The sequence below is a fragment of a genome, unplaced genomic scaffold (assembly GCF_019419815.1).
Source record: "Pyrus x bretschneideri cultivar Hongxiangsu unplaced genomic scaffold, Pyrus_bretschneideri_v1 Contig7, whole genome shotgun sequence".
NCBI classification, from domain to species: Eukaryota; Viridiplantae; Streptophyta; class Magnoliopsida; order Rosales; family Rosaceae; genus Pyrus; species Pyrus x bretschneideri.
This window is the reverse complement of record NW_025999809.1, coordinates 7,813,500-7,866,739: the sequence shown is the minus strand read 5'-3', so window position 1 is coordinate 7,866,739 and position 53,240 is coordinate 7,813,500. Positions and strand designations below refer to the sequence as shown.

Genomic DNA, 53,240 nt, shown 5'->3' with positions numbered 1-53,240 from the left:
TGAAAATTTTTTCTAAAAATTTGTGGACGTTCGTGAGGTTGAGTAGATCACGTTGGTGTATTCATACACCCCATTTGAGCAATGTTTGAGAAGTTATTTCGAAAGTTTGGTTAGGTATTTTTAAAATTAACGTTTTTATAGTTGTTTCGCCTATAGGTGAGACATATCCCGAGGACGAGCGTGGTCACTCGAGGAAGGGGGGCTACGACCCTTCCACTTATCAGTGAGTGGGCTTTTGGTTTTCCGTATATACCTATATACTTATATTTTCCCAGAAATTAAATTAAATGTTTATTAGTTATATGCCATGCATTATATTATCGTCATTTATGCGTTATTAGTTGCATTACTGGGAGTATATATTTATATACATATGCATATTTGGTGCTGTGGACGCACAGGTAAGTGCCAGGTAAGTGTTATTCATGTTTACTTTTTAATGGTGATTCGAGATACTTAGAGAGCTCATAACCTGCACCCCCAGTGTTAGTGTTCTCGCCCAGAGTAGGGCACAGTCCTTCACGTGTTGTTCACCTCCCGCACCACACGCTCAGCTTGGATCCAAGTTAGGTGCACAGTCCTGTCGTACAGACCACTTTAGGTGGTTCCGACTCGTAGGTGACCCACGATTATTCGCACAGCCTTCACGTGATCGTAGCACTAGAGCGTTTATATGTATTACACCCAGGCCTGTCGTACAGACCACTTTAGGTGGTTCCGACTCGTGGGCAGGTTTAGTTGTTGTGATTGAGATCTGAGCTCTAGATGCAGCCGTACAGGTCATGTTAGGTGACTCCGGCTGCCAAATTATATATTATTGATGTGATTTATACCTGAGCACTTGCATTTCATTTTGAGGTTCCGACATGGCATATTCTTGAGCATGATGGGCATATCTATATATACGTACATATGTTTATTTTCTGGGAAATATACAGGTTTTACGGCGAGGGGTTAGAATCTTGTTTTGAAATGGTTTCGAAAAGCTTTATTTTTGCCTACTCACGCTTTTGTTTTGCGCCGCTCCAGGTTCTAGCTACCTAGCAGGTTCGGTGGTTTCCCAGAGGGCTTTCTCGGTATTTCTGACAGACGATCACCAGCGTAGGGCCACCTTCGGGTGTACTGTTGTAGCGTCATTTTAGTTTGGACTACTTTAGACTTTCTGCTCTGAACTTGTGTCTCACTTATGCTAGTTTTTATTTATTCGTACTTTTACGTTACTACTTTATTAGCTTCCTCACTGTGCACATGGCTACGTCACTTTCACGTGATGGCCAGCACGCCCTGATCTCGTTCGGGGTGTGTCATTCGACCCCCAATATAATAAATCTCGTCCTCGAGATTTCAACCATCGAATAACAGAAAGTGATTAACGTTAATTCCAACATTCCATTTATAGTAATAAAATCATAACCTCAGTCTAAGATTTTATTCAAGTCCCAGAAATAAATATTTCCACGAAGTAATCATTTATACTCAGGTTTCCTAGCCATACACATTGGCAAAATAAATATCACCTCAAGGCATAATTCACATTGGCAAAATAAATATCACAATCATTGGTAAACCACTTAGCATCATTGGCTATACGTAGCCGTTACCATGATTCTTCCTCAAAATTTCTAGCCACAATCACTAGGATATCAAACATCAAAAAATATTTACCATTTTCATCATTGGCAACCAAATATCATAATTTCTAGCCAAATCATTATCGCCCAAACAATTATCACAATACCAAGCCATAAGCATTAGCGGCTAAGTGAATATCACAATATCAAGCCAAACCATCAGAATTGGCAAGTCAAATATTAGAAATTCCACCCAAAATCATTGGAATTTCTAATCACAATCACTGGTAAAATCACTTACTATAATTGGCTTTACATAGCCGTCACCACAATTCACCTTCAGAATTCGTGTGCTAACATAATTAAATCTGATGACCGGTCCTGCGGTCAATTACCCTCACTTCAATATGACCACAACCGCACAAAGTAGGGTAACAAGAGTGTCCATTTAATCCTACATCCCAAAACCAAGTACCCTCCCCACGGGATATGGTACATGTCTGGCCGTGTAGGCCTCCAGAGGTTTAGGGGATCGAAACCCAAGGTAGCGCACGGTGCCCCTCACTCCTAGTAACTCTCAATCTAGGAGTGTCCATTTCCAACGGCAATACCACATAGACTATCCCACAGGAGTAGCCCAACCGTATAACACCCTCTGAAGGTTTAGGGGATCGAAACCCAGGGGAACCTCACAGTCCCTTTCACTCTCAAGTCATCAAAATCATCTAGGGAACCTGTAATTCCAATCCACATAACATGTACTCACATCCCCACACGTGAGTGATTCGCAATATATATATATATATATATATGTATATATGTATATGTATATATGTATGTATGACACATTCATAAAAATTATGAAATATTGCAACCACAATGCAAATCATAATTTCCACTAAAGGAATTTCATAATCACCATGGAAATTGCACCGCAATCACAATACAAATCATAGATGTATCTCATATATATATATCAATCACATGAATGTCACTTACTCATAGAAATTATGAAATTATGCAACCCCAATGCATATGATAATTCACATAAATGCCTCATGATGCATCACACTAATGAAATGTTGCAATACCACTGCAATCATATTCCACATCATCAAAACACGAGAATATATACATTCACTTTCTTTCCAGTACGAGATTCATAATACATGCATATTTCTCATTAATGCCATATTACTCATAGAAATTATGAAATAATGCAATATCATTGCAAATCATAATTCACATCCATAAAACTCCATAACGTTCCATATTGTAGAGCATGATCATTTGCTCTAATACCACTATGTAACAACCCAAAATTTCTAATTCGAAAGCCAAACACACAGATAGGCCACAATAAAATAATGGTTAATTATAATTCTAACTAACCATACTAAAAATAATAATCATTTTGTTTAATTTATGGCTGCATCTAACATTCTTGTTAGACCGCCCACGTACCCTAAACGAAGGGATCAAGTCATTCGTAGTTCACCTTACGCTTCTAGACCAACATACTAAAATTTTATTTCGATCTAACGGTCGGATCTCCGCCAATTACAACATTCGAGTGGCAGTCAACGTTTTAATTCACTAACTTGCAAATCCAATTCGGGAAGATTCGTAAGTCGGATTCCCGATCCGTAAATTCCTAAGGTCCTCAAATATTATGTACTATAATGTCTCAAAGTTTGGTGACGATCCAATGGTCGAATGGTCGTCAATTATGAAAAATCGTATGGCAATACAATTATCCGAAAAAAAAATTTGAATATTCAAATCATTGTATCAAATTTCAACGAACGGACTGGAAACCCACTTTTTCGTCTAACTCCAAATTCTACCAAAATTTATAGGAAGATAGACCTCAACAAGAGGAACAAGTTTTATACCTGCCACGAAGTCCAAAAGTGTATGGAAGAGGGTTAATTCTGCTAATAAAGCCGGCAAGTGCCAAAAGCTTCCCAATGTCGATTCGTTGCCCATGGTGGTCCAACAGGATCAAATCTGGTCGGGATTTACTCCTGGGATGATGGGCTACAAGACCCAAATGGTGGCATTAGCCATCGCTTTGTTGATTCACCAAAAAAATGAAAAAGGTGGCCGGAGCACCATTGGTTTTCATCGGTATTTATGGCCTCACACCGTCACATACGGTGGTTAATCAAGGTGGTTCTTGGTTGGATTTTGTAGAGGGGAGTAAGAGCTTCAAGATAGTGGTGGTGGAGTCAAAAAACTCCACTGGAGTTGGTTGGAATCGGCGTCAAAAAATAGGATGTCGCGAGGGTCAACTGGGTCGCGAACTGGGTTGGAGTTTCTGGGCCTTTTTAGGTCAGTTTCCTCCCCTAGAAACTTCCTAATTTTTCTGACCAAATTTAGAGACTTACTACTAATAGTAAGTCCACGTGTCTAAAGTTCTCACCACTTATGAGGCTCCTAACTTCTCCGTTCTAACTCAGAATTAAGATCCATTTGAACCTACGCGCTCGTAGGTTCATTCTCTATTCAAATATTTCAAGAATTATGATAAAATATATGAGGATAAAATACACCCTCGTATAATTACGCTAACCAAATAGGGCATTTTCATCATTCCCCACTTAATGAAAAATTATATGACATCATTAATTCTTAATCCAGAAGTGGAATTTCACATTTTTCCCCATTCAAATTTCATAACCAAAAATCAATCTTTATTTTTTCCTCCACATAAACAATAAAATGAATATCCACATCATTTTTTAAATATTCAGGGTGTTACACATTAGCGTGAATGAGTTTTGTTGATATTGGTTTGGGGATTTGGATCCTCTCCTGAGCCTAAGGAGAGGATCCTCCTAACCAACATATGTAGGCCGTTGGATTTTTATCCAACGGCTACAAATAAGGGATTCCTTTAAAGTTATAATAATTATAACCGCTGGATGAAAATTCAACGGTCCATGTGTTGGTTAAGAAGATCCTCTCCTTGGGCTCCAAAAAGGATCAAAATCCCTGGTTTGGGGGGTTGGTTGGGGGTGGACCTTTGGAGAAATTATTTGGTAATACTATAACCACTTTACTCACAGCTAGATTTAAAATTTATTTTAAGGAATTAAAAATAAATTATATACTTAAATAATATTTCAGTGACTACCCTCCATCCCCGACAAATTCCCATCCATCCTCAGCCTCCAGAGCTCCAACCCCACTGGTATTGGTCGCCATTGTTAACTACATTGGAAAAATTACAGCGTAATGAAGAATTGAAAAGATGAAGAGATACTCATTTGAAGCAGAAAAGTTGCTGATGTCTAACAAAAGTACTTTGAATACTGCTTTCAGCTTTTGGAAGATTGACGTACCTAAACATGGGAAATTGGGTTACTTTTACCTGGCTCTATATAACTAAATGACGAACCATATTTTAATACAATTTAAAGTCATTTGATAATAAAGATCATTTCCTTTCTTCTCTGTTTTGCTCTCCAACTCTTCATCTTTTCAATTCTTCATTGCACTGTAATTTTTCCAATTTAGTTAACATGGTATCAAAGTTGGTTGTCCTTGTGTGAAGCTAAACAGCCACACGCACTTCACGTCACCCAGTTGTTGTAAACGTGTAGGCTTGAAAATCCGCCACACGTGCAGGGGCATGTTGAGAGTTGTCCCACATCGGTGAGGGGCAATGTTTGTTATGTGCTTATAATATCTTGGGCTACTTCTTATATTGTCAATTGATTTTATGATGGAACCTCAATTTCATCAACCATAAATGTTTACTTTCCCTTTCTTCTTTCCCTTTCCTTTCCTTCCAAGGCTCCAACCCACTTGCCTGCTTGCCATGGTTTTCACGGGAATTTAAAATCCCCCAAATCCCTCCCTCCCAGGCTTCATGAGTTCTCTCTGCAACTCCCATCTCCTCTGCCTGCAAGCAAGCAGCGCCAAACCCCATAAACCCAGCCAGTTGTCACTATTCACACCCACCACAAACCCAGCAAATCTGGTACCACGGAATTACAGTTTTGAACACTGACCCACGAAGCAATGGCCCGGAAAGACATCAGAGCTGGTGACCTACCTGCATGGCGACCTCGACCTCACAATCATCGAAGCCCCCCACCTCCCCACTATGGACATGTTTTCCAAGCGCTTCCGCCGCTGCTTCAGCACCTGCGAAACCATCAATATAATTTATTTTGAATTCCTTAAATTAAATTATAAGTCCACGTGAGTAAAATGGTCCACACGTCAAATTTTAAATGATTATCATAGACAACGTGGTAGTACAGTACCACAACATTAAATAATTTCTCCTAGCTTTGGCTCTGCTTTTGCTTTTAAGTGCTCCGTCCCCAATAAAAGGGATCACTTATTAATAGCAGTGTACGTGAAAACGTAAATTAACCATGTCTAATAAGGGAAGAACACGTGAACTGCATGCTTAATATGATGGTTTTATCCTTGATTTCATAAGTAGACCACATATTACCTTAAGAAAATAAGACTTGAGTCTGCCCTTAGGTAATGGGCTTTTGGCCCGTCAATAGATTATGGGCTCTCCGAATCGTCCATAACATGTATTATGGGCTCTCTAGGATTTCCATAATATGTTCTATCATTGGGCCATACTTAATTCAATAGTGTCAGAAAGCCAACTCTTTGAAGTCTTCCTTTGAGTGTCATGTGCGATAACACGCTTACCAATAGGGACTTTCAAGACTACTAGATAATAGGATTGTAGAGACTAGCCTACATCGTTAAGGACGGTAAAACGTAAGCATACTTGGGCAACATGTAAGCAGAGAAAGACCTTAGAAAAATGAAATTGAGAAATTAATCATGCTAGGACTTCATCCATCCAACTTGTACATAGGAATGGTCGCAATTGAAGATAAGATAAGAGAAAATCAGTCAAGAAGGTTTGGACACGTGAGCAGAAGATCTATTGATGCTCCGATTAGAAGATGTGACTGCAAGACGGAGACTCAAGGCACAAAGGATAAAGGAAGACCTATAAAGATTTTGAAAGACTACAAGAAAAGATATAGAGTACTTGAGCTAATGGAAAACTTGGCGTTCTAGGATTTATACATCCGACCCCACTTAATAGTATAAGACTTGGTTATTGTTGTAATCGTGCTATATGATTGGCACCAGTTATCTACTATACAATTTCATTATTGATTATAGCAATAGAAAGAATTAGTTGCATGTGTATGTGTGTGTATGTATATGAGTATATCTACCTGGAGTGACTTGAAAAGGGACATAATCCGGACTTAGACTGCTGGGAAAGCACGTATACCGAAATGCCAAACTCAAAAGAAAAGGAGAGAGCTTTTATAACCTAGGGAAGCTAGTAGAGCATAAATATTTCACAGGGCACCTTACTTGAATTAAAGCTTATGTGATCCTCTCCCCAAAGTTTGTTTCCAAGTTTAGGATATTGCTAGGTACTATAGAAACCATCAATCATCTTATCTATGCTGTGGGAGATCGTCCGGATACATGCATTGCTCTGAATCCACTTGTTCTGCTGAAACAACGTATATGAACATGACAAAGACAAAAATCCACAATAACGCAAGAATTTATACTGATTCAACGTTAATTGCACAGGGAACTTATCCTTGTCCCAAACGGCTGGATCTCTCCGAACAATCTATCCCCAGCAGCGACATTTATATAAATAGCTTCGTAATCGATGCCGAAAAAATGGTCCCGGACCCTTTCTATCGGGAAGGATCCGAGACATAAGATGTTGATGATAATTAAGCTCGAACAACTACATAGAAGATAGAACCACAGAGAGAAGAAACTTCAACAAATATTTTCAGCTTTGCAGTCTTTAAGAAAACACGAAACAATAATTCGCAAGAAAAGAACACAACCAGAAACAAAACTACCACAAGTTTCCCATCATAAGAAATAAGAAGAAATTGAAATAAGCCTTCCTAGCTAACAGCTTCTTACATCGTTCCAGCAGACAAGGCTGCAATTCCAGTGGAGCAAGGCTGCAAGGCTGCAATTCCAGTGGAGCAAGGCTCCAAGGCTGCAAGTCATTCCATGATAGTCTCCTCAGTTATGGGTGTTGATGGCTCCCCTCTTCGACGGTTGCCATCTGGTATTGGCACAGGGGACACCACACCAGTGACTGATCTACAGCCACTGGACAACGCAACCTTCTTGAAAATCGGGTGAACATGGCAAGGTAGTGATCATTTGATCCAGATCGAGGTCGATCATACAAATAACACGAGACGACCCTCTATACCAATAATACTCTCTTTTTAATAGCATATCTGACCGTTATACGACGAATGTAATAACTAAATATATGTAGCCGATTCCAAGAAAACAATACACAATATAATTAAGGTTAAAAAAGTGTTGCATCAATGTTGATAGTAATCTCACTTGGCAATGTTGACGCAATGTATGTTATAAGTTCACACCAACGATAGCATAAACACATATCTTACGCCTAGGGTTTAGGGACTAAAGTTTAGATACAAGTAATATGATTTGGATGAACTCATAACACTATGTCTGACTACAACTTAATGATATTGTCATACGGACCTGTAATTGTATTTGAATGTGAAACCTTTCCCTTTTTGAAGTTTTGAATGTCTTCTTAACACCCCCCCCCCCCCCCCCCGGGCGGGCAACCGAAAAGTAGATGAATTCAATGCTTCAATTATAAAAGTTGAGTTCCTTTTTACCACTTTCGTGTCAGTTTCAAGTCGTGTTGTCATATTGTGTCAAAAGTTGCAGAGATTCTTGCGTGAAAAATCGAAAGTAGTGGGCTATAAAGAATGTGTTAGAGGAGATAGAGTCATTATATGGGGTAGTGGTGAATCTCAAAACAGAAGATGGTGGACCATAAAAATGTATATCTAAAGTCCATCCAAACACATGATCCAAGTACCAAACCTAGGACGTTCTCTAAAATATCTTGCGAGGAGGGAGTGTTGAAAATTGAGGGGACAAAACTGTTTTTAAAACTTCTTGGGCCTTCCATCATACAAAACCAAACCACAGGCCCAGTTATAAAATGAAAGCCCAGCCCAGCTCAGCTCATCGTAAAACCCTAGAAAACGAAGAACTTATTTCACAACCGCATATACCTTCAGACACGCTTTTATTTTATTCTCTCTCACCTCAAACCCTCCTGCCCTTTAAATTTTATATAAAGGAGAGGTCCAACGTTCTAGCTCCATTTCCTTCGCCTGCCGCCTCTCTCGCACCTTGTCACCTGGTTCCCTCTCTCTCTCATTCTTCTCTCTCTACTATATTTAGATCTGATATTTCCCAGCGTTACTTTCTTTGAAGTAATTAACATGCTCGTTTTGTTCAATTATTTGATTTTCTGTTAACTTTTTTCGATTTTTCTTACTCAAGATCTGTAAGTAGGTTGTGAAATTAGTAGTATTTTCGATTTTTATGTCTTCAAATGGATTCGATTGATTTTTTTTTCTGCTTATTTGCTTGTTTGGATGAACAGAAGTGCTTTCGAGCTTGTTTGGATGAACAAAAGTGCTTTTGAGATTATTTGGATGAATAAAAGTGCTTTTGAGCTTGCTATTTTATAACTCGCATGAAACTTAAGTGAATATTATATGAATTTACTTGATTAATCGCATAACAGATTTAAACGGATATCTTGTATGTTCAATCGCATAAACTCGTATACATATTGTATGTAACAAAATTCTTTCATAGAAAATCTTGTGAATCTTCAAGGTTCTGTAAATTTACTTTCATCATATGCTTTTGGATTTTGTTTTTTTTTTTTTTATGTGTTGTTCGAGTATCTGATGGAGTCTTTTGGATCTTGTTAATTTTTTCTTGTTCATTTATCTAATCGTGTTATTTTTACTGTTGTGTCTGAAGGTAGTAATAGTAATTTTGAAGGTGACATTTGAAGAAAAGACAAGATGGTAAGTTGCTCGTTCCATTATTTTGGTTTAGTGTGTTGCTTAAAATTTCATTATCTGCTTGTTCTTAATCGAGATATATGTTTCCGTATATGCAGGTGAAGTTCACAGCAGAGGAGCTCCGTAGGATTATGGACTACAAACATAACATCCGTAATATGTCTGTTATTGCGCACGTCGACCATGGTACGCGTTAATATGCACTTATTTTACTCACATAATGTTGTTTAGAACAGATTTGTATGCATATTTAAGTGCTTTTATATTTTTCTCATCCAAGCCGGAAAGTTTTCCAAATATCTTTTTGTCTTAAATAGGGATGTTTATGCAATTTAATTTTTTTTCGTGATGTCCATTGTAATTTGCAGCTCGTTTGATTTTCTTGCTTCTTGTTATGTTGTATCTGTTGATGCGTGATAAAGCAATAATGTTAATTTTTCCCTTCTTGCAGGGAAGTCAACCCTTACGGACTCTCTTGTTGCTGCTGCTGGTATCATTGCACAAGAAGTCGCCGGTGATGTCCGTATGACGGATACCCGTGCCGATGAAGCTGAGCGTGGTATCACAATTAAATCTACCGGTATCTCTCTGTACTATGAGATGACTGATGAGTCTTTGCAGAGGTTTAAGGGAGAGAGAAACGGAAATGAGTACCTCATCAATCTCATTGATTCCCCCGGGCACGTTGACTTTTCATCTGAGGTCACAGCTGCTCTGCGTATTACTGATGGTGCACTTGTGGTGGTGGATTGTATTGAGGGTGTGTGTGTTCAGACTGAGACTGTGCTCCGTCAAGCCTTGGGAGAGAGGATCAGGCCTGTTTTGACTGTTAACAAGATGGACAGGTGCTTCCTTGAGCTCCAGGTTGATGGAGAGGAGGCTTACCAGACATTCCAAAGGGTTATTGAGAATGCCAATGTCATTATGGCTACATATGAAGATCCACTTCTTGGTGATGTTCAGGTCTACCCAGAGAAAGGAACAGTCGCCTTCTCAGCTGGTTTGCACGGATGGGCTTTCACTCTGACCAACTTCGCTAAGATGTATGCTTCCAAGTTTGGAGTTGATGAGTCAAAGATGATGGAAAGGCTCTGGGGTGAGAACTTTTTTGACCCAGCTACGAAGAAATGGACCAGCAAGAACACCGGAACTGCAACCTGCAAGCGTGGTTTTGTTCAGTTCTGTTATGAGCCCATCAAGCAGATCATCAACACCTGCATGAATGATCAGAAGGATAAGTTGTGGCCCATGTTGACAAAGCTTGGTGTCACCATGAAGAGTGATGAGAAGGACCTGATGGGGAAGGCATTGATGAAGCGTGTTATGCAGACCTGGCTACCAGCTAGCACTGCTCTATTGGAAATGATGATCTTTCACCTTCCATCTCCTTCCACGGCTCAAAGGTACCGTGTTGAGAATTTGTATGAGGGTCCCCTTGATGATCAATATGCTAATGCTATCAGGAACTGTGACCCCGAAGGACCTCTTATGCTCTACGTGTCTAAGATGATTCCTGCTTCTGATAAGGGTAGATTCTTTGCCTTTGGCCGTGTCTTTGCTGGTAAAGTTCAGACAGGTTTGAAGGTTAGAATCATGGGTCCAAATTTTGTTCCTGGAGAGAAGAAGGATTTGTATGTCAAGAATGTACAGAGGACTGTTATTTGGATGGGAAAGAGACAAGAAACTGTTGAGGATGTTCCTTGCGGTAACACTGTTGCCTTGGTCGGTTTGGATCAGTTTATCACCAAGAATGCTACTTTAACAAATGAGAAGGAAGTGGATGCTCACCCCATTCGTGCTATGAAGTTCTCAGTTTCACCCGTCGTGCGTGTTGCCGTCCAGTGCAAGGTTGCATCTGACCTTCCCAAACTTGTTGAAGGTCTCAAGCGTTTGGCCAAGTCTGATCCTATGGTTGTCTGCTCCATTGAGGAGTCGGGAGAGCACATTATTGCTGGTGCTGGTGAACTGCATCTTGAGATCTGTTTGAAGGATCTGCAAGATGATTTTATGGGTGGTGCTGAGATTATAAAGTCTGACCCCGTTGTGTCCTTCCGTGAGACTGTCCTTGATAAGTCCTGCCGTACAGTGATGAGCAAGTCTCCAAACAAGCATAACCGTCTGTACATGGAAGCAAGGCCCCTTGAGGAAGGGCTTCCCGAGGCTATTGATGAAGGTCGCATTGGCCCAAGAGATGATCCCAAAATTCGTTCCAAGATCTTGGCTGAGGAGTTTGGTTGGGACAAGGATCTTGCTAAGAAAATCTGGTGTTTTGGTCCCGAGACCACTGGTCCTAACATGGTGGTGGACATGTGTAAGGGAGTTCAGTATCTTAATGAAATCAAGGATTCGGTTGTTGCTGGGTTCCAGTGGGCCTCAAAGGAAGGTGCATTGGCAGAAGAGAACATGAGAGGTATTTGCTTTGAAGTTTGTGATGTCGTTCTTCACGCTGATGCTATCCACAGAGGGGGAGGTCAGGTCATTCCAACTGCTCGGAGGGTCATCTATGCCTCTCAGCTTACAGCCAAGCCAAGGCTTCTTGAACCAGTGTATCTCGTTGAAATTCAAGCTCCAGAGGGGGCTCTTGGAGGTATCTACAGTGTTCTGAATCAGAAACGTGGACACGTGTTTGAGGAGATGCAGAGGCCAGGAACTCCACTTTACAACATCAAGGCATACCTCCCTGTCGTCGAGTCCTTTGGATTCTCTGGTCAACTGAGGGCTGCAACTTCTGGACAGGCTTTCCCACAATGTGTGTTTGATCATTGGGAGATGATGTCGTCTGATCCATTGGAAGCTGGATCCCAGGCTGCAGCACTTGTTACCGACATCCGTAAGAGGAAGGGATTGAAGGAGCAGATGACCCCGCTATCCGAGTTTGAGGACAAGCTTTGAGTAATAATTTGTTTTCGATGCACTGCGTTAATTTTTGGTTTCCAGTTTAATCGTTTTTGTGTAATGTTGTTAACATTGTTGTTGTAGTCAGCATCTGGGTGCCAGTAGTGAAATGTTTTGTGCGTGCTCAGAACAGAGACCTATATAATGTTCTGCTTTTTACTTTGTTGCTTGCGGAACAATTTCTGCCATTGTTGCTACACGCTTTTTGAATTTACTGTACTTTTGTCTTCTACTTTGTTTCATGGATTTGATTGATGTTTGTTCTTTCTAACTTGAAGACCTACAACAGCTTCTTCTGCTACTATTTCATTAGAGATGGGAAAACGCCTCGAAGGTGGTGGTTGCAATGCTCGGCTCGCACGCCGCCATTATGAGGGGCTGCACAGGTGCCGAAAACCACTCTAGCTCGTGTTTGATTCAGGTTTTGTAAGTTGTGGAACCAGTGGCCTTGTATTCTTAATTGTGCTAGTTTATGACTTTGGTCGGCCTGCATCAGTAAGGAATTTAAGGGTGCGTTTGTTGTACCAGATTATTTTGAACTGGACTAGCTTTAGAAATTAAGTTGGATTGACTTGACATGGACTAAGTAGGATAAGAATAATGGAGCGTTTTGGACTAAGTTACGGACTAAATTATTTTGGAAAATCAAATATTCATTTCCACATTTTTTTTTTCTTATTTTTCCTTTACACTCTCTTTCTCCCTCCCTCGTCTTTTTCTTTTCCTTTCCACTCTCGCCTCCCTCAAAACAGCGTCATGCATCACCCTCCTTTTGTTCTCTTTTTTTTTCCCTTTCCTTTTCTTTGATGTGATTCCTCTTAATTATTTCTAGCACCGTAGATTCTGGTTTCCCAAACTTTAGATCCCACGGAAAACTGAAATTGTGCAGAGGCTCCTTTCTGTAGCGCCAAGGATTTCATAGCAACTTTGTTTCTCACCCCTCCTCTGATTGTCTTAGAAAATCTCTTAATTTTCTGGGAAAAATGAAGAATTTTTCTATTGAGTTTGTTGTTATCAAATTGATTTTTTTTTCTCTTTTCGAATTTTGGTGGTTGGATGTTGAGAACTAGGCGGTGGGTGTGGTGGGTTTTAGATCTGGGCATAGGTGGGCAAATAGAGTTACAGAGAAGCATGATTGCGGTTGACTTGCAGCGTGAAGATGATGCAGCGAGCAGACTTTGTACGCAACTTTAGAGACGGGACTAGCAATCCCATATGTTTCGGGCGACACTCCTCCTGGGGATGGAAAGGGATTATTCAAAGGAGAAGGATTTTGGAGAGAGGTTTACGTTGGTGGGTGGGTGATGGTAGGAGTATCCGTGTAGGCCATGATCCTTGGCTGCCACGGCCTCATAGTTATAAAGTGAGATCGAAGCACAATGACATGCCTGAAATGGTGAATGATTTGATTGAACCTACGCCCGCGCGGGCGCCGGGGGGGGGGGGGGGGTGGGGGTGGTGGTGGGGGGATGTGAGGTTAGAATAATACGGCATTATGCTAAGAATGGAGGAATATATGGTGCGTGCCATGGAGACGCAAGAAAATGGTGAGTTTGGTAGGCAGGGGAGGGGGGGAGCAGTCGTCGGGATATGGTTGATTGTTGCTGGAAGAACATGTGGAGACTGGCGATGCCGAATAAGTTCAAGTTCTTTATTTGGAGATGTTGTTATGGTTCTTTAGTTGTGAGCGTTAATCTTAATCGGCGGCGGATGCAGGTGAATGGTAGGTGTGTGATGTGTGGAGAAGCGGAGGAAATGGAGCACCATTTGTTTTTCGAATGTGTGTTTAGGAGGGTGATGTGGTATGGATGTTTACTGCAACTTGACATTAAGGCTTTGAAAGGAAGAGATTTCCGAGAGTACTGGATGAGACTGTGTGATAGGTTCCATGATAATGAGTGGCAAGAGGAGTTGTAGGAAAGTGTTTATCTTATGTGGAGAATATGGAAGTGCCGCAATGATATGGTTTTCAAAGGTGTGTCGGCTAATCCTATGGAGATGATTAATATTGCCAGGCAGCAAGTGGTCGAATTTCGTGCATGCAATGACATGAACAAGGCTGTTAATGGTGGTGTTGTGTATGGGGGGACTACATGCTTTGTGGGTCAACAAGTACGGTGGAAAAGACCTGCTTTTGGAGTGTTAAAAATTAACTGCGATGGGGCTTGGTGTGGGAAGGCTTGCAAGGGAGACTATGGATGGGTATTGAGAGACTTTGCAGGGTTGTTGCAAGCGGCTGGTGGGGAAGGTGATTTGATTTTTAATAATCCAGTGATGGCTGAAGCAGCTGCAATTCGTGCGGCTTGAGCTAGGATGCACGAAGGTGGAGGTTGAGTCAGATTCTCAGATGATTATTCGTACGGCCAATGGGGAGTATGTGATTAATGCTACTTTGGAATGTTTCTTTCATGATATTAGGTTCTTGGCATCTCAATTAGGAAGGGTGTCGTTTGCATTTGTTAAACGGCATGGTAATGCTGCTGCTCACGTTGTTGTCTCGTATGTAACCTCACATGGAGGTGTTTTCCATTAAGATGCTATTGGTCCGAAGTTTTTATTTAATATTTTGGCTGAAGATGTAAACATTACTATTAGAATTTAATAAAGTCTACTCTTTGACAAAACAAAACAAAAAAAAAGAAGAGAAATGCTATACAATTCATCGACTTTATATCAATGTTGTTACATGTAGATACTATAGTTTTGGTTACAAAAATGTAAAAAATGGAATTGGGGTTTGGTGTCCAAAGTAGAAGTTTGGGGGAGCAAAGGCTTTTTAAATCTAGGCTATGGCAAATTGGTTAGAATATATGTATATCTTGTAAAGAAACCCTAGGCTCATATTTAGAAAACGTTTATTAGACGAAGAAGTTTATGCATGCCTTACGAATATTGGAGACCGCTTAGCACTACAGTGTAATTGTATTCATTTTCACTTAGTCTTACTTTTCTGTGAGAAGTCTTTTATCCCAAATTGGCATTGAACTCGTATTTAAGAAATTAAACATAAACTCACAATCAAAGAAAAACATGCCATACTAAAATGCTAATAACTTTTCTCAATATTTTTTGTTTAATTAATAAAGAAGAATTTGAAGTTTTGGGTGTCTAACAAGAAGCTCTGGGTGTCCAAAAGACTTTCTTAACCTAGGTCATGCAACTGTGGAATAGGTCGTGTGTGGCCGTCTTTTTGCAATTAGGCAACTTTTATGATTATGGAATGTAATTGAATTAGGGAAGTATTATTAGCATTCTACACTCCTCACAAGTGTAATTTTTCTTTCTAAATATAAAAAATTTAGAGTGTAGAATGAGAATTTTGGAGTGGCTATAATAATTCCCTTGAATTATTATTGAAGTGTTAATTAACATGCTTATTTTCTATTGATTTGATTTTCAACTTTGATCTTCCTATCATTATCTATAATTATATAATGTTGTTAAAAATAAAAAATAATTAAAAAGCCCTAAGGCCCATGATTTTGGAATAAAAAAAGGCCGATGGAGATTTTGGTGGGCCTAGAAAATAGTATAAACTATGAAAGAGGAGCCCAACCCAAGAAACGAAAACCCTAACCTTATATAACACTCACACCCTCCTCCGGACACCACACATTCTCTGAGTCCCATTTGCACCTCTAGCTCTAGGCTGCGGAGAGTCACTCCTCTCTCCATCCCTCTCTCGCTCTCCAGCTCCCGATTCTTCAGGTTCGTTCCTCTAATTCTATACTATTCGAATCAGTCGCTTCCTTTGATTTAATCCCCCCGATTATCCTCGTGATTTCTTGATTATCGTCGTATATCATGCATTTTGTTGTTCTGAAAATTTTGTGATCTGCATGCATTTTGTATTATTGGAAACATATTATTGTTATGCATGCTTTTGGTTTGGTATTATGTCTTTGCTCGTTTATCGTTTCGATCATTGCTCAGATTTTACGGATGCATTGTGTGTGTGTGTGTGTGTGTGTATGTTTGTATTAGATCCTTGTTTTCCGTACAGATCACTCTCTCAGGCTCTGTATGGTTCATCGGAAAATTTTTACGTGAAATTTTTTTGCTGTGGAATAATTTTCTGACGTTTTCCTTTAACTGTTGATAATTTTTACGTGATATATGATAATTTCGCTAGTATTTGTAAATTGTTCACACACCCTTTTTTAGTTTTTAGCCATTGATCTTCTTCAATTCATTTGATCCTACAGCAGAAAATTGAGAGGGTGAGTGAAGAGTAAAGTGGGTGTGTGGATAGCACTACCCTAGATGTTTTGTATGTGCTAGATCTTGTTTTCTACTTTGATCGTACTAATACTCTGTTGTTTTGCTGGAAAATAGTTGCGTTGAGCAATTTTTTAGGTGGAAAGATTTTCGAAAATTATGGTTTCGTTTGAATTTATGAGTAATTTTTTCAGAACATTTTGTTTCCTATTCATGTCAAAGAAACAATATAAAACATATTTTCCAGAATAATTTTCGTTCTAAAATATACTAATTTGTAAGATAGAATTATTGTGCGTACTTGTTTTCTATTTTGTTGTTATTGGTGACCCTAAATTAATAGAATCATCCTAATTGATAAGGATTGATTTGTGATTTCCTTTTCTTTTGTCAAGACGGTTTACGAATAACTTGTCTTGATTATTAATATTGCTTGATACAGGAAAAATTATGTATTCCTTTTACCGGAATTCAATAGTCTTTTGGTGGAATACAAAATCCTATTTTTTTTTTTTTTTCTGGTCATTTTGGAAACATAGAAATGTATTGGTGTAGTCAATTTAAATGTTTATATTCAAAGTTGAATTCCAGTTCATTTTTTTGTTGTTTAAATTTGCAGGTGTTTCCTTCTCGGTTAATTAGCTTCTTGTAAAAACTAATTGCCGGTTGTTCTTAAAGACTAGTCAAGATGGTAAGCACTGACTATCAATCTGAACATGGTTACATAGTGATTCTTGAGCTGCTCCATTGATTCTTTAATTCATAATGGTGTGATATTCTTGATACGTGCAGGTGAAGTTTACAGCAGAAGAACTCCGTAGGATTATGGACTATAAGCACAACATTCGCAATATGTCTGTTATTGCTCATGTTGATCACGGTATAGATCTTTTTTTTTTTCACTTGATAATTCTTATCTTTGTAACAAGGTGTTTTTATTAACCTGGTTAAAGAAAATTTTTAACGTTGTAATATTTTGGTCAAGTGTATTTTTTTTCAGTATTTTGAACTTTGCTCTATTGGTTATAATTTGAAATATTTCACCAGTTAGTATGTATTGTTGCGTTTTATCCATTTATTTGTTTATATCCTGTGGTGTTTCATCAAACATATAATGTTATTGAAATTTAATATGCAGGGAAGTCAACTCTTACAGACTCGCTTGTTGCTGCCGCGGGTATCATTGCACAAGAAGTTGCTGGTGATGTTCGGATGACTGATACTCGTGCAGATGAGGCAGAGCGTGGTATCACAATTAAATCTACCGGTATCTCTCTCTACTATGAGATGACTGATGAGTCTTTGCAGAGGTACAAGGGAGAGAGGAACGGAAATGAGTACCTCATCAATCTCATTGATTCCCCCGGGCATGTTGACTTTTCATCTGAAGTCACAGCTGCTCTGCGTATTACTGATGGAGCACTTGTGGTGGTGGATTGTATTGAGGGTGTGTGTGTCCAGACTGAGACTGTGCTCCGTCAAGCATTGGGAGAGAGGATCAGGCCTGTTTTGACCGTTAACAAGATGGACAGATGCTTCCTTGAGCTCCAGGTTGATGGAGAGGAAGCTTACCAGACATTCCAAAGGGTTATTGAGAATGCTAATGTCATTATGGCTACATATGAAGATCCACTTCTTGGTGATGTCCAAGTGTACCCAGAGAAAGGAACAGTCGCCTTCTCAGCTGGTTTGCACGGATGGGCTTTCACTCTGACCAACTTCGCTAAGATGTATGCTTCCAAGTTTGGAGTTGACGAGTCAAAGATGATGGAAAGGCTCTGGGGTGAGAACTTTTTTGACCCAGCTACCAAGAAATGGACCAGCAAGAGCACGGGCACTGCTACCTGCAAGCGTGGTTTTGTTCAGTTCTGTTACGAACCCATCAAGCAGATCATCAACACCTGCATGAATGATCAGAAGGATAAGTTGTGGCCCATGTTGACAAAGCTTGGTGTCACAATGAAGAGTGATGAGAAGGACCTGATGGGGAAGGCTCTGATGAAGCGTGTTATGCAGACCTGGCTACCAGCTAGCACAGCTTTATTGGAAATGATGATTTTTCACCTTCCATCTCCGTCAACGGCTCAAAAGTACCGTGTTGAGAATTTGTACGAGGGTCCTCTTGATGATCAATATGCCAATGCCATCAGGAACTGTGACCCTGATGGACCTCTTATGCTCTATGTGTCCAAGATGATTCCCGCTTCTGATAAGGGTAGATTCTTTGCCTTTGGCCGTGTCTTTGCTGGTAGAGTTCAGACAGGATTGAAGGTTAGAATCATGGGTCCAAATTTTGTTCCTGGAGAGAAGAAGGATTTGTATGTTAAGAACGTACAGAGAACTGTTATTTGGATGGGAAAGAGACAAGAAACTGTTGAGGATGTTCCTTGCGGTAACACTGTGGCATTGGTTGGTCTGGATCAGTTTATTACCAAGAATGCAACTTTAACTAATGAGAAGGAAGTGGATGCTCACCCTATCCGTGCTATGAAGTTCTCCGTTTCACCTGTCGTGCGTGTTGCTGTCCAGTGTAAGGTTGCATCTGACCTTCCCAAACTTGTTGAAGGTCTCAAACGTTTGGCCAAGTCTGATCCTATGGTTGTCTGCTCCATTGAGGAGTCTGGAGAGCACATTATTGCTGGTGCTGGTGAACTGCATCTTGAGATCTGTTTGAAGGATCTGCAAGATGATTTTATGGGTGGTGCTGAGATTATAAAGTCTGACCCCGTTGTGTCCTTCCGTGAGACTGTCCTTGATAAATCCTGCCGTACAGTAATGAGCAAGTCTCCAAACAAGCATAACCGTCTGTACATGGAAGCAAGGCCCCTTGAGGAAGGTCTTCCCGAGGCTATTGATGAAGGTCGCATTGGCCCAAGAGATGATCCCAAGATTCGTTCCAAGATCTTGGCTGAGGAGTTTGGTTGGGACAAGGATCTTGCTAAGAAAATCTGGTGTTTTGGTCCCGAGACCACTGGTCCCAACATGGTGGTCGACATGTGTAAGGGAGTTCAGTACCTTAATGAAATCAAGGATTCGGTTGTTGCTGGGTTCCAGTGGGCCTCAAAGGAAGGTGCATTGGCAGAAGAAAACATGAGAGGTATTTGCTTTGAAGTCTGTGATGTGGTTCTTCACGCTGATGCTATCCACAGAGGGGGAGGTCAGGTCATTCCAACTGCTCGGAGGGTCATCTATGCCTCTCAGCTCACAGCCAAGCCCAGGCTTCTCGAACCAGTTTATCTCGTTGAAATTCAAGCTCCAGAGGGGGCACTTGGCGGGATCTACAGTGTTCTGAATCAGAAACGTGGGCATGTGTTTGAGGAGATGCAGAGGCCAGGAACTCCACTTTACAACATCAAGGCATACCTCCCCGTCGTTGAGTCCTTTGGATTCTCTGGTCAACTGAGGGCTGCAACGTCTGGGCAGGCTTTCCCACAATGCGTGTTTGATCATTGGGAGATGATGTCGTCTGATCCATTGGAAGCTGGATCCCAGGCTGCAACACTTGTCACCGACATCCGTAAGAGGAAGGGTTTGAAGGAGCAGATGACCCCGCTCTCTGAGTTCGAGGACAAGCTATAAACAATTTACTATATATTCGGTGTCTTGCCAATTTGCTCGATTAGGGATGGATATAGCATCGCCGGAGTAGATTGCGGAACAATATTTTTGGTCTCTAGCTATTTTAATTGTTTGGTTTTCGGTTTTCTGGTATTGATTATGTCATTTGGGAGATCAATGTTCCTCTTCGTCAACAATTTTATTAGTCTTATATTAATTTCTACACATGGTTTGAGAAATATATCCTACTTTTAGTCGCTTATTTTGATCTTGTTTTGTTTTCTTTGTGAATTCGTAAAACTTTAGTAAAGTGGATGAAATCTGGTAACTTGGTTGTCAATTTTGCTTTGAGAATAAGGCAGCTTGATGTGCTGCCCTGCCCCCCCCCAACCCTTTTTGAGCCAAGTGCGGCAATTTTGTTCGAGGGCAAGGGAACCGATTTGCCTCACGAAATTGCTCTCGAACACGAATATGCTTCGTGCATCTGGACTCTCTTGGAATCATGCACATGGACTCTCTTAATTGTTGGAATTGAAATTGCCTCCAAAATAGGGGTAGTAGTATTGGTTTAAAAAATTGCAATTGGCTACAATACTATTTTTCAGAAAGAGGAGAAAAAAGGTTCACGAAGGAAATCGAAAATCACTTTTTAAATGAGTTTTTTCTTTTTTTTTTGTGCAAGTAGTAAGTACCACCTAAATATGTAAGTATATGCGATAATACCATTTGAACTTTTCATTTTTACTTTTTACCATCTTAACTCTCTTAACCGTTGGAATCTACTACCTAAGTTACTTTCTATCAATTTTGCTGTTAAAACATCACTTGTAGGGATATGTTCGTCAATTACTTCATGAGGCCAGCTAGAATAAAATTGGCTCCAAAATAATATTGCATGAGTCAATATGGCGCCAAAATTAGGGGTTTGTACAACCCCAGCTCGACAATTCCCTCCATAAGAGATTGAAAAATTAATAATTGAATAAACTAAGATGAATTAGACACCCAGTTGCTGACCTAAAAAAAATCTTGAATTGTAAATGAAAGACTAGATTTTTTGCATAATTTCACTTTAATTCTTCAACAAACCTTGCCAAAATCAACTTCTCTGTTTCTCTTCATGACCTGACTCTAATGTCATTACAAAAAAAAATGCATTTTGCCTTCATACGTATTGATTCCAGCGAGCTCTAGAAAGTGAATTGACAAAGATATCCCTCCACATAAAGGGTGCGTGACATGTTTTAACGGTTAAATGGAAAGAAAGTAACTTAGAATTGAACATTCATGTGGGATTGGTACACATGTTTATAAGTTCAGTTGGATTTGTGCAAAATCCCCTTTTAAATAAGTTGTAATTGGTGGGTTGAAATTAAATTACCCAAGTCCGTCAAGCAAAAGCCCACCAAATGGCGGGAGCCTTCAGTTTTGTTAACGCACTTACCCTTGCACTTGCAGACACAGCAAACCGAGATGGAGCGCAAAGACAGCCAGTCTCCTCAAGGTTTTCCTTCTTCTCTCTTTACTTCTCAAACGGTTTCAATTTTCGGTTTTGATAAATCAATTTCCTTGATTTGAATTGAAATAGTGCAGGTGAGATAACTCGGATTCTGGTGGAATTCCTCGAGGTTGCAATCACTTCAGTCGTTTTCCTGAAGGGAATTTACCCTCCAGGTTCGTTCTTCTAATCCTCCATTCAATCCTATCCCACCCAACCCCCAATTTCTTGTTTGGTTGCTGAGAAATTTATGGTATTGGGTTCTGTTTTTCTTTATTACCCTACCCAGAAAGCAAAACCCCATTTTCTTAACTAAATCCTTACACAAGTTGCATACGAGGCTTATTGGAATAATGGGTAATTGTATTTTTTTAACAGTTTGAACTGATATTTACTGATAGACTCTGATAGTTGGTGTGTTTTGGTAAAGGTGCTTTTGAAAGAAGGAAATATATGAATTTGGTGGTTCATAGAGCTCGTCACCCTGAACTCAGAGATTACATCCATTCCGCTGTCTCGGGACTTCTCCCTTTTATCCAAAAGGTTGCTTCTTTACTTATTTATTTCTTTTAAAACTTTTCTTATACATGAGCTCATCATCTTTGCTTAGAAATGATTTGTAACCAAATTGGGTGAAAAGTTTGAAGATTGTGTTTCTAATTGAACCAAAGTTCTGCCATTTTTTCTGTATGTTTTTCCACTAAAGAACATTTTCACTGAGACGGAGAAATACATCTTACAAACTAGGGTCTCGTGGAGAGAGTAGCTGTTATTTTCTTTCACGGTGACAACATCCCTGTGGAAAGATTTATGTTTAAGCTCAATGTGAATCAATCGTATGGCTCGAGGGTGGAAGAAGCTGACCTGGAGTTCTCACTGAGGTCATTTTTTATCAAGCTTCCTGTCGCAGAACCCCTTACCAAGGCTCTTCCCCAGAGTAAGTCCTTAAGCTTTCTATCAAATGGTTTGGTTTAATTGGTTAATTATTGACCAGATGCGTACATTGTTTCTGGGATCATGAACTATGGTTTGGTTTAATGTCTCGTTTCCTTTAGTGATCGATCACGGCTAGCTATGTAAGCTTTTCGTCTTTAACAGATTGCAGGTGGGAGATAACTGCTTACTTTCGATCACTCCCTCAGGCTTGTACAAGTAAGGATGCAGAGTCGTGGATTCCAACAGATACAAAGCAGTGGCAACAACCTCCGTTAATAACCCCTATTAAGTCAATGAGTAGCCAACCTCTATCTGTGCAGTTATATTTGGAACATCCAAGTTTATCTGAACCAAAGGCTTGAAAGAGGAATACAATTGTTCCTACGCATATGCATGCATGCACGTATGCTTAGCTGGTATTGGCCTTACCTAATTTACTTTTTAAGTCCTTCAATGTGATAGAAAATTCATGTTTTGTTTTGTCTTGATTTTACATGAAAAATACAATGCATGTCCCCTGAACATGCTGCTTGAGAAGTAAATCTTGCTTGCTTGCTGCATTTAGTATATAAACCACAATAAGTTAGTGTTTACTATTGGTATTTGTTATCCAATTAGGATGAGATTAGAGAGTACCGATGTAGAAAGCTTGTGGAAGATGAAGGATGGATGAAAAGGACAACACTGTAGATCAAGCTGGAGGTGGTTAGCTGAGGGTATTGTTGTTTGTGCTCTTCCACATCTTGCACTTGTGTGCAGCCGTGTAGGCGGAGAAGTACCACTTACTAAACTGAAGAGCTAGTTGGTAGCTGCTCAACATTAGTTTATGAATGAACAGTTTTAACAATTATCGGTGTTTGTGGGAGAAACGGGTGTTTCGTTAGGCTGGAATATGAGTTTGAAAATGAGTTAGCAGTTGCACAGATTGGAACGTGGTCTGCAAGCGGCTATATAAGGTTAATTTCCCATGCAATCGATGAAGTACTGACCATGCTCATGTTCAGTTTCTATGTCCGAATATTGTACATTGTCTTATTGATATGCAAATTTTCTTCTTTAGTCCAGATTACTTAGTATTACAGGAAATGAACGGTTATGATTGAATTGAGGAAATACCTTTTTCTTTTTTTTTTTGAGAAAAAGTACGATAATTGGCCCACCTTGCAATAAAGTTTGTGAGTTTGTGAATTCGTAGTTGAGCTTGGTTTTTTTTTCTTAAACTAATTTTTTGAGGGTACCTTACCACTCGGTAACTTTTATTAACAATCCGAATTGTTTATATAATCTCATCATTCATAAAACACCCTTGTATATAGTTGACAAACATAAAACCATTAAAAAATTTAATTCAAGTGAAGAAGATAAACAAATACGGTGCTCGGAATATACACGAAAATGACTACAAATATAACTGTCATTTGATTTCGAATCGTAGAAATACAATTTGGGCTATTCAATTACATAATTGGATGGCTACCATATTGATGTGGGCCGAAAGGGCTGATTTTTCATGGCCCAATTTCTTTGTCCTGTGAATTTATCGCAAAAGGCCATTTCATTGCCAGGCCTGCTACCAGACCTCGTTACTATTTCCATCCCCCACAAATCCTGAGCACTTCCAAGTGACCGTTGGGCAGCGCTTGCACGCCAACTGTTCGATGTTTTGCGCCAAAGACGCTCACCGGTTCCCGCAAAATGCATAGGAGAACCACGTTACCGCGCTTTCACCAGCTTCCCAAAACCTCTCATCTGTGCGAAACGGATGCATACGCATCGCCTTCTCCAATCCCATGTCGGAGATTAGGTTCTATGTGGGTCCCGGTGAAGCACAAATCCAGCGGAGGAAGAAGACCCAAGAAGAAAGTATACCACAGAGTCCACGAACTCGACAAAGTCATGGACTTGCAGAAAAAGCCCGCCTTGATTTTACAGCTGAAATCAATTATTCAGTCGCAGAAACACCAGTCTCTCCTTCTCAGGGACCTCGAGAAAGAAGTTGGGTTTGTTCAGAAGTGGAACTTCATGGCCGTCATAGAAAAATACCCTGCAATATTCTATGTCGGTGGCGGCAACAGAACGCCCCCTTTTGTTACACTCGCTGAGAAGGCTGAGAAAGTTGCTGGTGAAGAAGCTTCAGTCAAGGATTTGATGGAACCCATGTTGGTTAAAAACTTGAGGAAGTTGTTGATGTTGTCAGTTGATTGCCGGGTTCCACTCGAAAGCATTGAATTCATCGAATCCGAATTGGGTCTGCCGAATGATTTCAAGAAATCATTGATTCCGAAGTACCCTGAATTCTTTTCGGTTAAGGATGTCAATGAAAAAGATTTTCTGCATTTGGAGAATTGGGATTCTTCACTAGCAGTCACGGCTCGTGAGGAAAATTTAGCCGATGAAGGAATTTCTGCCGCTTATGGATTGGGGAAGAAGGTTAGGATATCCAAAGATGGTAATTTTCTAGGTCCACATGCGTTTCGAATGAATTTTCCTGCTGGTTTTAGGCCAAACACTAGTTATCTTGAGCAACTTGAAAGGTGGCAGAAAATGGAATTCCCTTCTCCATATTTGAATGCCAGGAGATTTGACATTGCTGATCCCAAATCGAGGAAGCGGGTGGTGGCGGTGCTTCATGAGCTACTCAGCTTGACAATGCAGAAGAGGATGACATCTGCTCAACTGGAAGCATTTCATTCAGAGTATTTCTTACCCTCTAAATTGCTCCTTTGTCTGATAAAGCATCCTGGTATCTTTTACATAACTAATAAAGGTGCAAGGAGCACTGTTTTTCTTAAAGAAGCTTATGATGGATTGAATTTGATAAACAAATGTCCCCTGTTGTCATTTTATGATAAATTCGTAGCGCTTAGCGGTAGGAGAGAGACCAATCCATGTAACGTGATGCATTCTTCATAGATTGATTTTTTAAATGTAAATTTGGATTCTTACGTTATATATGTGATTGAAAATTTCATGCACGGTATCACTACACTTACACAGCGGAATGAAATTTATTCCAGAGTGTATAGTTCACAGCAGGGTTCTACAATGACTGAAAATCTGAATTCATTAGACACCTACCTGTTACAAAACTGTTTGGATTTTGTCCTAGTCAAGCTACAAAGTTTGTTGATCCAGAATCATTTTAATCATATCATCTCTCGATCCTTACAATGTCCTTCCAGGTTAAGTAGTTGGTTTGCGCTATAGAACAAATTAGAGTGCTTTGAAATATCAAATACCCTTTCTAGTTGGTTGTGTTTTGAATGATGGACATAACAAGTAGACATTGGATAATTGCATCTCAAATGAGAGTTCGTGTATGTGAATCTTTGAAACCCCTTCAACTAAGGCCCACGGAGTACAAAACTTTGCACAAGCTTTCTTCCTACTGCACATTTAACATATGTTATGTTAAAAGATTGAACTATAGAAGTAAAACTCAGAAAAAAGTAGTAGCAACCAAGTTCCTTATCTCTGAAATTTTAGCTTGTGGCTGTGACTATTTTTAATAAGCTAATATTAGTTCAGCTCTATTAGATTTCAGTAATATCATTGCAAATGTTATGTCCAGGCTTAGGATGGCTATCATCCCATCAACTCGCAGGGATATAGATTTCAGCTGATGATGTTCTTTTCTTTTTAAGATATCTGATGAATCAGATGACAACATTTAATCATCTGTTTAGTGATCCTTAGATTATCTAAGCAAACTTGTTATATATCTTTTTCCTCAAAAACGTGAGTGTATTTCCTTCCAGTTGCTTTATACCAATATAGCATGCTAGCTCCTTCTTTGATGTTGGTGTTGGGTACTTTGATAATTGATACCGATGGATCTCTGCTAATTCTATTCAAACACCCGAAATAATCAGTTTGCATCTTTTTAAAAAGTATATTAATGTTGTTTATGCCGTTTAGATGTTTGTAGAGATGTCATATATCTTCAAAGTAAGTTTGTTTTCATGTGTAACGAGTGCATTTTGTATAAGTTGGTGTTTTGAGGATCAAAAGAACTCTTCGAACTCTTATATATTCTCAAACTAATAACCAACGAGTTTCTTTCAATTTACGTTTAAGTTCCCTCCAAAATCTCATTTGAAGTTATAAAAACCTATATAAATTATCAGCATATCTTGTTCTTGACAATTTCAAATTTATGACTAGAAACGATAATTATATGATTTTAGTTCCTACAAGCAGATTGTGTATCTTTCACATGATTTAAATCATGAAAATGACATTGGTAGAAAATTCTTCAAATGAAATTCAATAACACAAAAAGTGTACAGACACATGGGAAGCTTGATTTAAATTCTCCTTTTTGTTTTTGTTTTTCTGTTTTCTCATTTGTATCTGTTCATCATCATCAATTGTAAAAAGTAAAAAGCAAAAAAAACCAAAAAGTATTTTGTGTATTTTGCTGTTAATAATTGTTGACTCTAAAAATTACAAAACCTACGTGGCGCACAGCCTGAGTAACTAATAAGCTAACTAGGTCCTTCGGTTGAATGCAGGGCGTGCCAACTCGTTGGCCGAGCTCAGCCGAGGAGTAAAATTTGTGATGTTGCGTTGAGCGCGTTGCTGACTTCTTTATCTTGCGACTATGGTTGGGGAAGGAACAAATCTCGACCTTTGGATTCTCAAGCCTGAAGACAAGGCTGCAGGTTATGCGAAGTTCTCGAATCGTCGGCGCCGGATTTAGTCACAGTGATTATATTCGTGAGAGTATAAACATGTCGAATCGCCACCGGACTATATGGATACAAATATTCAAAGGTGACGTACGTCTTGATGATAAATATGGTTCGGCTGTCAGAATGCTGAACTCTGAAACTCACTTGTGAGTATCCAATCATAAAATCACTCGGCGTTCAATGCGCCGAATGTCGTAACTCATAACACCTTACTTCGCCGAGAAGGCTAATAAGATGGCCTCTACCAATAAGGATTCGAAAACCCTTCTCGACCGAGACTTGGATAGGTAACCAGTCGATCTTGACGCAGTGCTGTTTATCCAAACTGAAGGTGCCTCGCAGTTGGCAGTTGTTTTCTCTTTCAGAACAAAAGAATTCATGTATACCAATATAGCATGCTGGCTCCTTCTTTGATGTTGGTGTTGGGTACTTTGATAATTGATACGGATGGATCTGTGCTAATTCTATTCAAACACCCGAAATAATCAGTTTGCATCTTTTTAAAAAGTATATTAATGTTGTTTATGCCGTTTAGATGTTTGTAGAGATGTCGTATATCTTCAAAGTAAGTTTGTTTTCATGTGTAACGAGTGCATTTTGTATAAGTTGGTGTGTTGAGGATCAAATGAACTCTTCGAACTCTTATATATTCTCAAACTAATAACCACCGAGTTTCTTTCAATTTACGTTTAAGTTTCCTCCAAAATCTCATTTTTAAGTTATAAAAACCTATATAAATTATCAGCATATCTTATTCTTGACAATTTCAAATTTATGACTAGAAACGATAATTATATAATTTTAGTTCCTACAAGCAAATTGTGTATTTTTCGCATGATTTAAATCATGAAAATGACATTGGTAGAAAATTCTTCAAATGAACTTCAATAACACAGAGACACATGGGAAGCTTGATTTAAAGTCTCCTTTTTGTTTTTGATTTTCTGTTTGCTCATTTGTATCTGTTCATCATCATCAATTGTAACAAAGTAAAAAACAAAAAAACAAAAAAACCAAAAAAGTATTTTGTATATTTTGCTGTTAATAATGTACGATGCTCTACTGAAATATCTGTTTCGACCAGAGTGTCAAATGCATTATGCAGAGATCATTCGTGTTTCGTTTGGGATACGATGACGTGGTGTGACATGTATTTCCTGTCAAGTCACTCTCCATTTATTTTAAACGTGGAAAGCCAGATTTTTTTTTTTTTTTATCATTTTCTTTCGATTGTTGATTACTTGCGGTAGGGTTCATTGTGGAGCCCAATAATAGGCCCAACATCTTCACTCAGAGTCTGGATCTGTTGTTTATGGGCCCATATTTGTTTTGTTAAATAAGGCAAAGCTTCCAGTTCCAACCCACCAAAAAGGTTGGTAGCTGACAATCAATTGGTATTTATGGTACTTATGGTGCACTGCCACTGCGTGCAACTTGAAATGAGTCGAAATAATGATTTTGGTCCTCTAGTTTGGCTCAATTTCACTTAGCGATGTGTTATCTGCACACTTTTTTTTACTTGTCGCACACTTCTTTAATTTGTGATTATCGGATTAAATGAATTAAAGAAAATTAAAAAAACATAAATTAACAAGCAATATATGAAAAATAAAAAAATATGTGTAAATAGCACATCCCTTTCACCTACGTCTATGTGATATTAATTGTCGCTATTTACCCTTATGATAGATTAATAGTATTAATTTAAAGACAATAATTATTTGCTTCTTTCTTTTTGAAAAGAAAAAATAAATAGACCTACAAGGTCATGTGTGTACTTTTAAAAGTTCATCGTATTAGTGAACTACATGAGTTAAATCGCAATGAATGAAAAGTAAAATACCGAAGTAAAACTACGCACTCCTTGATGCTAATGATGTTTTTGCCGCCACAAAATATTGGATTAACAAGCAACTACGCACTCCTCGGTGCTAATGATGTTTCCCCAACTCCAAAATTTAAATCCCGAGCGGTATCCTGGAACCATAATACTTGAAACCTTAACGAAGAAAGTCGAGCTTCTACTATAAAATGAATTGGTAATGGGGAGTATTTCAACTTATTGATAAGTTCATGGAAAGTTTCTTCTCTCATCATTGTGGTAGTCATTCTCAACACACTTAATCGCGTGTGACGAATTTTTTCAAGCCAAACATGTAGACAACACAAATTTAGTGACGTGAAGTACGTGTAGCTGTTGGGATTCACACATGGAACAACATGCCTTAATGCCAAGAAAAATATTGAGATTCCATCATAAAATCAATTGACAATATAAGAAGTAGCTCAACTTATTTTTAAGCTCACTTAAGGTTCATTCTTCCGTCAATATGAGATTCATTAACAACAGTCAAAACATTTTATCTTTACAATTTGAAATCGATTAACAATACACCATTGCTTCGTTTTTTCCTCAAAGCTCTTGGGAACCATATAATATGCCAGAAAAGTGCTTACACTCACATTGATCTACATTACTTGGCAAGTTTAGTGCATTTTAACTGTATACTAATATAAACCAAAGAATGTGATTTTAGGTGGAAAAGGACAAATGGTGATCCAATTGGAGAGGTTTGAATTCCTATGAAAAACTAATGTTATTGTGCTAGGCTCCTACTGCTAGCCAGCTCCATGATGAATGGGTCCAAATATATTATCGCCGGACGTCATGCACCCCATAAGGTGTCGACAAGTCGATGGCTCTGCTGTGCATGCACTACCACATTGGTGACAATAATACCAAATCTCTCCCCCCTCTTTCTATCCTCTCCACTCCACTTATAGGTATTCTTCTCGAATTGTCACCTTCAACTCCAAGTTTCATGTCTACTTCAGTACTGTTAATTCTGCAACTTTCATAAAGCAGGAGAGGGGAAGTATATCTATCTATATATCTATTTATCAATATATATATATATTGTTTAGAACTCATGGTAAAGAAAAATTATGATAATTCATCGTTTAATTTTAATTCAATAGTAGATGAGAAAATACAACTACAAAAAATAAATAGTCATCAATTATTATATTAAGATTAAACGGTAAGTAACCACAATTTTATTAAATTATAAAGTCCAAGAGAATGAGATTAATATGTATAGGAAAAAGTAGGAGTGAAAAAGAAAGATGATAAAATCATAGTACATTGATATCTTTCTTTTGGTTCATGATAGCGATCATACTTCTGTAGAATCACTTTATATACATTTAGTCCTCCGAAGACTCCAAAACCAACCTATCTATGTATCTATCTATATCCCCTGCCTCCATTATGTCCTTTCACATAGAAAATTCATCTCTCTCTCTCTCTCTCTCTCTCTCTCTCTCCCCCCATTAGTGGGTACTTTGTCTAAAGTAAGCATGTAATCCTTGTTGTCTAAACTAGGGCACCACTGCAAAGGTTCTCACCAGTAAAATGATCCATGATTTTGCTTGATGTGAGTACTGAGTGGGCACACACCAACACCAACACTCTGAGAGAGAGAGAGAGAGAGAGAGGACATAATGATTTAACCGAAGATGGGGATTGGGGAGCTAGGGTTTGGCTTGCAACCATAATCTCCATGACCTAGATATATTATATCATCCATGGGGCCGGGGGTGAGAAAAGAAGACTGAGTCCTAAGTCTGTCTGTCTGTCATGGATTGGATACATATTATGCTAGCTAGTGGAAGAAGCTGATGTTTGTTTACACTTGCACACAGGCACCAACCCTGTCTGTCATGTCAAAATCCAACTCCGTAAACAAAAAGAAAAAGAAAAGATTAGTTTTTGCAACTATTTGCTCTTTTTTCTTGCTTTTTAACTTGTTTTTTTTTCATAGTGGGGTTTTCTTTTCTGGATTCAAATATGCAATAAATAATGTCTATGTCTTTAGATTTACTCCATCCATCCACCCATCGATCAAACCTTGCAAATTAAAGTAGATTCATGGGCCATGCCGTTGGCAGATCATTGATATTCCCCACATAAAAAGAAATATATGATTTCTAGGTCACTGTTTTATGCATGCCTTTTCTCTTTAAAGACCCCACCTTTCAAAACATAACGTTTAACCCATTACTCTTTGCATGGTAAAATTCAAAACAAGCCTGTCACGCATTTAGGTAAATGCTAAATGCTTCTTTTTTTACCAATGTCCCTTTGCAGTTTTCAAATCTTGCCCCCATCTGAGTAAATAATTAAATGTACACTTTAATTTGAAGACTTATGTATTTGGGGTGGGGGATTCATTAGGGTTCGGTTCCTCTTTTAGACTTGTGTTCCATGCTTATTAAGAAATGCTAAATTGGGACGATGCACCTCAAATTCTAATTTGACTCCAAGGTCCTATCCAATTTCTTAAGTGATTGTATAATATGTGAGTGACCCTGTGGGGTCCCTAATTGTCCTAAGCTTGAAAAAAAAAAAAAAAAAACTATAGAGAGGGGGTTGGCTCCTTAAGATTGAAGAGTAGTTCCTTCTTAATTACTTAGTGTTTGATTTACATTATAATCAGAATCATTTATATTAAAAATCAATTTACAAATATCATCTTAAAAAAATTAATTAAAACTAAGGTCGTTTAATCAATCAGTGGTAGAAAATAAATAGATGGTTCATAATGTTTTTACCATGTTTGTGCATTTGTTTTTTTACAATTTGATGACTAAATGATCTCTTATTTTATTGATTTTTTCAGAGTAATTTATAATATTAATTATTCTGATCATAAGCCCAAAGTTCCATTAATCGATCACGAAGGAAATAGGAGGAACTCCTCATCAACAACTGAAGAGCCAGGTTAATATCAAAAATATATATGTCAGAATGAAAGAACAGAAGAAAGGAAATAGCAAAAGCAACATAATTCCAAGATGATGGAGTGGTGTGGTACAATTTACATACATGATGAGTGTCCCTTTTCACGAGGGACGAAAGTTTTGGGGTTGCGTCATGGCCCCCATGCCCCCTCTCTTGATTGGATCCATATGCTATGCCGTCCATTACTTAGCAGCCCCACCCCTCCTCAATCCTCATCAACTTGAACTTGGAATATGGTTTGTATCACTAAAGTGGACAACTTATGTGAGACACACACATCACCGTCCCCTTTACATCAAGTCTCACTCCTAACGACGTAAAAGGTTTAAAAACAAGCACAAAGCGTGGGTCTGGTAGATTCTTGTTAGATCTTTGCCAGTGCTTCTGCCGAAACTACTTGTGTTAGAACTACATCTACATATAAGCATAAAAATTACTTTTATCGAATTTACTTTTGCTCATAAGCATAAGAACTACTGCTTACATAACTCATAAGCACTTTTAATTATTTCTTGGGGTAAAAGTGAAAGGACATAGGTCATAAAAGATTAAACGAGCCGAATCACTCTTTAGAACTCGGTCGTCGATTTGCTTCAACAGCCTACCGTCCCCCGCTGGGAGCGATTGTGATTTTTCAAAATTTGAAGTCCTCAGAAAAGAATTCAATTCCATTGGGTCAAGTGTCATTGTCCTCATCGTCGGCATATTCGATGGCTTTGTGGGTGGTGTGTACGTGACCATGAGTTTTGGTTAAGCATGCCCTCCATATTTGATTTTCAATTCCTACACAAACAGAAGATGCAACAATCAGGTACGCATTTACATCAATGAATAATAGAGGGGAGAAGAACAAGGTAAGGATGGGATGGATCATGACCCACATGGAATTGATGTGTGATTCTATAGGAATTGGGGACCAACCAAATGTTTAGGTTTACTTTTTTTTTTCACAAATCTTTTTCATTAGAAGGAAAAATATGTGTTCTTTGTCACATATAAAATATATGTGCCCTACTAGTCACCTAGTTGATCATTTGGGTAATCAAATTATTTGTATTATATTGTGGACCACTTCCTTCTAATATAGGTAACACCCATCAATCTAATCTAATTGATACATTACATTACAAATTTTGTTCTTTAAAAATGTGACTAGTTGGTAACTTCGTTATGGCAGTTCATCTTTTTGGGAGTCAAAAAAAGATATTTCAAACTCTCCATGAGCACTCCATCAGCTCCAAAAATCAAATCCAAAACGTATTATAGAATACGAGTTAGATACCATTTCTTTAATTAAAACAAAATATTGGTCTAAAAAATCAAGGTTTTGGTCCAATGTGCATTTTCAGCACTCAACCAAAAGCAAAACACTTCACGAATCATGGCCATGAGATGTGCCCTTTTGACAAAAATTTATTAGTACTTAATTTGGCTTTGACAATCCCAATTATCCCCAAGATAATACCATTTTATAATCATAATGATTAAAAATATTGAATCAAAGGTTTCACATGGTGGTTAGTCGCTATCGAATAAATCTAATTGATGCTACAACACAACAAAGGTTGTCCCACTCCACCATGATGCTTCATCCGTGTAATCCATATATAAACCAATCTTTTTCAATACATAATTAAACCCGTGATTTAATTATAATTATCATTCCTGATCATGTGTTACATTTTTATGCTTTTATATATTGGAAAAATATTTATTTATTATTTAATTCTTTAATCAATGAATTTGAGCGAGATGCATATGGCCATGGTTTGCTAAAAGCATATACAATATGATCAAGGGTGACAATTAATTCACAGAACAATATTTTGAATGATGAAACTTGTAGTAAAATCAACTCTCTGCCTTTTGTTTTAAACCCTATGTTTTGAAAATGTGTCCATTTTTTCTTCTTTTATGTAAGCTTAATTGAAATTAATTTTTAGTGGCGGATCCACACATTATACCTCATGAGGTCTTGGTGTATGGAAAATTTTTTTTAGCTCATAAGATTTATGTCGAGTTATAGCATTGAGGCATTTTGCCAAGCATTTTGGTTGGCACATAAACATATATCAAGCTATGTTGCATGGCCGATCGACATATGGTGAGCCATGTTGCCATCATTCAAGCAATGTTGTTGAAGCTTGCCAAGCATCACTTACCGAGATCCGTCGAGCATGCATTTCATCAAACAATTAGTAGGGAAAGGGACCTACCAATCCATTCTCCTATCTTTCGGAGGGTCTTGGGACCAGATGGTCCCTTTAATGGTGTAGAGAGCTGTACTTCCGTATTCGAGACCAGAATATCGTCTCTCGTTTGCACCTCCTTCGCAATGAAGAAAAAAACTCAAAAAAGGAACTAGATTCCGACAGTTAGCCTGCCAGTTGAAGCAACATGACTGAATTACTTAGGCTTGAATTAACCTAATGTTAAGCTAAGAGAGTTAACCTGCACTTTCAATACACTTCTCAACCCCTATACCAATAATATTTGTTCAACCCATTAATTAAATTTCATTGCTAATTCTCCCCCACTTTCAGCTGGTTACCAACAGTCCAAGAAAACCAGCTGAAAACTTATTGTGTTTGCCAATATGTTAGTTGCCCTCTACCCATCTCCCATCTTCCATCTTCCCATGATTCAAGCAAGGGCAACCTTCTCTATCTCTATTTCTTCTTTATTCAAGTTTTCTGTGACATTTTTCATTTGTCTTCCCAACGGCAACGAAAGGATGGGCATCTGACATTAGCTTGAGAGTGACCTAATTGTTTTTCTTGATCAAAACTGAAACCCCAACTGGCATTGCCATTGAAATTTCACCAAATGACAACTACTTAGCTAATAATCTTTGTATCGTAGCTCCGGAGTCCGGATCCTTTTGGACAAATTACAAATGCATACGATACATCAATTACTTCCATATGGAATTATATAGCGAGAGCCACTATGTTTATCTATTATCAAGTCACAATTACATAACTAACTGGCTTTTTATATAAGTGAGTTTTTTTTATACTTTAATCATAACCTAGAAAATGATGGTTCAGTTGATAAAAAATATTGTACAATAAACATATATTCATGATTAGCAACGTCGTAAATTACTAACTGGTTGACTTTGAACGGTCTATATTTTAAATATGAGACAAAAGGAGTCGTCATATCCAACAAATTGGTCAATTTCTTGGAGTGAGGATCCTCGCCGGATCCTCTTTGTGAGAATCTCAGGGATTCTCAAATCACATCTGTTCATTGTACATCGTGCGATCATAAATCATTGTAAATTTTTTTATTTAAAATGAATATAAACAATACCTGACGAAAACTGACCGCACGATATACAATAAACAGATGTAATTGAAAAATTCCTGAAATCCTTTCAAAAAGGATCATGCAAGATCCTCTCTCAATTTCTTGCCATAAGATATTTGCATGTGGATGGCACGAAAAGTATACTAGCACGCAATAATCATATACAAGTACAACCAAATGTTTATTTATGAATGCATTTCAAGTACAATCTATATGTTCGATTTGAGTACAAGACAAACTTTGCCTAACAAGAAAAATAATACAAAGGTGGAAGAGACAAGAAGAACTCATATGATGACTAGGGTTTCGATTAATTTTTGGATTAATAAGGTCAACAAAAATTTGGGCGCAAGTAACGTGTAGTTGCCCAAGTCTAGATACCTTTTGGAATACAACTTGAGCATACCTACAAAACTACAAGAAGAAACATAAACTTGTTTTAAATGTTAAATTAGGTTTATGTTCTTGTCATTGGGCTAATTTTTCATTATTAGTGACATTGGAAATAGTTGTCAACTCAAAAAATTGATCAAATGTATAAGCAAGGATACATTGTATAATTAGTGACATATAACATTTCAGTCTAAAATAGAGCTCATGTCAAGTAAAGATGTTACTCAAACAAGAATAGTAAAGTTAGTGTTTTGATTCAAACCATCTCCATTATACGTACACAACTCGTTAAACTCATCATCGCTTTATGTCATATATAAAAATTATATCGTAAGAATATAATTCTACACTGAAGATAATCTTTAAGATCATCTTCAATAGAGATGTCAAATTTCAATTTTATAGCTCATGTGGCAAGATAATATTTTATATAGTCTCTTATTCCAACCAAGATGTCAAATTAAAATGCTTTTTTGATTATTTATAAAATCGAGTGGGTTAGAAATTAATAATAAAATTATCTATGAGTGAAAGAAAAATAAAGAAATATATGGGCCAACATTAAAATAAAACAAAAACAAACAAAAAAAATTGCCTTCAAATTTGACAATAAAATATAGAATGTCAATCTATATAAAATTTTGACATCTTATTTAGGAATGCTCTAAGTAATTAATCAACAACATAACACAAATTTATATCAAAAATTGTGTCCAGTAGTGGCCATAGTAATGGTGGTTTTTGTCACCACAAGTGGCAAGTCACAAGGACATAAATCCTTTTGGAATACACACCAAAAAGAGCATCATTTCCCTTTCTTTAGGTACAACGTTCCATTACTTTTGAGTAGATTCCTAGGCAGAAACACCTTTTTTAAATTTGGCTTAAGTCCAATTTGGCCCATTAAACAAATAATTAAAAATGTCTTTCATTATTATTTTTTTTATCAAACGATATTATCTACGTAAAGAAAAAATATAAAGTAGGATAAACTTCATAATAGACTAACAATTATATGGTTCAAATTCTTCTTTGGCGAGAATAGAATATAAGATCTCTCACTTAAAGAATTGTTATTAGTATTCCAATAGTTTCATATGCGCTTCAAAATTTTTATATTTTAAAAAAAAAAAAAAGATTTTTAAAGAGTACAAAATAATTTTTTTACCGTGTAAATCATAACACTAGACTAGCCAATCAATAGAAAAATGTCCAACTTATGATGGCAATAAATAAATAATTAATAGTTTATGCTGGCAGAGAACCCAACTAAATCATCATCATCAACACTTAATCGAATAATTAATTAATTAATTAATTGATTATTATGATAGACAAGGTAAACAAGGATAGTGATAAAGTAAATTATTAAAGTATATAAATAAATAAAAACTAATGAAAAGGATTTAAAAATTTTAAATTTTAACTATAAGAATAAAATAAAAGATAAAATAAATAATGTCATGATTGATTTTTTAATGTAAAAATATAATTTTTTGTTAAAATAAACCGTACGAAAGTATTTTGTTAAAGTTCTTTAGAAATAAAGGAAAGGGAAAGGACAATGGTGACCGAACTGGGTGGGAATCCGACCCGCGTGTAGGGGAGGGCATGCTGGTCAGAACGAGACAGATGGTCCCAATATAAGTGGGGTCCTACAATGTGGACCCCCGTATCCAAATCCCACAAACAAAATCTCCCAATATTTTTGTGATGTCTTTTGTTACCGTCTCCACAATTAAATGCTAATTTTGGCTGTTTGCACCTGTTTTTCGTGGGGCCCAACGCCTTTTTTTATTTCTTTCTTTATTTTTTGATAATTTGTGTCTCTCAAATAGGACATATGGTTCTTAATTGGACCATTTAGTAGGACAAATTTGAAGTTGATTTGGTTGCTTTAATTGGACCGGAAAAAAGACCATTCACCTTTTAATAATAGCCTTTAATTTTGGCCTGACCAGTATTATTCTTGAGCTATCATTATTTAAGATGCGGCTACAAAAACTTCGTGATTTTTTTTTTTTTTTTAACAAATGATATTAACAATACTAAGAATGAGGGAATAAACTTAACTTTACAAGAAGTTAGTAATAATATGGTTCAAATTTGTCTTTGATAAAAATCAAACCTAAAACCTCACTTACAAGTGAAGAAGAATATCACTAGACCGTAGTATTAAGAGACACATCATGATTTTAAGTGCATTGAAATATTAACATATTAGATGAAAGTGATAAAAATTGAAATAATTCCCCAAACTTATATGATTTATATTTTGGTGGTAGTAGAGAGATTATTTTTTACCATATCTTGCAAATCACATGATATGATACATGATCGTTGAATTCCTGCTTTAAATTGTTAAAAATAAAAGTGGGACTCTCTATAGATTATTTGCCGCCTTATTTTTTTTACATAACATTTTATAATATTGGCACGAAAACTGATGTAAAATTGTGAGCTGACAAATAGTCCATGAAGATAGGGTCGAAGCCAAAAACTAGGAGGGGGCTTAAAAACTTTATACTTTTTTTTGTGACAATAAATCAATTTTTTTTTACTAATACTTAAAAAATTAGTTACAAAATGCCTAATTTTACTACTCTATTGTCTAATTTTGTCTCCAATTGTTGTATTAATAATCTAATGTTCATTCGTACTAATTAACCAAATATATGCACCTCATTGAGGTTCAGGCATGAGTGTGTGAGAGAGAAAAAAAAAAAAAAAAAAGGAGGTAAAAAAGATTTTTCACTATTTTAATATGATTAATACAAGGCTTTTTAATGAAAAAAATTGGGTGAGAGGGGGACATTTGCCCTCTAGGCCTTACATCCCAGCATCCTGCATGAAGAGTCTCACTTTAAAAGAGTCTACTAATTATGATGGGCTTTACTTGCACTACAAGCAATACAAGTTGTATAAAAATGATCTTCTAGGTCTAATAGGATTCCTACTTTTGGTTTACACACTATGAGTCTATGGTATATTCGATTTTCCCTAAACATAATTTATTTATTAGTATATAAACCTAATATAAGACGGCCAACCCAATTACCAAAGTGAAGGATGATTAGTGGTATTAAGTAATAGCAAAGGAACAGACAGGCTGGGTGATTCTCGCGTGTTGTATGAGGTGCAGTTCAACTAACCCTAAAATAAAAGCGAAGGGTGGTTAACATTATTGGAGAAGATTTATATCCACTTTCACCCTAAATTTACGCCAATTATTTTATCGATCGTACCAATGTATGAAATATTAGGGTTCGTTCGTGACTTAACTAAGATTTTTCATGTGTGACAAGTTATTACGTACATGCGTATAGTGTTTTGAGTTTATTAAGATAGTATACGTGTATAGAGCGTAGATATTAATAATTGTACACGTGTTATAATTTGGAAAAACTTTATATGTACTCAAACCTCAAACTAGACTGTCACTGAATTGACTTGTGACACAGATTCGATCCAAATTCAATGTAATTAATAGGACATAGATCACGACTTTCAATCCAATTGTCCGAATAAAATTCAAGTTCGATTATAATGGATCTGTATATGGATCAGAATTCGATTATAAATGAATCTGTATATGGATCAATGCTAATCTTATGCAAGTAATTCAATCCAACTTAATATAACACATTATTTGATTTTTATACTATTTATACTTTTATGTAATGGTAGTTTAAGTTTTTTATGCAATAAAAATAGACTTATATCCCTTCTTATTATTCAACATTGAACTTTTTATTAAAAAAAAATAGTAAATGAATGAGGTTACTAATGATATTTAATCTTTTTTTTAACAAACAATATCATATGCACCAGGGAATGGGTTTAGCCTCACAATTGGCTAACAATAATGTGGTTCAAATTCGTCTTTAGCGAGAATCGAACCTAAGACCTCTCACTTACAAGTGAAAATGAATACCACTAGACTGTAGTACTAAGTGGCAATGTTCTTCAAATTTTTCCAAGTAATTGAATTTGATAAGTATCTGATCCGATCCAAATCTGATGCTAATTTAATCTAGATCGACAAGTAAGATGTGATGATCTGAAGAGATACCAAATCCGTTAATTCGATTATAAGTGAATCTGGATATGGATTAAGATTGGTCCAATTCGAATTCAACCTGTTTACTGGTCTACCTCAAACCAAGGAATCGAATCTCAGTAGTATAAAAGGTTATAGTTAGGTTGGAACCTTCAATATCCTAAATCCTCATATACTTCACATCCACAAGAAGAAAAAAAGACTTCATACATTGGTTATTGACTCATTATTCTCTTCACTCTCATAACGTAACTTATCTTGTGAAAGAGAGACAAAGATACCGAGGTTGGGAAGTTTATCCGCACGACTACTTTCGCCCTCTTTCGTTCCTTCGTTTGTGCTTGTGTCTCAATTGAGCAAAAGCACATGATTTTTTTAGATAGAATGTCACTTTAATATTATTGGTTTTATCACAAATAGAATGTATTTACCCTAAAGTCTAAACTTCTAAAAAGCTTAACACTACAAAATGAATGTGCCTACTCAACTACCAACATTGTGAACTCAACATTTTTTAAATTGATTATGGCTACTTGTGTTGCATTGTTCTTTAAGGTGCTTCTACCTCTTGTCGATATCTCTTAGTGACGGACGTTGCTGGAAGCTTTGAATCTGTTTTACTTAAAATTTTGATGTTGGGCGTTTAGTTCCGTTGTCAAACAAAAACAAAAATAAAAAACAAAAGAACAAAGCTCAACAAATAATAAAGGAATATTATTCGTTTTGTAACTCTAGTGCCTCTTTATTCTGACTTTTCTCCACTTTATACAATGTCTGACATTAAAAAGAAGAAATAAAATCAAGGGTTATACGATGCTTGTTTCAAACTTGTCTTCTCCGCCTTTCTCCTTTTCCCTATTGACAAGATTCAAACTCCAAAGGTCGGTACTAGCAACAAGAAAGTAAAACACAATTAAGAAGATTATGGTGTTATCGAATTTGCACTTGCAATAAAATTGATTTTGATTGCAAAAATAAATAGTCACTATATGGGAAGTTTAGTACTAGATTGTCATGGACTCATGTATCAAAGTTGATTATATAAAATTCGTCATATTTACCATGAATTTTTTTTTAATTGCTGATAATTTGGCTCGTTTGGATTTGTCGTGTAGTTTCGGTCAAATCATTTTTAGCAAGCTTCCCCTTCTTGTCGTCGATTGTTAGTTACAGATATAACTAGAATCTGGTAACATCGTGATATTTGTATGTAATTTTTCATTTTCTTTCGGGCTTGTGCCACATTAAAAAATAAAATAAAATAAAAGTAAAACACAGTTAATTTTCTTTAATATATTATTGACTTTTCTTTTGCTTGCCGTTTCGGACCTTTATTTTAGCCAAAGATGTCAGATGATTGAAACTTTTATGTTATTATTGACTCCACGTTTTCATTATTCCACATAAAAAAAGTCTTAAAATTTATTTTATAATCTTTTATAAGTGAAAATTTCTTAAATAATATTTTGAAAAGCATTACCCTTAAGTAATTAACCACTAATTTTGCTTTGCATGAAAATATGCAAACATGTTAAACACGGCAAAGCATAATGTCATCAAACCCCATTTTATAACTTGCATAAAAAAAAAAAAATTGTCTAAATATTTGGGCAGCATAATTTCCAAGAGTCCCACAAAGGGTGGTGACTGACTGGAAATGAATAATTCACTTTTTTTTTTTTATCCCAAATTCCAATTCCCACACTGCTTATCTTATCATTGACTTTATTTTCGCCAGATCTTGAAAAGGAAAATACCACCTACATGTCACGTGCCCCTCACGTTCATCAAAACCCCCATGTCCTAGTACAACCTAATTCTTAATTAATATTTTCTAATTTTGGCATAACCCAAATTTAGGGTAATGTTCCAATGCTCAACTATGTTATATCACTACAACGTAAGACAATTTAGCAGAGAAAAATCGCTTATTGTTAAATTTCAGGTAGACGGGCTGAGGGTCCACTTCAACAACATTGATATTGTCCTTACTTGGCCACCTGCTTAATTCGTCCGGTGTGAGATTTTAATACAAAAGGTGTCGATATTAGTTAGAATGAAGTAATTCTATTTAAAGAATTTGGTCTTAAACCTTTTGACCGATGTGGAACAAAGAAATTCTAACACTTATAACATAGAAAACTATTAAATTTATTGAATCAGTAGAATTCTAATAATGCGCATGACTGACAATCGTCATGATCAAATCAGATCAAATCGAGTCCTATCGTACCATAGAGACTTAACATCTAGTAGGACGATTGTACCAACTTACACTAGGGTGGACCACTTATGGTTACCAATTTACCCAAAACCCATTAGCTTGCATTGCCAAATTCAGCACAAACCACATTCATTTCTCTTCCGCTGTCCTCACCTTCCAATACAAGGCAGGGCCACCCTTCACTAGGACACCCCCACTTCTTCTCTCTTTAGCGTTACCCTAAAAGTCGTAGGTGTAATTCCAAATTCACTCTAAAATTAAACCATTAAAAAAAAAGCATTAAATAATTAAAAGGAAATAGGAAAACAATAGGGGAGGGGCAGAGGGCAATGTGATTATCTTGTTGTCAGCATATGAAAGCGACCAAAGAGAGGCACATAGCAACGTGCGTAGGACACGCCTCGTTCAACCACCACCAGGCTTCGGGAATCCCAACAGTTTTTATTGTGCCCCAGTATCCACGATATTTCTGCTTATACGTCGTCGTCTCGGTTACGCACCAAATTGTGCTATTAGTAATTGGAGTGTGCCCATGATGTTGCCACTCTTTTGGACTTTTTCCTACTTTTACCCAGATTTTTTCCTTTTTTCTATAGTTTCCATTTTTTAATTAATTTATTTATTATAATCTATTTATTATTTTAATACTTTTCAGAAGTAGTTGCCGTTGCGGGCAGTGATGAGTGCTATTGCCACAGCAACATTTGCGCGCGCACGTCCGACGTGTCAGCTTTTGCCTCTCACCTGTCCCTTTCCTCGCCCCCTCTCTCGTTGACCCCACGCTTCGGAAGTCAGGCGTGCCCGCGACGCCCCACCGTTTCCGGTTACCTAGTTGGTCTCGATAGAACAGCGGCAGCGGATTAAAACAAACAACGAAATACAACGAACGTATCACGTCCCTCACGTCAGCGGTCCCCACATACAACTCTGAGCCACCGCTCGCTAACATGCGCATCGCATCTGCCTGGTTAAAATGCGCCTCATTATCCATTTTTCTATCCAAAACTAAAACTATACAATTTAGGAAAACAATAAACAATGCAAACAAAAAATTGGAAGGGTTGAAATTTGCAATCTACTAGGTATTCACATTATCCCATGAAAGTTAAATTGTTTTCTGTGGTTTTTTAATTCATAAAGTTGCAACTGCTGTGGTGTCAATTGAGTCCTAAAGTGAGGTAAATGTGAATTAATCCAAGGATTTGAAGCCAACCTATGAACCTAACAAATTAATTATTAATTACTCACAAGAAAAATAATAAAGAAATTAAGAGAAAATTAGGAAGAACAGATTTGTATTGATGAAAATTTGTATTTTTTTTTGGGAGGTGAATTAATTTGATCTAAGACATGTTAACATGCACACTAGCGTTCTTGGCGGATTTACAGATGGGGCAAGTGTGCAGCGATGATCCGCACACCGTACACAAACAAAGGTGCCTACAGGGCAAAAGCAACACGCAGGCCTCCTCCGTCCCGCAACTCCTGCACCACCTACTTGTACTCGACCTGCATCCCCCGCTTGTACCTTCCTCCCCGCCAGGACCCTCCGTACCATTTGTACTAGTAGTACCCTTCACCGTGCGCCACCCATCTAACCCCACGACTCCGTCGTTTCGGCCTTCGTCGCCTCCGCTGCTTCCGCAGCATGACTGGGCGTCGTCCATGAGCGCGGTGGCGTTGGCGTCGTTTTGGTTGTTGTCGTCCTTGGCCTGGTGTGCCAGGACCTGCTCGAGGTTGGTGCGGAGGGCATTGGCGGTGGCCTCGTTGGTCTGAGCGAGGTCGCGCCATATTTGATTCTCCATGCACAACGACTTGACCCGCTCTTCCAGCGCCCAGTTCAGCTTCCCAATTTTCTGAATTTCTTCCTCCTTTGCCCTCAGCCGCTTCACCACCCCCACCTCAATGGCATCTATTATCCGCCGCGCCTGCCGATTCCTCTTCTCCTCGACCTCCAATCTCACTTTCTCCATCTGCAAAATCGAAAAATAAACACATCCCAAATCAATATAACCGGATACAAAATACCCATCAAATAATCAAAACACCCAACACCAAATCCGTCCAAATCCGTCGAATTTCTAAGCTCTGTATTTTGGTACTTACGTGTTGCGAAATGAGACGGTCGACGTCGAACTGCTGCTGCTGCACGTGCAGAGAAATGTCCTCGCCGAGAAAAGAGAAAGCCCCGCAGTTCTTGTAGTTGGTTAACGGTGGAGTCGGGTGCGAAAACGAAGGGCTGATGCCGTTGCCAATCGAGTCTCTGGACCGCTTTCTCGGGAGAGTGATCGGAAAGTTGTAGGTGAGGCCGCTGTCGGATTTCATGGCGGAAGTCTTCGGCGGCATTATCGAATCGGCGATCACGGAGTTGTACGTCGGCAGCAGAGCCTCCCCCGCCACTCCTCCGGTGGATAACGGCACTCCGTACCCAATCTGAGTATTGTAAAGATTCGAGTTCCCTTGAATCTGGTTCATCATTTCCCTGAAAACGAAAAAAAAAAAAAATAACACCAAAGCAATCAATTTTTTGCCCCGAAACATCAATATTAACAGACCCAGATGATAAAATACAGAGAAAAAGATGAGAGATTGTGAAAAGTACCTGTTGGGTATGAGTTGGGATGGAAAAAGATTGAGATGGCGGGCTTCAACAGCCATGGATTTTTATGGTGAAAAGAAGGAGAAGAAAGCAGCGGAAGCAAAGGAAGCGTTTTCTTCGGTTTTGCAAATTGGTGTGTCGATATGTATAGAGAGAGAGAGAGAGAGAGAGAGAAGCGTTATGGAGTTTGGCAGTGGTTCTTGTTTGGATTTGGTTTAATGGGTTTTTGGTGCTTTTTAAGAGAGAGGAGAGGAGAGGAGAGTAGAGGAGAGGAGAGGGGGAACAAGTGTGAGGAGGAAATGAACAAAAGGGCATGCAATAGAGGTCGCGAGGATGGATGGGGGGTTTTATTTAGGGCTTGCTTTGGTTTATAAAAAAAAGGGAGAAAATTAAATTAAAAAATTAAAAAGATAAACCCAAAAAAAAAAAAAAGAGTGCAGTGTGAGAGTAAAGGTTAAAAAGGTGGAGAGAGAGAGAGAGAGCGAGAGAATCAGAGATATATATATGGATTTTGACCGTTTTGTCTATATTGGGATGCAGTTACCAGAAAGACCCTTCCGTATTGTGCTTGTTTTACTTGACTCCTAATTCGCAACCAACACAGTAACAGAGATCCGGTCAGTCCGTAATTTCAGCGATAACTGAGGGGCGTATCCGAACGCCAACGCCTCGTCTTGCCCGTATCTGTTTTCCGGTCCTCCTCGCAGAAATAATTTATTACTTTTTACGTCGGTGATTAATCAAATGAAAAATAGAGAAAGTGATGTCGATAACTGACATTGTGGGCAGGGCATCTGCCACGCAGTACTTTGCCCACTGGGGCCCGCCACGGGACGGAATGCCAGGGGCCGCCACGTAGGCACAGCTATACTCCAAAACGCCAAGTCACCCTACGGAGCCCGCCTGCCTCTCTGTTTTTGCCCATAAAAAATTCAGTGAATTCACAACCGCAGCTGCAGCAAGTGTGGGGCCGGGTGGGCAGGGAACACGACGAGCACTCATCCCTCCGAACACGTGCGAGGGGCCAGCGTGGACTTGCGGGGACCACCGAACTGACCTTTGTCAATCACAAGGCTAAAACTAAATAAATAATATTCTAATATTTTTTAATATTCTAAAATAATAATACATAAATAAGTAAAATATCAAAAAAGGTCAATTACCATATACAGAGGCCTGTGTGATTAAATTAATTAAAGGGCGACGTTGGGGGAGTACGGGTGGTACGCCTGGAGGGTGGGCCCATTTGGCAGTTTCTATTTTTACTCATGCGCATAGCATGGTACGTTTCGCTTTGTTTGGTTCAGCTTTGGACTGTATCTGCCACGTGGACACCATTTCCATTTTCTTATTGATGTGGTTGCAAAAACTTGCTAGTTCAATCTAAACCAAGAACAAACTTGAATTCCAACCAAATCAGAGCAACAATGAATCAAAGTCTTCATAAATTTGTCATTTTTTCTCTATTAAACCAAACTTGATGCGATAAATAGACGAACTGAGAGCAACAATTTGTTGACTTCCACATTGGCTCCACAAAAAGAAAAATAATAGTTTAAATATTATAACCGTACTTCAACTAATATCGAGATTTTTTATGATAAAATTTCACATTTGACGATTGTGCAAGCGTTAATTATTAAGTTTGTGACAATATCGGTGTTGTTAGAAGTAGGCCTTTACTCATCTTTCTGATAATTCTACTTAATTCACAATCAACAACAATTCAGTGAATTCTCCTTTCAGTTTCTATCCCACGGCTCCATGTTCGCTCTCCATGTGAAATTGTTCTTTCAGTTGGTTTTTTTTTTTTTTTTTTTTTTTTTGGGAGCCATGGCAACCGAAAAAAGAAAAAGAGGCTTTTGCTAGCTGCTTGTCGCTCCACACTCACTCTCCCAATCAAATCATCACACCCATTCGATTGATCTTAGTCTTTAGTAGGTCATGCATAGTTGTCTACGCACATACGGTAATTGTCAAATGTTAATGCATGTGAATCGAATTCATCTAAATTCGTATAAAGTAAATTTTAGTTTTCATTAAATAATGTTTTTGTTATCAACGCACATGCGATAGTTTTCAGCCCTTAGCATGTGAATTAATCAAATTCATTTTAATTTGTATTGATGCATGTCTAGGTTATCATAAAATATAAGGAAAACTAATAAAAATAGTTTGAAAATTTTGAATTTTAACGATAATGACAAAATAAATAGTAAAGTAAATAGTACCATGATTAACTTTTTAATATAAAAATGTGATTTTTGGTTAAAATAAATAATACTGAGAGCTTTTCATTAAAGTTTCCAAAAATATATACATGCAACGGTAAGGACGCTTTATTTTCAGTTCGTTATACATGTCCACGTGTGTTGTGCATGCACGTGAGATCTTAACTAACAGTCGCACATGTGTGGGCAACAATTTTTAATATTTACCGCTATTTCTAAAATTCTGTTTGCCTATTCAATTAAAATTAGAGTTACATCCGAATCCTTTTATCTTTGTCAATATACGGCACGTAAAATGTTATTCCGAGTCTCTAGAAATCAATGTGAAGTGAAAGTTGCATAACATGACATGTTTACGTACATGTATAGGAAATTAAACGGCACATAGTCCAAAAACAATTTGTTTCACACAAACCTTTATATTAAAGTGTCACACATTCGGATTCAAATATCTTTAAATGTATAATAAATTTGTTTGACGAAAAAAAAAAGTTTAATAAAATTTGACAAAAGAAGAATGCTACGTATAAAAAAATCATAATGATCACGTCTCTATAGGCTACAATTTAAGCTTTAATTTTCCAAATTTGACAACAACCAATAAAAATACTTTATTTTTTTATTAAATATTTTTTGGTACCACATCAACTTGATAAATATAATTCCATCGCTTTTGTGAAAACTTTTAGCTGTTTGAGGATAAGGGTTCATTTTCTGCAAATGTTATTGGTGTTTCGAATGTTCATTTTCTACAAATGTTAGTGCATCAAATATTGGTTCCTTAGACAAAAACAACCGAATATTTTGTTGCATAATATACCTCGCATCCTTTATGTTTTCACGTGACATAACGTTTGAGCTTATCTTAATTTAGTGGTGGACAATGGATGAGAATAAATGTTCATTTAACTTTTGTTGTTTTACTTTATCATTCACCGTTGGTTAGAATTGGCACAATAGGTGACTACAATTTCTTGGATTATCGAGTCTAGAAGAATGGAACTGCTATAGACTTGGACATTTTCTAATCTACTATTTTCTAAAACTTAAAGAAAATATTACAAATCAATTAGAATTAATTTATTGCTTCCCATATTCGAGCCATACTTTTTGCATCTAAAATATTTCCTTCCATTTTAAGCATGCATCTTGACCAAATCTACATTTGACAGCATGCCAATCAATCCCAACTAATTTTTCTGAATTTTCAAAGTTCAAGCTTCATCTGATAAAATTAGTATAAAATGTAGAACCTAGTGAATAAAATTTGTTCCATTTCGGACTTATCCAGTTGCGCTTTAATTCCTTGAGATTGCTTGGTGTTATTTCCGCATAATTGTGAATTAGTAGTCAAGTTTTGTTAATTTAGGAAAAACGTTGCTGCTAAGATTGGATTAATAAGGATGCAACTTTGTAGGTGGTCACGATGTTGACCATAAAGAAAAGCATGAAGATACCAACAATAGTTGATGGATGCTCATAAGCGATATAAAGGGAAATACTCAGTAGTTATGTTATAATTTAGTCTCCTATGTTACGTTTTTACATTTTTACACTAAATTGAGGAGAAATTTTACAGTAAGAAATCTCATTTCAAGTCACAAGATATGTGGATAAAACATACCATATCTTACAAAAAGTAGCTTATTTCCTTTATTGAGTTTATGAGTATCTAGTATTTACTTATGAATCAGTCTTTCAAATTATATATATAACACGTCATAAGTTTAATTCTTAATTAGTCACCCTGCTACATGACATGACAATTCTACTGCTTTTTTCTTCAAACTACAACCATAAAGTAAGTACCCAAGAAAAGGAGATGTTATCTTTTGTAATTATTTAATCATGTGACAAGTTTTTATGAAACGAATGACTAAGGTTGTCTTTAAGATTTCGGAGGCTCTGTGCCACATTTGACACATGTTTTTGTGGGGCTACTCTGTAATATTTCAATGATCTGAACCATCCATCTTTTATGTCTTACCTCAAAGATTATAGTTATAAAAAATCACTTAATTTCGAAACCAGGTAAACATTTGATTAAATCTAGTGTTTTTTACGAACTGCATTGGTCCATTTTTTTCATGACAAATAAATGTTTTCATGATTTTGGATTTGTCTAACTTTTTGCAAGGATGGTCTTTAAATGATGTACTAAAATATAGACTGTTCAGATAGCTGAATTAAATTACAAAGTGGTCCTTAAAAAATAGGTGTCAAATGTATGTTCCCGGATTTTAACTATATATATATAGTTAGATGGCGAAAATATTTTAGGATTCCATACAATTGAACCTCTCACTCCCCTAAAATCGCTATTATGAATGTCACAAGTAGATTTATAAAATAGTTGCAAGAGAGAATCCCTAATTACACAGTTTATAATAAAAAGATGAACTCTCATTCAAAATTGGCTTTCGCTTACCAATCTGTCTCACGCCCTACTCTTCCTCCACATCACCTAGATCATGGCACGTTTCTTCTTAATTAGTTAGGCAAAGAAAAATGTGTAAATGTTACGAAACCCCAGCATGCTAACATATGCAAAGAGATACCCACTAGCCTGTGTGGTCGATATGCATATAGGAAAAATGAATATAAAATATATAGCTAGGAAATATTCATGTACTATAATATATACCCTCTTGATGTATCGAAACCCCATACGGCCATGCCCTACCACTCTCCCTCCATAATAATTCGATGCTATCAAATCATCGTACCAAGACATCGAAGATGTACCTTTCCCATAAAAATATGTAAATAATATTTTTTTTTAAAGCAAGACAACGGGGTGACAATGGCATTCATTATTGCCACCCATAATTATTGAATAGAACGATATTGTCAAGGCAAATTGCATCACGGTTAAGCAACTATAGTTTTCTTTTACTTTAATTAAATTAGAAATGTTATTTTAGTCACTCGGTAATCAAGTGATACATGGCCATTTTTCGATTCGATATCGTCTAAAAGAATTAAAGTTATTTAGATTCATATAAAATGATGGATAAATGAATATGTATTTAGTGTTTGAATCTCTATTCCTAATATTAAATCGAACGGGAAGTGATTATAAATCATTGACCGTCAGAAGGTCAAGAGAACACGAGTCTAAAAAAATAGTTTGCAACATTTTCCAAGTACTTATGCAAAGGGGAGGAAAAAGTAACTTCAATCAAGGAGACAAAATAACAAACAGATCTGTCATTTAATTAGTGACCAAAAGCTTTGCCACTAAGTTAATCAATTAAAGTAGCCAACAAGCTAGGGTTCTGCAACTTTGATCCTGCACATAATCTCTCATTTGCGGAAGATTTGAGGAGGCATAATCTGACATTATTAACAACTTTTCATTAATCTGTTGGTTTTTTTAATGAGTACACTGTATTAACAACAATTATCCTTGTTTAGTACAAATATAATATTATTCAGAGACTTAATTAAAGAGAACTGTTATTAGCACTTTAAAAATCTCATTCTACACTCCTCATAAGTGTATTTTTCTTTCTAATTATAGAAAGTTTGAAATGCAAAATGAGATTTTTGAGTGCTAATAAACAATTCCTAATTAAATAGTAATTTTACACAAACCCACATGGTTAATGTTCTTATCTCTTTGGTATGATATAATGTTGCATGAGCTAGCAGGCATGCCGTACAGACAGAGTCACAAGGCATATACAGCATGGCATCCTAATCTTCGATCTTCTCGAGTTTTCTTTGGCATAATTCAGGCTGCTTAATCATGAAAGTTTAGTTTTAATTAAAAACGTTGGACCACAAATAGACACTAGTTTGTTTTCTTCTTTCTTTTCAATTAAAGACTAATGAGAAGAATATAAGACAAGGCTAAGGCACACAATAGCAAATCAAAATCAACTTTGATGGTTGAGTAACGAATAATCAAGAGAGACGATATTAAAATCTCGTTTTTGGTTGGTACATGAAGTTTGAAAATGCGACCATGGATGATATATTGCCACTAGAGATTATCTTCTTCAGACTACTAATAAAGAATCTACAGAGATAAATGTGTGTGGAGGAGACTCAAAACTAGCTACTAACTGCCCTTTATGAGGGAAGTGTTGTCCTCCTTATTGATTGAAGATTGTTTATTCAGGATAACCGTTACCTGAGCAGATGCGTTCATCAAATTTTGGTTTACCGTATAAATTGAGAGACAAAGTTTACTAAACAAACCATATATTCAAATAGAAATAAGGTAAAATGTTCTATTACTATATAGTCTTGTATCTTATGTTTTCAATCTAAATTATGTATTTAAACAACTATATAATCAATGATCTGATACAAATTCTCTGGCAACATAATTTTTTTTTTTTTGAACATCTATCTCCATTTTACTCTTACTAATTAATTTTGAAAATATAGCTTGATCTAGTACTTAGTATATTAATCCCGTCATTATATGATATTTAAAAAGAAAAATGCTAAAGTTAGGTAATAGTCCTACCCTATTAGCCTCGAATTCGATCATACAATTAAAAAATCGGTTCGAAACTTCATGAAAGAGAGAGAAAAAGATACCATGTCATGAACAAGAGAAATGAAGCATGAGTGATTCCCTCTCCACCTCTCCACCTTTCCTCATCTTTCTCTTTCATTGTAGCTCTATTATTGCCGACCCAACCGCATCGACCATTATTTGGCTTAACCACTACCGAAATCCAAAAAGCATGCATCAAAAGTAATAAAAAGTTATAACAAGAACACTACAACCAATAATATTACATTTTGATTGCTTTTCCTTGTAACAAAAGATACACAAAATCTAACTGCCTAAAAATATAGCTGTTGGAAATTCAACGGCCAGGAAATGACTCACGTCACCCCCAATTTTGAAGGGTTAAGTGCGCTTGCAGCTCGGGCCCCAACTGCATTTTTTGTTAATCCACTCGCTGTTCTCGGCGTGTGTAATCTATGGGCCTGGCGCAAAACAAATATTTAGGTGGCTAACGCTAGGCTAACGTCTGCCTGACGTCAAATTCTCTCAGTCACAAGTTCGGGCAATTCTAACCCGTGTGCTCAATCGAGCTTCCCAATAGTCCAGTTGATTGAGATGCGGAGGAGGGGTTTTTGGATTTTAGGGGATTTGATTGCCCAATTGCCCAAACAATGTTCTTGAGGTGGACTTGCTCTAATGGTAAGGATGCATATGATGATGAGTAGGCGCAGACTAGATTCAAAGTTCGACCCTCCAATATTAAAAAAAAAACAAAATCTAGGTTTGAGGGCCAATTTTACTTGAGGCATGCTATCATGATAAGGATTCGATACAAATTAGATACAAATTAGCTTAAAGGGAGGGAAAGAAAAAAAAAGAAAGATACGTACGTTGGGAATCATGTGTGTTTGTGCTTCACCACCTTTTATTGAGCTAATTGTTTTGCAACCTTGACTTGTGGAGATGGAAGTTTTCTTTATCTTTATTTTTTCCTTTTTCTTTTCTTTCTTTCATTCAACTTAAAGTCGGTGTTTATATTCTACATGTGATCTCCACCCTTTTTAACCCCCACATTACGCAGAATCTCTCTCTCTCTCTCTCTCTCCCTCCATCTTTACACCTTGGTTTTTCCCTTTTCGGGAATCTCTCCCTCATTACCCCAACAAACATATAAAACCAACCCTTTGAATATGTCTTCCTTCCATTCATCTCTTCCACCAATACATAAAACCAAACTCACATTTGCTAATGCATGCATGAGATAGAGGAGGATATGACTATTCCATGACACCGTTACATCTTTACTGTGACATATTTTTCACGTTAACGTTATATTATTGACATGAAATAGTACAAAAACAATATATTTGTGTTGTATAAGTAGATAATGAACATGGTTGTGTCTCATTGCAGAAGCTAAGGTCATCTTCAACCGAAGGGTTCAGAGGGCCAAATGGCCAAAAATAGCCCGAAAATCGTCTCCAACTGAGGGCTAGGCTAGATGGCTCGTGGGCCCGACGGAATCTCAAAGGGCTGGCCCCTTCCAGCCAACCAGCTAGCCCCGGGCTGGCCATAATTTTTTTTTTGTGTCGGATTTCCTGTCGGTTATATCCGACAGGAATACATTTAATATAAATATATTCCTGTCAGTTATATCCAACAAGAATCCTTAAACAAAATTTTGAATCTAACGACTAGCTGATGTCAGCTAGCCTTTAATTTTGATTTTTTTTTACAGTTTTATTTAATTTTTTTCATTTACAAAAATTTTCCTATAACTTCTATTTTTTCTATAACTTCTATAACTTCTATTTTACAAAATTTGTTTCATCTTGTTTTTTAAATTCT

General features: G+C 37.3%; 5 protein-coding genes across 9 annotated transcripts; 4 read left to right on the top strand and 1 right to left on the bottom strand.

Annotated features, from left to right (window-relative positions):
- Window positions 1-8,679: 8,679 nt before the first annotated feature.
- Window positions 8,680-12,886, top strand: LOC103936937 (elongation factor 2-like). 2 transcript variants are annotated; one of them, XM_048573596.1, is made up of 4 exons: window positions 8,680-8,817; window positions 9,453-9,499; window positions 9,595-9,682; window positions 9,948-12,623. In XM_048573596.1, exons 2-4 carry the CDS (start codon window positions 9,497-9,499, stop codon window positions 12,386-12,388), a joined length of 2,532 nt encoding a protein of 843 aa, XP_048429553.1. In that variant the 5' UTR covers window positions 8,680-8,817; window positions 9,453-9,496; the 3' UTR covers window positions 12,389-12,623. The 2 variants fall into 2 exon arrangements, with proteins under 2 accessions (XP_048429553.1, XP_048429552.1); XM_048573595.1 differs by lacking the exons at window positions 8,680-8,817; window positions 9,453-9,499 and adding an exon at window positions 12,670-12,886 and having other exon boundaries at window positions 9,589-9,682; window positions 9,948-12,388.
- A 3,063-nt stretch (window positions 12,887-15,949) lies between these two features.
- LOC103936936 (elongation factor 2) lies at window positions 15,950-20,429 on the top strand. The gene is made up of 4 exons (XM_009346824.3): window positions 15,950-16,099; window positions 17,229-17,300; window positions 17,402-17,489; window positions 17,748-20,429. The coding sequence occupies exons 2-4, from the start codon at window positions 17,298-17,300 to the stop codon at window positions 20,186-20,188; spliced, it is 2,532 nt and encodes an 843-aa protein (XP_009345099.1). The 5' UTR covers window positions 15,950-16,099; window positions 17,229-17,297; the 3' UTR covers window positions 20,189-20,429.
- A 1,122-nt stretch (window positions 20,430-21,551) lies between these two features.
- On the top strand, window positions 21,552-23,660 carry LOC103936934 (DNA polymerase zeta processivity subunit). Of its 3 annotated transcripts, none has more exons than XM_048574167.1 (6): window positions 21,552-21,671; window positions 21,761-21,841; window positions 22,096-22,208; window positions 22,413-22,602; window positions 22,764-23,017; window positions 23,220-23,660. In XM_048574167.1, the coding sequence occupies exons 1-5, from the start codon at window positions 21,641-21,643 to the stop codon at window positions 22,961-22,963; spliced, it is 615 nt and encodes a 204-aa protein (XP_048430124.1). In that variant the 5' UTR covers window positions 21,552-21,640; the 3' UTR covers window positions 22,964-23,017; window positions 23,220-23,660. The 3 variants fall into 3 exon arrangements, with proteins under 3 accessions (XP_048430124.1, XP_048430122.1, XP_048430123.1); XM_048574165.1 differs by having other exon boundaries at window positions 21,562-21,671; window positions 21,756-21,841; XM_048574166.1 differs by having other exon boundaries at window positions 21,562-21,671; window positions 21,756-21,841; window positions 22,764-23,660.
- A 122-nt stretch (window positions 23,661-23,782) lies between these two features.
- On the top strand, window positions 23,783-27,882 carry LOC103936933 (protein WHAT'S THIS FACTOR 1 homolog, chloroplastic-like). Of its 2 annotated transcripts, XM_048574164.1 has the most exons (2): window positions 23,783-25,297; window positions 27,116-27,882. In XM_048574164.1, exons 1-2 carry the CDS (start codon window positions 24,297-24,299, stop codon window positions 27,249-27,251), a joined length of 1,137 nt encoding a protein of 378 aa, XP_048430121.1. In that variant the 5' UTR covers window positions 23,783-24,296; the 3' UTR covers window positions 27,252-27,882. The 2 variants fall into 2 exon arrangements, with proteins under 2 accessions (XP_048430121.1, XP_009345097.2); XM_009346822.3 differs by lacking the exon at window positions 27,116-27,882 and having other exon boundaries at window positions 23,783-25,546.
- Window positions 27,883-43,373: 15,491 nt separating this feature from the next.
- On the bottom strand, window positions 43,374-44,940 carry LOC103936932 (probable BOI-related E3 ubiquitin-protein ligase 3). Its single transcript, XM_048573632.1, has 3 exons — window positions 44,694-44,940; window positions 44,198-44,573; window positions 43,374-44,064 (listed from the first exon to the last, which is right to left on the bottom strand). Exons 1-3 carry the CDS (start codon window positions 44,747-44,749, stop codon window positions 43,435-43,437), a joined length of 1,062 nt encoding a protein of 353 aa, XP_048429589.1. The 5' UTR covers window positions 44,750-44,940; the 3' UTR covers window positions 43,374-43,434.
- Window positions 44,941-53,240: the final 8,300 nt, after the last annotated feature.

Excerpts from the sequence above, each read along its gene's own strand:
- LOC103936936 (XM_009346824.3), top strand. Across the intron at positions 17,490-17,747 it reads TATTGCTCATGTTGATCACG|GGAAGTCAACTCTTACAGAC; the intron begins GTATAGATCTTT and ends TTTAATATGCAG.
- LOC103936933 (XM_009346822.3), top strand. The coding sequence starts at position 24,297 with ATGCATAGGAGAACCACGTTACCGCGCTTTCACCAGCTTCCCAAAACC.
- LOC103936934 (XM_048574165.1), top strand. The coding sequence starts at position 21,577 with ATGGCGGGAGCCTTCAGTTTTGTTAACGCACTTACCCTTGCACTTGCA. Across the intron at positions 21,842-22,095 it reads GAAGGGAATTTACCCTCCAG|GTGCTTTTGAAAGAAGGAAA; the intron begins GTTCGTTCTTCT and ends GTTTTGGTAAAG. Across the intron at positions 22,603-22,763 it reads TACCAAGGCTCTTCCCCAGA|ATTGCAGGTGGGAGATAACT; the intron begins GTAAGTCCTTAA and ends CGTCTTTAACAG.
- LOC103936937 (XM_048573595.1), top strand. The coding sequence starts at position 9,589 with ATGCAGGTGAAGTTCACAGCAGAGGAGCTCCGTAGGATTATGGACTAC. Across the intron at positions 9,683-9,947 it reads TATTGCGCACGTCGACCATG|GGAAGTCAACCCTTACGGAC; the intron begins GTACGCGTTAAT and ends CCCTTCTTGCAG.
- LOC103936932 (XM_048573632.1), bottom strand. The coding sequence starts at position 44,749 with ATGGCTGTTGAAGCCCGCCATCTCAATCTTTTTCCATCCCAACTCATA. Across the intron at positions 44,574-44,693 it reads TCCCAACTCATACCCAACAG|GGAAATGATGAACCAGATTC; the intron begins GTACTTTTCACA and ends TTTCGTTTTCAG. Across the intron at positions 44,065-44,197 it reads ACCGTCTCATTTCGCAACAC|ATGGAGAAAGTGAGATTGGA; the intron begins GTAAGTACCAAA and ends TCGATTTTGCAG.